The sequence below is a fragment of the Bombus impatiens genome, unplaced genomic scaffold (genome assembly GCF_000188095.3).
Source record: "Bombus impatiens unplaced genomic scaffold, BIMP_2.2 scf_0418, whole genome shotgun sequence".
NCBI lineage: Eukaryota > Metazoa > Arthropoda > Insecta > Hymenoptera > Apidae > Bombus > Bombus impatiens.
Window position 1 is genome coordinate 421405 of NT_176837.1, and position 51492 is coordinate 472896.

At 33.7% G+C, this 51492-nt stretch overlaps 4 protein-coding genes across 5 annotated transcripts; 1 reads left to right on the forward strand and 3 right to left on the reverse strand.

Annotated features, from left to right (window-relative positions):
* Positions 1–6879: 6879 nt before the first annotated feature.
* On the forward strand, positions 6880–24031 carry LOC100750154 (putative protein FAM10A4). Its single transcript, XM_024368362.2, has 5 exons — positions 6880–7137; positions 7432–7722; positions 7865–8277; positions 23097–23312; positions 23644–24031. The coding sequence occupies exons 2-5, from the start codon at positions 7440–7442 to the stop codon at positions 23869–23871; spliced, it is 1140 nt and encodes a 379-aa protein (XP_024224130.1). The 5' UTR covers positions 6880–7137; positions 7432–7439; the 3' UTR covers positions 23872–24031.
* Positions 8581–19006, reverse strand: LOC100749245 (sarcalumenin). Of its 2 annotated transcripts, none has more exons than XM_012386796.3 (10): positions 18814–19006; positions 13413–13499; positions 13261–13346; positions 13014–13170; positions 11485–12651; positions 11224–11340; positions 10809–11038; positions 10543–10734; positions 10216–10479; positions 8581–10113 (listed from the first exon to the last, which is right to left on the reverse strand). In XM_012386796.3, exons 1-10 carry the CDS (start codon positions 18884–18886, stop codon positions 9733–9735), a joined length of 2754 nt encoding a protein of 917 aa, XP_012242219.1. In that variant the 5' UTR covers positions 18887–19006; the 3' UTR covers positions 8581–9732. The 2 variants fall into 2 exon arrangements, with proteins under 2 accessions (XP_012242219.1, XP_003490302.1); XM_003490254.4 differs by having other exon boundaries at positions 10809–10981; positions 18814–19004.
* Positions 24032–24733: 702 nt separating the features above from the next.
* Positions 24734–26550, reverse strand: LOC112213013 (lateral signaling target protein 2 homolog). Its single transcript, XM_024368363.2, has one exon. The coding sequence runs from the start codon at positions 26445–26447 to the stop codon at positions 26016–26018; it is 432 nt and encodes a 143-aa protein (XP_024224131.1). The 5' UTR covers positions 26448–26550; the 3' UTR covers positions 24734–26015.
* LOC100745298 (proton channel OtopLc-like) lies at positions 26449–49851 on the reverse strand. Its single transcript, XM_012386795.3, has 9 exons — positions 48733–49851; positions 34228–34453; positions 33820–33934; positions 30150–30375; positions 29372–29529; positions 28196–28412; positions 27899–28061; positions 26912–27778; positions 26449–26571 (listed from the first exon to the last, which is right to left on the reverse strand). Exons 1-8 carry the CDS (start codon positions 49814–49816, stop codon positions 26944–26946), a joined length of 3024 nt encoding a protein of 1007 aa, XP_012242218.1. The 5' UTR covers positions 49817–49851; the 3' UTR covers positions 26449–26571; positions 26912–26943.
* Positions 49852–51492: the final 1641 nt, after the last annotated feature.

The following is a 51492-nucleotide window of genomic DNA, read 5'->3' on the forward strand; positions in this document are numbered from 1 at the left end:
TTTTCCTTTTTTTTTTTTTTTTACTTTTTTTTTATATCGATCGGGCCTAGAAACGTCATTCATAGACCCAAACGATCAATTCATGTTATAGGTGAGAGTATACCCAATATCGCGAGTATTGATTATAGTTAGGTCCAACCAAACCATTTTACGATAAGTTGTAGCCTACTCTGTACTCAACTATACTACTGTATAATGTACTATGACTCTTACCAATGCATAATACGTGTATATATAATGTTCTTATGTAGTGAAATTCATCGTGAGGCGAAACGATGCCGGATGTTTATTTAATTTATTATCGTATGGAACGTCGACGGACAATGCGTTTCTTTACACATTCGAGATCGTCGGTATCTGCTTGACTCATAAACCTGTGTACCATAGAAATTCAACTTGGCGCATGTGTTTCTTAATTCATTATAGGCCATCATTTCTGAAAAATGTAATAATTCTAAGGATGAAAAATTACGAACGAAATTGTTGTTAGTTCGAAATGTCCTTTACGATTTGCTTATCGCGTCTTATGAAATTTAAAGAAAAATTTTTATCGCGTTGTTGACTGGTGACATTGAAAAATTAAAAATCGGATATATAGCAATCTCGGAAGGAGATTAGAAAAAAATGATATAAAAATATCGTTATCGCACATAGTTGTTTTCTTATTCGGCTTATTCTTTCATATTCCTCGAGTATGTAGATACATAGTTCTTAATCGATCGAAACACGCGCATTTTTCCTCGTATAAGAAAATAATACGCCTATTTAAATAATTGGTACGTTGAGTGCATGCAGATACGATTATAGGTTTATGGGGATGGCTAGCACTATGATTTAGCATTTTAATGTCTGATTTCGCGATCGACTTATCATCAATCAATGTGTCGCCGTTTTCGTTTTTGTTCAGATTTCCTTTCCGATTCCTTTTCTCGTCTTTTCTTTTCCTTTTTCGGTTTAAGTACTCTTAAGACATAGATTATCCGTATGAATGCTGTTTATAAAATTAACAAATTATTTAGCGAGTAAGTTTGAAAAATTGCGAATAAACACATCACACGTACACGTACACGCTCATGAATATGGACTATAGAGAAGTAAAACACGATGCCGATAGTACACGATCTTTTCAACTTTAATCAACGAGATCGATCACAGAACACGAATAATAATTGTACTGGTAAAATTGTCGCAAAGGCGAAACCGATTTCCATTTATTTCGACATCGCGAGGTAAAACGACACGTGTATAGAACACAGGAAACCAAAAAAAAGGAAAGAAAGAAAGAAAGGAAGAAGTTGCTCTGTAATAAGCTTGTTGTATAGTTCCTTTGACGTTACAATATTACTTTAAAGTCTCGCTAAAGAAGAAACGAAGCGTGTTTGTTCGAAACGCAAGATGAAAAAAAGATAACAAAGAAACAAACAGAATGGAACTCTGTCGTCGAAGTTAATAAGAATAGGACAACTTTCCTTCTGCTAGGTGAATCGTTCGAAATTTTACCTCGTCTATCGTAAGAGCTATTTTGAGCGTTGTGACACGATATGAGAATCGAGCGCGCGATATATTCTTTGTATAAAAAAAAAGAAAAAATAGAAAGGTGTTCCGACTAGAAAGAACATTCGACGACGAACGAAAACCCAGCTTTTACCATCTCCCCCCCCTAAAAAAAAAAGAACAGAAACGTGTTTACAAGATAGTTAATCACCATCGTCGCGAAAACCACCAAAAATCACTCCGTCTCTTTCTCTCTGTGTCTAAATATCGATGTCCGTTGTTCTTGTTTTACGTTCGTCGTACTTTACGAAGATGATCTCACACCGAACGCAAGGCGAATGAAAGAGAGAAGAAAAGAGAAAGAGAGAGAGAGAGAGAGAGAGAGAGAGAGAGAAGGAAACACACGTATCGCACCCACCACGAGAGCCGTATCGAGTCGAGAAAAAAAAAAGGAAAATGGAAATGAAATTGTGAACGCCATGGAACTTCCGAGAGATCACGAGGAGGGGAATTAATTGAAAAAACAAAAACGAAAAAAAAACAAAGAAACTGTAATAGTGTATTATATATAAAACTATACGCCTGACTCTATTTGCTGTTTAAACGAGAAAGATGATAAATGAAAATAAAATGGTATTCTTAAATACAAAAAAAAAGTAATAATTATAATATTAATAATAATAATATTAATAATAATAATATTAATAATAATAATGAATAATTAATAATAATAATAAACAGTCTACGAGGAATATAACTTACACACACTTACATCATATCAAAATTTCTAGCGGTTAAGAATCAAATCATAGATTTATTTCTACACATAAACGCGTCTTTTCCGATCGAAATGCGACCGCATAATACCATTGTACAACCAGCGTACAAAAAAAGAAAAAAAAACGAAAGAAAACACATTTTTGATTCTTCATTAACGAGCATCACGTGTATCATAACCGAGCAAAACTATTAACCAGTTGACACCAACGCGAATATTCATTATTTACGACGCGTAAATCGTATGAAACTCGGGGATCGTTCGCGATCCTCGATCCGTCGTTTTCTCGCGTAAAATGAGCTGATTACAGGTTTTCATCGCGTATAACGTGAAAAAACGAGGCTAGAGACCGGGCTGGAAAATTGTTGTTATAGTCGTATAGAATGGGACAATGCGTGAACACAGCGAGACCGAACGTGATTTTACTCGAGATGTTCGATAATGTCTGATGTGTTGGTTTCTTTCGTTGCGTTCAAGCACGTTCAAGCGGAGAAGAAGAAGAAGAAGAAGAAGGAGAAGAAGCGGAAGAAGAAAGCTAGTTTGACGGAGAAGAAGGGAATTTGATAAAGCGTTGCGAGACCGCCAGGAAGATTTTTCATTTGCGAATCGAAAACCGTAGTCAATTCAGTTTACCACGAATTTCGATCAGACGTTGCATGCATTGGGATTTCTCGTCTCTCAGATAGAGCATTGTTATCGCTAGTCAGACAAATTTTATCGGCCGCGGGAGCATATTGGCGGATCAACGAAACGATGATAATATATTAAACGCCGTAATATTCCAGATATTGTAAAGAACGTTATAATTTTATCGCTGTTCCGGCAAACTTAAAATAGATGGTTGTAAAATGCATCGATTAAAACGACAAAATCAAAATAACATAACGATCGTCATATACGCGGCAAACAAACGGGAGTTTTACCCGAGACGAAGTAGAAAAAAAAGGGGCGGAACAATGATCGTAACGAATATTAAGCTTCGTTCGTAAGCAAACATTCCAAAAAATATTAAGAAAAAAGAAATCGAGTCCCACCTTCGTGTTTAAAAAACGTGAGCCCCCTGTCCCTCCCCCCTCTTGTAACCCCCTGTTTTAATGAATCGTCCCACTTAAGCCGTGTTAAAGAAGAGAAATCGTATTAGAGATTCCGTGTTATTCGATGTTGAAAAGTAATCGTAGCACTTTACGATGTGATCGTAATCGATGGAACGGTTGTAATTAATGGCTGAAAATAATAATTTGAACGCAGGTGAAACACACGTGCGTGAATTCTTCCTCGCACGCCGTGTACACACGATCTTTATCGACGTCGAGATTCACGATTTAACGACAAAGATAAAAAAGCGAAAAAAAAAGAAAAAGAAGAAGAAGAAGAAGAGAATAACGAAATGTACAAAGCAAACTATCTAATTTTATACGGAAATCGGGCTGTAATGATTTTACTTGAGATCCGTGAAACATTAAAAAAAGAATAATAAATTTCGTGCGCGACACTGAAATTCTACTTTAGAACCAAACGACGTATTGTTGTATAAAATTATTCTCTGACGACCTCTAAACTCTCTTCAAGTGACAAATAATCCTAATACTTCGTTGCTTTGACGTTTCACAGTTTGAAAACAGTATTTTTCTAGGCAAATCGTTTGTATTCACGCGACACACACACACACACACACGCACACAACACACACAACACACACATGATCACATACGAATGCGCGAGTTCGTGAAAATCGATTTCGAAGGAAAAAGAAAGGAATGCATCCACGCGATTTCATTAAATATATATTTTTTTGTTTCGTTCCATATATTCGCTGAAGAAATTGATCATCGATTCTTTCGTTTCGTTTGTTTTTCTGAAAAAAACATCTGGTTTCTTTCTTTTCTTTTCTTTTCTTTTTTTTCCTTTTTTCTCCCTGTGTATCTAGAAACTGCGTGAAATTTCAAAAACGATTGAAAGTTAAGAAGAAATCTACTTCACACGTGAGAATGTTTAATTTGCTCTCGGAGGGAAAACAGTTTCGAGCTAAAAATGTCTTTTAATCCTTTGACAAGAAAGGAGATGTATAAAAGGTTTTCAACTGGCCGTCCTACATAGAATATGGCGAATGTTAAATATATTATTTGAAAGCTATCCTACGAATTGCCATAACTTATTGATGCGTGTAAATTGTAAACAAAGGATCCAACATTAACTAACGTTAAAGGTGTAAACAAAATGTAACACGCAATAATTTTTGTAGACCTTACGTTAATAAAACCGATGTTAATGAATTCTTCCATAAATTCCTATTGATTCGAATATGTAAAATAATTTCGAAGAATGAAGTGGTAAATCTAATTAAAATAAAGAGGAAAGGGAAAGAAACACTAAACTTGTACTGACGATTAATTTACAATATCTGCGTGTTAATTTTACGATAATGTAATGGAAAAGGGGGAAAAAGAACGTTAAGAACGAACAATAGTAAAATGACACACTCATTTAATGTCTCATACATCCCTATTCTGTTTATGTACTTGCTGTACGAAGTTTCATTTTTTGCCAAGTGTCTCTATGTAATTGTATCATTTTAAACGCAGTCAAGTATCTTATCATACATGTAACATAGAATAAGGAGTATATCATGCCATAAAAGTGACAATGGTAAACGTTTCTAAACGAAGAAATCATATAGTGATAACAACCATATTCATTCACCACAAGGATATCTCATATAACTGTGTACATGACATTCATTTCGTATTCTAACGCGTTGCTATTAAATTAACTAGCATTTCAAGTTCCATTCTGCTTTCTGATTTATAATGTTAATTTGAAGAAAAAGAAAATTTTTGAAACTATTCATATAATTAATTCTACTATAGAATAGATGTTACCTATTTTACCGCTACTTTTAGGTAACTAATTACATGTAAATAGTGTGACGAACAATTAAATTGAATGACAATGGATCTTAGACTTTTTTCAACGGATTTCGTAAACAGATACATATAATTTTGTTATCTGTTGCGCAAAGGAGAACAACCAATTTCTTACAATAGGGCACAGCATAATATATTGCAGCGTGGCTGGATATTTCTATACAGTAAAGTAATTTCTACGATATAGACTTGGTGTGCACTGTGAAGAACCGTCTTGTAATTGTTGATAATTTTTAATGAGAGTGGATGATAAGGTATATCCACATACTGTGCCGTCTTGTAATGAACTTGTCGATATAATATCAAATTTTTGAAAACTTATTGTTAAGCTTGCGTTACACACCTCATTTGTAAATATTAGATCATATTTTTGTCTGTAGCATAATGAGGATTTTAACTGCAATTTATTTAGTTCATAGTATAAGATAATAAAGCTGGAAAATATAATGGGACAAAAAGAGCGTTATCATTTCTCTAGTTTCTAATTACAAGTGATGTAGTTCTATATAGAATGGGATAACATTTTTTTATTATATATTCAGATCATTTTATTATCCTCCGAAGTTTTATTACTTCCCTACTATCAAATGATAAAGTTGATACTTCAAAACGATGGAAAGTTAAGGTTAAAGGTTATGTATAATAAAATACAGTTATACATAAAATTAATCATGTTTTTTTATTATTTGCATATACTACTAACATGTATATTCTTTCCTAGTAAATAATAAGGAAAGTTATTATTAATTATATTCCATCCAACGAGACAAGTCGATAATATACAAAACGTAATTACTGCGGCTGTAGCTACTGGCTGTCGGTTAATAATACTTGAACGTTGCTTGTGTTACTAGTCCATGGCCAATAGGAGACAGAAAATGTTCTAATTTCACAGTACAGGTGATGCACCATGCGGTCAAGTGCTGAAGCTGATCGACGTTAGCATATACAAGAACCAAAAAATTAGGGATCTGCCCTGTGTTTGGTTCCACGTTAGTATAGACAAAAACCTGTTTAATTATAAATTACTATTATATTATAATTATAAATTAATTTTACGGAAAAGTTCTTTTTACGGAAACTCTTTTATGAAAAATTTACTTTTCTATCCGAAATAAGCAAGTATGAGAATAACAAAATTGCGCAATAATTAAAGTAATTGCAACTTGTTTAAGAAAGAGAAATTATTTACTTACTATATTTTTTTTAGAGAAAAAAGAAAATATGCGGCGAATTTTGAAAAATGTACTCATATTTGGTAAAGTATGATATTTTTGACATAATAGTGACATTGAGATCATATTGTCACATACTTAGATATATTACGAAAAATGTACATGAAATGCTGATGAAGAACAAAATAAAATAATTGGCTGTACCAGATGTTGTACTTTACTTTAGGGGACACAAAATTATTGACTTTCTTTTTATATATTATTACAGTTTTCAACACGCAGAATATAGAAATAAAAATCTTAAGCTTAGAAATCTGGCGGTTGAAAAGTTATGCGTATTAAATTTGATCCAAAACATATCTTTATTTTCTCTTGTTATTTCTATGTCAATATTTATTATCGTATTTGCGTAAACACACTTTTCTATTATTATTTAAAGTAAGAAATTCAAACTAATCAGATGTTAGTTGCATAAATGATGCCAGTTGTAAACTTGCCAACATATCAATATGTGTATTCTGCCCTGCCTAGTACAGTATTGCGTATCAGATCTAACGATCAGATGAATTTGGTCTCTCCGTCTCTGTTAGGATATAATAGTACGTATCTACTTCGATCGTATGCCTAGTGCATTTTCTTGTGCTCCAAATATTAATTTCATATTTTGTGAACTCGAATAATACAAATTATTTTCAATAATATCAGAACCTTAAATATTTATTTCATACCTTTCGTCGAAATCTACGTAAATTCTATATTATTATCGGTAAGTATGCGAATTCTGATATATATTAGAACTATCCATTACCGGTATTTCGAACATTGTAATTCTTTTTCTATTGTACATATCAAAAAATCAAAATGTATTAAAAGATCGAACTTTATTTAAGTCACATAAATTTTTTGCATATTGACTAATCATTCGACATACATAATTGATACATATATGGTTATATGTTGGTCGTGTTTACGTGTTTGCTAGAATTTTCTTTCATATCTATGCAGCATAAATGCGCATAATACGTTTTGTATAATTTATTATTTTCATTTGTTGTTTTAGGTAGCAAAATGTCTGTTCCTTTAAAACCAGAGCTTCTTGCACAATTGGAAGCATTTTTCAATATATGCATGATAAATCCTTCTTTGTTAAATCAGCCAGAATATTCCTTTATAAAAACGTTCATTGAATTTTTTGGAGGACGGATACCAAAAACAAATCAACAATCAAGTAATGAACCACCAAGCAAAAAATCAGAAGATGCAAATGCATCTAAAGAACCTGAACCAAATCCAGAACCGGAACCAGAAAGCGAAGAAAGTGATATTGATCTTGATATGAATGGAGTAATTGGTAAAAGTTTATCTAAAATTTTATCTTAATTTTCATTAATTTTTTTATTTAATCTTAATTTTTTGTATGCATCTTTAATAATATTGAGATTTAAATAGAATTTATACTAATATTTAGTAATATTTCTAAATTACAATTGTAGAACCAGATGAAGATACTCCTCAAAAAATGGGAAATCCTACTTTGCAACCAACAGAAGAAGAAATTGCAGAATCTCAGGCTAAACGTTCCGAAGCTGTATCAGCTTTTATAGAAAAAGATTATGAAAAGGCTATAGAACTTTATACAGAAGCTATAGTATTAAATCCACAGGCATCGTTACTTTATGCCAAACGTGGACAAATTTTCATGTTAATGAATAAGCCTAATGCCTGTATTCGTGATTGTAATCGTGCTTTGGAACTAAATCCGGATAGTGCAGCAGCTCACAAGTTTAGAGGAAGGGCCTATCACTTGCTTGGAAAATTCGAAGAAGCGGCTACTGATTTGAGACTTGCTTGTAAATTTGACTTTGATGAGCAAGCTGATGAGTGGTTACGAGAAGTTACACCAAACGTAAGTATCTTCCTTTTAAATTGTTACTATCTTTCTCATAATCTAATTTATTATTTCAATCATTTTGCATATTTTTCAAATTTTTTATTATTGAAAAGATTGCATGCTCATTTAATAAGAATACCTATCAATTAATCATATTGTAATTTTTCTTATAGTATTATTTTATGTAACTAAGATCAGTTAAATCCTGTTTGTTATATTAGATTAATATATCATACTTTTAGTTATCTATTAAATCTTATTTATTATATATATAAATAATCTGTATTTGGGATTGAGAATATCACATTTACACAAATGACAAGTATAATTTATATATTCCTATTTGAAAAATACATAAATTAAGTCTATTAAACCTCAATACTTAACTTACGTAGAATAACATAACAATTTGCTTACTTTCAAAAAAATCAATCACACATGTGAACAACAATAACAATGCAAAACAATTCATGATTTATATGAGGCATTTAATTTACACAAGGTACATTAAAAATCAAATTTTTTACTAAAACAAACAATATATTCATTCACATTGAAATATAGTTTATATATCAACATGGGAAGTTATTATTGAGTAATTAATTAATTTTTTTTAAATAAATATTTATAACTTTTAATAAGAACACGATTTGTAGCTTCAAAAAGAGATCATTCTTATCTCTTTCTTAATGGAAATATTTTTATTTATTTTATTTTACATACTTATAATATGTAACTGCTCTCATCGTATGTTGTTCTGATGGCTGAAAGTGTCACAGCGTTATGCTATAATTAGCACAACCATTACACTAAGTTCCAAAAAAGTCTATCGCGCGAGTTCACTATATTTCCAACTTCTATATTTGTGTGTTAGACAATAGGACCCACCATTATTGTGATATGTTTTCCATAACTGTGTAATCAAAGCTGTATTGGAACACATTCAAAGGAAACACACTATTCTTTTCTTAGATTGGAATGGTAACACTCGTCCTATTTTCCAAACACAGGTTTCTTGAAACCTTCAATTCATTCCAATCCACTAATACACTTAAATATATGTTAAGCATATCATTAACCAACCATATCATCTTCCTTATTGTGTCATTAGTATCCATATTATTTACCTACAAAACCAACAGTACGTTTTCATACTCCACAGTATGTCTTCTCATCCTTAAATGAACTATTTAATATTATCGCGCAAAATAATGTTCCAGGAGAATTCTGTTTAGATCTTGCATTCTCTTCTCTTCATGTATGATCCAGTTGGACTTTTATCTGAAGGCGATCCAAACCTAAGTTTTTGCTATTTCAGGAAAGAAACTTCTTCTCTGTACTGCTTCAAGTAATGAACTTACACCAATGTTCGTTTCCTCTCACTCTTTCTCTTGTTTGTTTTGTACGATTTGCTCTCACCTCATATCTCATGTGGCATCAAGAGCTTTGTTTGAGAATGTAGGATTACACTCAACTAGAAGGACTTGTTTCATACTCGTGTATGACTTGCTCTACTGATTTCTTGTATTTGCCTACGAGCTCTGGCAAATCGTAAGCAATGGCAACATCGAGTCTATTGATCGGACATCCACGGAAGTACGTGCACGTAGAGCTTAGTAGAGGGAAATCATAAAGAGGATTTAATCGGAAGAAGTCTCGATAAACGTCTGGATCAGGCAAGTCATAGCGTGATATATTCTTCAAAGTACTTAAGCCCTCGTAGATATGGTAATCTTGTGGATTATCGGTAATCTTGTCACTGATCTCTTTTTTGTTTCCAAAGAATGTCTTGTGATTGTAGTACGTGGTTAGATAGCAATCTACCATTTTAGCATGATTGCGCACTCGTACCTATAAGCATGAAGAAATATTTCATATTTAATCACCGATCAAAGACAACAGATTAAGAAGATGAAAAATCATATTAATGAAAAATCGATCGTAATAACTTACAGCGAATCTTCTGGCGCTCGCTATCTTATGCTCGACACGTTTGTCGATGGCAGTACGTAAGTCACGTAGGAATGCACGTTCCTGAGCATACAATAATCTGGTAGGTGCACCAGCTTCGTATGGTAACGACCACAATGATGTGGAGTACATTATCGGTGGCTCAGCGCTGGACATCAGCGGGGATATATTCCAAATCAGAGCGCCTTGCACTCTCATCAGTTCTTCTGGTTTTACTTGATCAGCTTTGTTGAGAATGATGCGTGTCTGTTGTGGAAGTTCACATTATCCTGGTGTTAACAGTGTCCAGATTTTAATATCGAAGCTTACCTGGTGTTCCCTTCCTTTCAATTGATCAAGGATAGCCTCTGTTTCTGGCCCAACGTCTAACTTAGATGGATCGTATACTAGAAATATTATGTCTGCGCGGTCAATGAACCATTGACACGCATCGTTAAACGGGAACAAACGTTGGACTTGTTTTCGAATTTCTAAAATTCCTGGTATCTCGACGATATTGACCTATTAATGTAAAAAAATACATCATTTAAATAACAAATTTTTATAGAATGAAATTATTTAAAGAATATATTTACTTTTTCTAGCAATTTATTGTCAAGTCGTAAACCCTTAAGACGATCGAGCAATCCTTGGCCGAACTTTTGTAATCCGGAGAAAGTCCAGTCGGCGGCTAGCTGTGTGCCATCGAGGATCTCCTCTTCCTCTCCGTGCATAATAATATTGAAGTAGGCCGGAGATGGCTCGGCTCCTGTGTCATTTCCATTTGGCGTTTTGCATTGCTCCTCAAAGCACTCTCTCAAACCACCTAAACACTATCTGTATATTCATGCTCCTAGCATGCTTCTAGCGCTAAATCTTTACATCAGCATTGTTTTACTATTTGAAGGCGTGATCACGGCCGACTTAGTTAAGCGTCAATATAAAGTAAGTCGAAGCATCCTCGCACAACAAATTCTCACTACTTTCTTCGTTTTCTCGCTACTTACGCACCTGTTCTTAACGATGTCTGGCTGTACTCGATATCGAGCAAATAGTTTATGATGGAAGATTTCCCACCGCTCCACGGACCCATGAAGAGGACTAGTGGCTTCGAAAATATTTCCGGATCTATAAAGTTAATGTTACATATTTAAATATCGAATATTAGTACTTTAGTATTAGTAGTATTTTTGAATATTACTATTTTAAGGAATAATCTTTTTATCAATTAATAGTGACCTATCTCATTTTGTTTATTTTAATTATGCTTACCACCAAAGTGTCTATTGCTCAAGTCTCTATATTTATACAAAGACTCCAATGGTTGGATGGCATTGTCATAAACCCTCTTCAGTTCCTTTAGTATAACATCCGCGTGTTTCTGTATTGCTCGTTCTTTCTCTTCATTTTCTTCATCCAGTTTTAACAGCTGATTAATATGATCACGCGGTCGTAAATTCTCCGGTACCACTATCTCTCGGATCAAGTCTTCCTCTGGGGTAGGTTCTTCTTCGCTTTCTCCTGGTTCCTTCGAGCCTTCGCTATCTCCTTCGCCTTCTTCGCCTTCTCCTACGCCTTCTTCTCCGCCTTCTTCTTCGCCTTCTTTTCCGCCAACTTCTCTCCTAGCACGAGACTTCGGCTTATCAGTTTCTTCCTCTGCTGATTTAGCTTCTTCTTCAGTTCCCTTCTCCGTCGACTTCTCCGCTTCTTCTTCTTCTTCCACTGATTTTGCAGTTTCTTCTTCCACTGATTTTACAGTTTCTTCTTCAGCTGATTTTGCGGCTTCTTCTTCAGACTTACCTTCTTCAGCTTCTTCACTCTGTTTTGCTTTCTCCTCTGTTTGGCCTTCTGTACTTTCACCTTCACCTTCACCTTCTTTACTCTCTTCCTTTGCTTCTTCTCCGCTTACTTGTTGCTCCACTGATTGACCTTCCTCTTCGGTTTTACTATCTTGGTCTTTTTCATCTTCTTCTTTAGAAACTGCTTCTTCTGCCTTTTCCGCCTTCGAATCGGTCGCGTCGTCTTCGGTTTTCTCTTCGTCAGACTTCACCTCCTCGGTCTTGGCTTCTTCGTCGGATTTCTCCTCGTCGATTTTCGCTTCTTCAGTCGATTCTCCTTCGGCTTGTGCTTCGTCGGATTTTCCATCGTCAGCCTGCGATTTTTCCTCGGATTTTCCTTCATCTACATCGATTTCAGCATCCCGTTGTACTTCTTCTTCTGATTTTCCAGCATCCGCTGGTTCTTCTTCCTCAGACTTTTCCACTTGTGCTGCCTCCTCCGATTTTTCCTCTTCACCAGATTTTACATCCTTATCCTCTTCAGTTCCTTCCTGAGCAGAATCTTCACCACCCTCTTCCGCTTGTTCCACAGATTCCTCCTTATCCTCCTCGGTTTCTTTGACTACTTCTCCGGACTTTTCATCTGGTTGCTCGCTTTCACCTAGAAGCAATAATATGTTTTTTAATACTTTGGCAGTAGATCAGAATCATGAAAGAAGAGACGTGATATTGTATTCTAGCTTCCTTTGTTTTATGATTCTACAAAAGCTTCAGGAATTTAATCTAATTTGTTAAGGTAAGAAATTTTATTGAGTTAAGATACTTTATTTAAGATAAGAAAAATTATATAAAAAGGCAAGAATAATTAGATAACAATCGAAAGAAGTATCTATGCTCATAAAGGAGCAGTATTGAGTATACAGTATTAGTTTGGTGCAATATTAATTACCTAACTTGAATGAATTTATAGATGTAAGAAGAAGATTAACAGGTTGATGCAAATACTGATCCTTTAACATTTACCTCCTTCTGCTTCACCTGCTTCGGCACTTTCTCCTGGTTCTTCTCCAGCTTCAGCACTTTGCACACCTTGTTCGGCACTTTCTGCGCCTCCAGTTTCTTCTACCGATTCTTGTTTATCTTCTTCTGTTGCCACATCTTCCTTTGAAGGCTTACCTTCCTACAGCGAATGTCAAAAAACATTTTCATGATCTTCATACATTAAAATGATAATTGTCGATTTTAGAATGAAAAAGATACTTTGTCTTACTTCTTCGCTCGCAGGTTTTGCTTCATCTTCTTGACTCTCTTTATCGACGTCGGTCCCGGCCTCGGCACTGGTCTGCTCCAAAGATCCTTCAAACGAAAGATTCTAGAAATCGTTGTGCTCCAGTTGAATATCCCTCGACATTTTAACATTACCTGTACCGAGATCCTTCAACGCCTTCTCTATATATGGTCGACACAGATCCTCTGGCGGCACTTCTAGCTCTTCTTCGCTTTGCACTCCTGAAAACACGAGTTCAGTCTCAGAATTACTACAGGAATTTACGTATTTATTAGAAGAGAAGAAGTAGTACTCATGTTGAAAAATATAAAAAGATTATTACTACGAATATTAGTTAATTATGAATTTATTGCACGTTTGAGGAAGCACTTGGTTTCCATTTCAAAATTATTGGAATTTCAATTCCTTTTCTTCAATTTTTTTTTTTTTGTAAAAGAACGGATTGTGTATCTGAAATATAATATTTTATTGATACAATAACAGTAAAGAAACATTGGTATATCCTGATGGTCATTCATGAACGTATACGAGGTGTATATACAATAACAAGAAATGTTTATATGAAGTATTTTTCTTTTGTACGAATTTTACACAAGATTTCACGGTTGGCTTGGTTCTATGCCGATTCTTTGAGTGCCAGGAATTTTCGTCGAGAGTTCTCACTATGCTAAACACGCGGTGCCAAAAGAAGGTGCGGAGTATTAGATAACCCAGCACGGAGCTTAGCAGGAGAGTTTAACGCCACGCGACCACCAAAAATATCTGACCCAGGTGACGCAAGATCTTGTCAGAGTCATTACACATCGTTTGGGTTGAACGCGTGCTCGAACAGTGACAGGTGTGCCGAAACAACAACCATGCTTGATCGTGATCTAAGAAACTAGGAAAAGATAAGTATCGTTCCTAAAGGGCATTAAAAGTCCAATAGTAAAAGATCATAGATTTCCAAAGTTTGAGACGCAACCCACTAATGGATCAAATATTAAAGTATGAGAGTAGTTTACATGTTTATCAGGAAAGTCTTACTCATCAAGAATGAAGATATCGAAGGATAAATAATTTTAACCGAAAGAAGAATATCTTCGGTATATCCTATGGAATGTAATTTCTTGTCCAAGTAGATTTATTGCTTGATAAATTGAACTTAAACAAGTACAAATATTTTGATATTTAGAATGTTCAACGTCAAGTTCTTTAGAAGAAGATGGCTTTTGAAAACAACATATGAAAATAATAGTTCAACAGCCATTGTGAAGAGAAGAAGAAGATGACGATGAAAAGAAATGTACAATAATGGGAACACTGAAGATGATGATAAAGAATGGTTTTCGATTAAGAATGATGTTTTTAGAAATCTATTAGAGTAAGTAGATTTACAGAAGAGAAATTAAAGAAGAATGTAAATGCTGCCAAGTAAAGTTTTAAGAACACAGCAGAAAAGAGTTACTAAGTAATTAATCAGCGGTAGTACCTTGAAAATTTAAAGATGCATTAACACCTTGAATATATTCCAAACTGCGACGTTTTGGTACCAGAACAATTATTGAGAAATATGGGGATCAGTTACCAGTTAGTATCCTTGTGAGAGTACAACAATAAGAATTAATTGGATTAACTATCAACACCTTTATTACTGTAAATTATTTGACACATAGAAATGTGTCAAAACGTAATATATAAACTAAAGGAAGATTTTATATACACATACATTCACTTTTACTACTATTGACAATTATTGATCATGTACTAAACATCTAGATCTAAGGTAACTAGAGGAAAATGAAGAAACTTCTACAATCTAAACATTACAACAAATCCTCAGGATCCATTAGACTAAAATTGTACTTCACACGCTGTGAAATCATTTCCAAACTTATTGAAAGGGAAAAGGACACAAATAAGCACACTGTTTCAACGTTGAAGACTATGAATCATATGAATAATGAAGATGACTTTAAATGAAATGTGTCAATACCCTCACACGTTTGTCTATGAAAACATAGTACGCCAGGATCTAGTTTTGGTGTTATAATATGTACCACCGTATATAAAATCTCGGTCGATGAAAATGTCGATATCATCTTTCTAGGCAGTACCTGGGAGGCCGGTTTCTAAGTTTAGCGACGAGTAGGCGGCTTTGAGCCGAGCAACACTTGAAAATATTTATATATTGGATGAGCGAAACGTATTTTTATCGGTTATTCGCAGCGAAAAAGTACAAATACTTTAGCCGAGATTCTTCGACGATACAAAATTCATTGATACCGTTGATGATGATATCAACGCATTGGAACAACAAATTGAAGAGCAACATCGACAGAAGATATACTAGTATACTAGAGATACTGGATATACTAGTTAATGATTATATAGCAACCAACGATTTCTTACTATGAAATAACTATGAAGAATTTATATGGAGTCAGGTTTCCTGTTCCTTAGCCGATGATGCAATTTTCAAAGTGAAATTTAGTTACTCTGTAGGTATAGATGAAAAGAAAATACGTAGCATGTATTGCTCATAAATTTTCATCATTACATCACACGTGTTGGTACTCTTGGCACGAGATCTTATCATTTTGCACGCTTTAGCCTTTTGTCTCCCACAAAATCAGAGGGAATCTTAATAAAGTTCTAACGATACTTAATTATTTATTGAATTTTAACTTGACTTTACGAGATTCATCAAATTATTTATATAGCTTTTCTTCCTCTTTTATTTGTTTTTGTTCTATAGAGGATTTCAAGATTTTATTTTGATTTAGATTTACTGTTTCGTTACTGAATATTATGAGAACAAACAAAGAAGTAAATTATAAGTGAAGAGCTGCTACCGCTAATTTACAGGCGGAATATTAATTTTAGACTTTAGCGATCTGTAAGATAATATGTTGAAATTATGTATGTTGCAAAATAATCCTCGAAAATGTCAAGATACGGGTAATGGAAGTAGAGGTAAGCAGCTGTCGTTTGGCACAAGCATAGCCACCAAGGATAAAGATAGATTCTGAAGTCTTGTTCCGCGCACTGTGGCATGTATAGTCTTTAATCTTTTTGCTATAAAAGTTAGATTTACTTGAAAAGTGCATTGTTCATTTTTTCTTGACTTGCCATTGATCTATTATATTACTCTAATCATTTTTACAAGTACTCTTTCCTTATGAAAGAAAATTTTCATATAAAGATTTTTATAAAGAAATTAAATTATAAAGATTGTATTAATTATTATATTGCTTGATATAGATATAATTTATTTAAGAAATTGCACCTTGGTATAATACTATATTCTTTAATAATATTAAGAGTGTCATTGCATAAGTGCACGTTATTTTTTATAGTAATTTGTAAAAGTTTCAATATTATATGTTTACCATATATTTTACGAGCACGTCAATATATTTGACGAATATTAATTTATGATCTGTTCGTAAGTGGTAAACACGGATTCTGATTATCCTTCGTTGTCCATTGCCATCAGCAAACATGTTAAGGTTTAGGTATCGCTTTAAACGGAATTCACGATCAAATTTGTAGAATTTAGAGCGAATCTGGCACGGATTTATGCCTGTTCTTATGTAATTATTTGCAAGTTGTTGACAGTCGGTTTCCATCGATTCCTAAAATAACAAATCCTTGAATCCACGATCAAAATCGTTTACTCGATCGTCGTCCCATTTCGCTTCGTTAATTTGACCGCAATACCATTATCGTTGTTCTCCAACTGCATTTCACATCTACAATAACCATTCCATATTGCATAAAAAAGAAAAAAGAACGGAAAGAAAAAAAAATAAATAATAACCACTAAATGCCTAACATTTTAAATAAATATTCTTTTATATCTATCAAAACTATGGAAAACGAAAAATTTAGTTTATTTAAGAGATTAAAAGAGAACATAATAGCACGTAATTCCTTCAACTTCTTTCATTTCTTCAATTTACAAAGTGCAATCATTTTGTATTCTTTTTGATATAGATATATATTTATAATGTTTTTATAATATTTTCAAGAAAATGATTCTATTTTATTAAGAACCGTTACTGATATGACGTATATGTACATAATTATCGGTACTATTTTAAAATGATTCTATTGCGTTAAGAATCACTATTGAACTATCGATACTATTCGAAGGAGTTTGTAAGACGTCACGATGTATCAAGGAAATAAAGTTAAACGTTGAAAGGAAGAGCACGTGACGTTGAATGGAGAAGAGATGCTCGTTAACGGTATCGACATAACAAACCAACGATGATGCAATGGATCGTAGGTTCATCGGTTCGATCGCACGTTTGCTCGATGCTGAAGAGGCTTTGACAAGCCAGGCAACCGATGACGCAGACCAGTGACTTTACGTAACATTGACCTTCATCAATCGTCACACGTTCGTCAGCGCGTCATCCATATCATCGACCGCTAAAACTTCTAGAAACTTGACCACACTGACACCTACGCGCTTGAAAAATCGACGATCTAGATCAATCCTAACAATTGGAAACGATAAAATCAAAAGATTCTCAGGTTCACGATCATCTTCACGAATAATATCGTGAATCATACTCGTGCAAAAGCAAGGTGTTGCTCTTCGTTTATAAAATTAACGACGAATAAACGTCGAATAAACGACGTCGCGTAAATACATTCTAAAAAAGCGTCTCGTGACAACTCGTTAAAAATAACGCGAAAACAAATGATGATGTCAATGCATGGATTTGTTTGGCAGCTCTGTTTCCGGTTAGAATTGAAACGAGTCGATGGAGAAAATTCCGTAAAGGAGATTATGAATATATATACGATGAACGAGGTAGTCTCTTTAGAGAAAATCTTGGCACGAACACTTGGTTTTGAAATTCTACGAAACGATGCAACAATGAGGAGAAGAACCAATTCTCTTCTAAAAAGTTCTTGTTTAATTTCTTTCGTAAATTGGAAACCCGTTAAGAAAATCATGCACGAAGAAAAAAGAAGAATAGTACATACGCATGGTAAGACTTCGTAGTGACTTCCAGAATTCCATCAACTTTGAGTATCGTATTTAATTGTCGTAAAACATAGAACAAAATTAGAATCGGAGGCAGAGATACGTTGATCACTTCCTGATATAAATTTTTCTAAATAAAAACTTGGACGAGAAACTGCGTCAAAAACACTCAAAATAGATGAACTCCCTTGAATCAAACGATTGCGGAATAATTGAAAAACAGGGATGAAGATGGTGCAAAGTCTCTTTCTCAAGGGACGATAAAACTTTGGAAGATAAACTGTATCAGATATAAAGATCAACTTTCTCAAATCGAACGATTGCACAATAATCGGAAAACATGGATGATGATGATGATGATGATGATACAAGATCGCTTCCTGAAGGAACGATAAAATCTTGGAAAATAAACCGTAGCAGAAATACTCGAGAGATTAATTACTTCAAATGAAGCGTTTACGGAAGAATCGAAAGAGAAGAATGATAATACAAAGCGAACAGGGGAAGAGAAGCATCCTTGGAGGGAAGGGGCCTGATCGAGGGCTACTCACCCTGTAAGGCGACGGCTAGAAGGGCCAGCAAGAGGCCCACGAAGTACGCGGGTCTCAGCCGCGAGCCCGTCATCTCGTTTCACTAGGCACTACACGATGAGCCAGGGCTGGCAGCTCGTCTCACTCGATAGTCGCCTTCGACTCCAACTCGCCCGCGAGGAACTGGCATTGTCACTACCGCCAAACCCCGAAGTCGCCCCTCTACTTCTCACCCCACAGCCGGGACCACGCGAGCCATCATTTTCTCGTTTTTTCCCGCCTGATCGCGAGATTCCATTCGCGTAATTTTCGAATACCTATTGTTTTTGGTATTTGCTGGCGAGAAGAATTGCATGTTAAATTCCTTATCGTTTATTGGATGGATTAGCGTCAAATGAAATAAAACTAAATTTCAATCGAGAAGATCTTAGTACGTCCGAAGGAAGGAAGAGTGTTTCTTCACACTTTCTCTAAGTGTTCTAGAAATTGGAAACATTTTTAATATATATATTATCGATGGAGAAAGGATATGCGCGTGAAGATTTGGATTGTTACTTGGACTTTGTATAATTAATTACGACGTGATGATATAAATGGAAGTAAATGATTCTATGCTGCAGACAAGATCTAGAGTACATACAGGTATACTCTATAAATAATTACTCGATATTTGATGGAGTAAACATGTTTGTTTCGAAAGCGTTAGGAGAGAAAAAGAAATGAATCTGAGCGAAGAAGATCGAAATCTTTAATGTTGATGTTGCTGATTTCGTAACGTGTTGATAGCGAGGATGATAGGTTTAAATAGAAGATACTATACTAGGATTTTAATGAAAGATTAAACCTGAATTGAGTTCTTTTGACAATTTATCAGGTTCCTTCTCTGCTCGACTTCTTTACTCAAATCAATAGATTGATCAAAGCAACTCGTAGAAAGTTCTATAATTACGAGAATTAACCAGAAAGTACGGCTTTTAAACGAGTCCGATGAAGCGTTGCTTTTATTCGAAGCTAGCAATAGTCTACAAAACGACAATTTGGTTTTTCCTGAAGTATGCAGAAGATGCCTGAGCACGACCACCACTGATTCACCGAATCATTATCTCGTACAATCCGTAGATACTGGTCGTAGAGTGGCAGTTTTAAAAATACCTCTTGGCGGCCCGGTTTTCTCGGGTTTGCAGGGTCTACCTGGCCGACAGACCGCTAAGACATTGACTAGCGACCGTGCACGAAGATCCTGCACACGTTTCGACCTAACTATCACGTCATCCTCAACCTCGTTTCCATCGTCGTCGTCTTCGTCGATCTTTTCTTCCTCCTCTTCCTGCGTGTTTTTTTTCTTTTTTAATATATGACGAAAGTCTGTCATCGACCGTTTTTCTGTTGCTATATTTTCTCATCGATGGTCACAGTATGTTACCCCCAGAATTTGGTAGGCTAGATGAAGGAAAGTCGATGACGGAAATTCATGACGAGTATAAAGATAGAGGTTTATAAATAATCACGATGATCTCTCGCAGATATATTTTCTTTGTCTTCGCAATGAAAATTACGATGCTTTATCGAAGATCAAAGTTGTGTAGTTACTTAATACGAGCCAATTATATGCGCCGCAGTCGTAGAATTCCTAAAATACATGCGTGATATGGGGACAAGGTCGTCATGGAAATCGGCAGAAAGTTAGATGTTGATGAAAGTAGTACATCTTTGATCTCGAGGAATGTGTGTTGGTTTTGCTAGTCAAAATAAATCGAATATCTTAATCAAATAGTAGCGAAATTGTAATACTTCGAGTCTTTAGAAAATAAGCCTCCGTGATTCCTATTTAGTATATAGGAATTTGGAATAATTCGATTGTTTAATTTTCCATTTTCAGCTTCTTTATATTGTTAAAGGTAGGAAAATCGAAGTATAATTTCATTCTCATTGAAAAAATTATATCTAATACATTGTTATATTTGATAATATGCTACATAGCTTATTATAGGTTTTCATTGTCAATGAAAATAACGTTACATCAAATAAACTCTCCTCCTGAAATATTCAGGATGCAAGTGTAATAATTCTCAGTAGCATATACGCTACATCGTATACATTTGCAAGTTCTGTATAACATTAGCAGGTATCAGTGCTTGTATATTGTTATAGTTATATATATATATATAGTTACTTGTATATAGTTCCTTATAAAACTCGGAGTTTTATACAATATACAAACACTGAAGCTTGGAATTTCATAAAAAATTCCCAATATATATATGGTTAATATATATAATGTATAATAAATAATATACTATAAATAGAACATAAAAGATTATATCGAACGCATCGTAAACACATAAGAGATAGTCAATTCTCAAAATTACAATCAAAATCACATACCAAATAACAATTTACATCTTCCTGGCTTCGATAACCAGATTAATACAAAGTACAAAAATAGTTTTAATTGCCTGAACCTAAATTTCTAAAGCATATTCTAACAGATATAATACAGCATGATACGTAAAAGTCCATTAAATTTTCCAATTATAATAGCAAAAGTCAGATCAGGACAAGACTTTAAGAATTCGTTCTATTAACAAGAATTCAAAGGCGCTATCTCCACCAATTTTTCAATTACTAAAATACTCCGTACTACTTGGAAATCGCTAGAATAAAATTTCACATAACGTGGGCAGCAAACTTCCAACGAAACGCTTCGTTCTGAAATTAAAGAACCGTGAACACGAGAACACGGAAAGTGGAAAGGGGACAAACTTTTGTGCGACGTAATATTAGCGGAATTCCAGACGTCTGTTATCGACGGTCCCAACGAGAAAATGTGGCTGCGGCGCGTGTAGCAAAGAGAAGAGATTCGCAGCGAAATGCGTGCTCGTTCGGACAGAGAGAAGCATCGAAACGACGGGCGCCTTTATATTTAGAAGCCCGGGTCGCCGCCGTATAAGGTGGTGCTTCCCTCGTGCAAAAGTTCTCGCGTTTGCTCGCTATCTCCCGTGCTCTCTCCTTTATCCTTTCTTCCTCTTATCTCTTTATCTTCTCTTATCTATAACATTATTCTATCAGGTTATCGATCTTATAGTATTGTTCAAAGGTTCTGTCAGTTTAGGTAATAAAAATATAACAAGCGTTTTTAATATCTTCGTTTACTCCCTTATGTCTATGTGTCGTCTATTTAATTCTTTATATGAACTTCAATCATGGATATCTTTCCGCCTTAATTATTATTGTCATGACAAAGAGCCATTTTATTTATTTATTGTTGAAATAAGACATTCGTAGTTATTATATAGAACTAGTTTCTATTTAAGTCTATCACAATGTAGTTAAGAAACAATGCTATTGATAAGTAACGTAGAAACTGACAGCACTTCTGCATCCATCTAATTATAAATCGTTGTTGTCCTTTCTTCTTATATTTGTATTATAAATGGCTCGTTACGGTCAAACTTCAATATTAAAATATAAATGTTGCGCTTCTATGCGATGGATAATTTCCATTATAACATTGAATATTTCTACCTATTATTCATTGATATTTAAATAAACTACGATAAAACACTCTGGTTTGATATAGTACCTCTATTATAAATATTCCTTCGAAACAGAGATTTCAATGTTTCATTATTCGTTACGATTTTGCGTAGTACGTGAGACAATGTAAAATTCTTTTCATTGACGCCAAAACGGTGGAATGTTTAGGTACGAGCGTAGATTTCATCATTGTAGCAACGATGGAGCATAGTTTAGTGCACACAAAATTTTCATGGTCTATTCGAAACGCTAACTGATCCTTGCCAAACATAGGAACTGAAGTGTAAAACTGAATTACAAATGGAAAGCTGTCGAGTATGTATGAAGTGTAAAAGAGGGAAGTATAACGAGAACGGGAAAAGTATCGATTTGAGAAACGAAGTTTACTGGCCAAATTGGCCGGTACACGATCTATAATAAGCTCGTAATCGTATGAGGTCACAATACGGCTTGGACAGACGTGTTTCACGTCATTATGATTTAGTATTTGGACAGGTTCCTGAACCTGGACAGATCCCTCAGTTACTCCTTTCACGGAACATAATGATTAGAGTACTTTGTTTGTGTTAGATCGCAAGCATCGTACAAACATTCGTTCTTTTATATATTTTAATTAAAATAATATTCAAAATATATAAATTTAAATTAGACATTAAAAATAAAGATTCTTTCTATGTATTATTTTTACTTACTGTATTTATTATATTATTTTGTCTATTATATTCTGCGATAAACCAGTGTATTTTATATCAAATTTTCCTTTATAGGCTCGCAAGATCGAGGAACATAAGAGAAAGAAGGAACGCAAGATACAAGAAAAATTAGAACGTGAGAGACAAGAAAGATTAAGGAAAGCTCGAGAAAGTGCAAAGGCTTATGAGGACAACACCCGTACTTCCCAAACTGATCATCCCGGAGATAGCCCTGGAATGGGAGACTTTTATAAATTTTTAAATGATCCAGACGTTCTCCAAGCTTTCCAGGTAAATATCTACTAATCAGTTCATTCGACGATATCGTTTATGCGTTAATATAAACTTCTGTATCACATGGTTATATAGAAGTTAAATTATATAATTAAATTAAAATATATAAAACTCGTGATATCACTGCACTAATATAATTTTTTCTGGTAATTTTTGGAGTTCTTATAGCGTGGATTATCACTTTCGTGTCAGAACGAAATCTATTCTGATATTGGTATTATTAACTCTTCACTAAATTTTTCAATTAATTTTTCAATTAATTTTTCAATAAATTTTTCAATTAATTTCACGATTAATTTTCTAACTAATATTAATTTTTCTTTTGCAGGATCCTGAAATCGCTGAGGCCTTCAAAGAAATTTCTACAAACCCAGCAAATATTTTGAAGTACCAAAACAATCCGACGGTCATGGCGTTTATTAATAAGATGGCTTCGAAATTTGGCGGAGCTGGTAATATCCCAGGTGGTTTTCCTGGTATGATGGGTGGTATGCCCGGAGCCCCAGGAGCTGGAGCTCCAAAACCGAAACCACAGGACGACGTTGGCCTTGATTAAAGCTGGTGTGCTCGAAATTCCTTCTCAATTTACCTTCAGATGATTTACAAGGCTCTGAATAATTGAGTTAAAGCGACCATTATATGGTGTCTTATTAAACTAATACTAACAAATTAACCGTGAGTTGGATTGTAAAAAGATATATCTTTGTTGCCATAAAGAAGATTTATTCGTTTCTCGATAAACTTGAGAAAGAAGCATAATTATAAAAATCCTATATAATATAGCTTAAAGTTAGAACTGTAATCTAAATATGGAATATATCGACATTTGTTATTCTGTAAACGTCCAACTGAACTTCTAGATAATAATCGAATAGCATATATTCTATATTAATATAATATAGACTAATATAGTCTGCCGAACGATTTTACCATTTTGATTTCAAACTTGTTTGATTGATTTTACATTTGCAGAAGGAATATTTTTGCGGAAGGGATTTTAAATTGGAGAAGGAATTACTTTATGCCTTTTAATGCTTCTTTCTTAAATAATCCTTAATTTTTAGTTGTTCATTATATGGAAATGCATTCTAGAATAACGAGTGATACTAGAATTCATTTCTATTAAACGTATACGTATAGCTTTTTCATTTTTTCAAGTTTAATATTTTATATGTTTAAGCTAATTGTCTACTTATGTTATAATACGTTTGTTCACACATCAACGAAATATGTCAACGTGAACTATCACTTAACTCTCGATTTAATTTACATTATTATCTATGTTTAGTATTTTACGTATATAATAGGCATTTTGTTCACTTTGCTCGATAAACAGCTGATGCTTGACTCGATACGGAACGAATACGATTTCATATGATATAATCATAATCATGAAAATGAATGGATTCTTTTTTTTTAAGGCTAAATATTATATGCATCAAGTTAATGTGAAACGTAATGCTAGATCTCCGCTAGTCCTTGAAAAGTACAGCAGATCTAAATTGAATGTATGTATTGTATATACCTACGAAGAGAGAGACAAAGGAAGAAAGAAAGGATGATTTTTGGCAAAACAAATATCGCGAAGCAGTATGATATAAAACTAGGCACTCGCAATTACTTTATGTGATTTAGAAGAGTTTTCCTAAGAGCTGAAGCTTTAGACGAACTTGATTAATTTGTTATGCAAGTTCGTTTATATATCGTACATATTAAGAAGTCCATTAATTTTCAAAGGGTTTCTTTTAGTTATTAACCAAAAAGATTCTTTTTTTCAATTATGATCTGATGAATATTGAACCAACAGTGTGAGTTGAGCAGTCAACAAACAATATACCGCTTCGAATGTGCATTTTTGAAATATAAACTGCTATACGATGTAACGCGAGTTCAATAAATGCATCATACAGTTCTGTGTAAATATCAACAATTCTTATTTGCCACAGAAAAATTGACAAATAAATATGTACAAAAATATTGTTCGGATTAACGATAATCACATATACTTTGTTTTAAAAAGAAAGAGAGCTAAGAAAACAAGAAGAGAGCTACATCGTTGTGTCTTCGTATCTAACGATTTAAAAGAAAGGGTAACGCAATCTCAATGGCTAATAGTAACGCACTATTCGCATGACTTGCACAATAAATAATTTCCTACGCGTAAATTCTTATAAACGATAATATTGCACGTAAAATGAAAAGGTACTGCACTCTTAGGGATAATTGATTAGAGAGAATTAACTCGCTTTGATACACATACAATTATACTAGGAAGTAATTTTTTTCCAACATCTCCAAGGTCAAATAATTTTCCTCATCATTTTAGCTAGTAACATATATGTATATTAGATACATAAAAAAATATTCTATTTATTGAATAGAAGTTATATTTCTATATCCACAAATCTACCAAATGCAATAATTTTGTAAAGTTGAAGACTAAAAAGTATATAAGTAAGCTATCTAAACATTTACACTTGTAATGAGGGAAATAAGAATTGTAATCTTGAAGATGCTAAAAGTCCGACTCTCTACAATAAGATAAATAATGCCTCATCGTAACAATCCTTCGAAAAACAAGGATAAAAATAAAAAAAAAAAAGACAACGAGACGATCGATCAACTTATACGATATTTTCGATAAAACTCTTGCTCCTTTCGTATCATTCTAACGATCCAGGTTTGCGTCATTTTATCGTGCTAGGTTCTTCTAATTTTGAGCATGTGCAAGTTAGGATGCCATGGCACTTTCCTGAAAGTCGACGTTTTCGTCTCGTCAGGAGATGGAACTTCCTTGTCGGTATCGGCTGTCTCGCCCTCCTCGATTAATCTAAGTCCAGTAATACCCGTATCGTAGCTGAACATTCGACGATGTCGTTTTACATCTTGGTTATCGGCGTTCCAATCTCTTGTACCCGGATCGCTGACCACGCGTCGATGCTTTCTGTGATGATGATGGTGGTGTCGACGATGAGGATGATGATGATGGTGATGACGCATTTGCCTGGACGATCGTATAACGTGGGCCGAACATTGAATATCCACGGCTGGTGACGCGATGCAGAACAAAGAGTTCGGATCGAAGTAGAGCCGATTGTCGACGAAAGGAACGAAACTCACTGAATTCGTCATCCACGAATTAGGGCAGATTAATTTCTTTGGGCTTCTCTGGATCGTAGAGGACCATTCGTTGTCCTGCTGCAGGTTGATAGTTACCTTTCTGCGGCAATAAGAGCGACGCGATCTCCATTGCAATCTGTGAAAAAAATTATTTATCCCTTTTTATGAGGGAAAAGTTTGTAACGGATACCCTTTGGTGGAAGAAGGATATAAAAGAAAATTAGACTTCAATACATATGAAATCAAACAATTTCTGTTACATTTATATAAATACTTTAAGTTATTACGTAGTTTTATGATAAATATATAGGATATTTCAAAATTAAAATCAATATCCAAATACAAACATCGGGTTTGCATTATAAACAAATTTCTTGTATATAAAAATAAGTATATTGCAAGATCCAATATAACTAAAATTTGTAGTTTTGAACGTATTTATTTGTAATTAGTTAAAATAATAATTAACAACACACCTAGAGGAACATGGATGTAGCGATCTGTGTCGTCAGTTGAGCGGATGTTCTCCCCTTGGCATCCTATAGCATTTATTCCACGCTTCCAGTAGCAGTACACAACTATGAAACCGATAAAAGATCAACAGGGGCAATCCAATCCTAGATATAATGCCCCAGGCGAGAACCCCGAAGAATCTCAGCTGTAGTTCTTGCGAGATCCAATTTTGTGTGATCACAGTATCAAAGGCCCACAAAACGGAATTACTGAACAGCAGGAAAGTGATCACTTGCCTGGCTGGTTTCGCTATTATTTGGAAACGAGCTATGCAAGATCTCTTCGATGCTTCGGCGATCAGTGTACTTTGAGCGAAACATTGGATTAGTTGTAGAATCGATGCTGTGAGTAGCATGATGTGTCTTCCTTGTGTTTCGTCGCTTTCGTCCTCTAGAAGAGCCAAGGAACAGGCAGAAACAACGATCGTGAAAATGGAGTATAATTGAACTCCGAAAAGGGCCACGTTTGATAATAAATTATCTAAAATGGCTGGTGCCCTTGACACTATGGACATCTGACGAACTTGAACAAGTCCACTGGCTGTCATTAAGGTACTCAATATTAAAATGCTGGTCAGTGTGCCACAAGTTAACCAGGATAAAGTCGACGAAGGAAAATGTTCGTCTTCTCTTACGACCAGAAATATCAGTATAACTACTATGCCAGCTACCATACATAGTATTCCTAGGAATAAACCTTTGCTGGAGCCATCGCAGCCGACTTTGGTATGACTCGTCAGATCTTTGCTACCGTGGAACTTCTGCTTGTGTGACAACCGATTTCGACCCACGTTCTGACCCATTACAAAAGTTACTGCAGCAGCAATTAAACTGAAATCAAATTGGAAAGAATATAAAATTCAGATCACTTAAGATGTAGATTTTGTTTAGATATAGATTTTAAGGTATTATGATCTTGAATTATATATGGATCAGCGATATAAAATATACCTAAATTGCACAATAAATGGGTATAAAAATGGCATGCTCGATGTCCATAATTGTCCGAGAGTATTTGTATTCAAACATTCTTGTAATGCAATCACTTGGGAGATTTGTTCGTTCGAGATAGGTTGATATGGTTGGAAAACTTGCTTTTCTATTGGAGAATGATCTGAAAAAGATTAAATAAAAAATCAAAAAAACATATTTTTATATCGTACATTTTATAAATTGATATAATTTTTTACATGCACATTTATAATATTTATTTTCACATTAAAATAATGTTCATTGCGTAAAACATACTTATCAGATCTCGAGAATGCCTTGTCAAAGACTCCGGAAATCCTCGAAGATTTAACGGAGAAGCAGAATTGTGGATACCTCGTTGAGCTAAATGAACAAAATATGTCCATTCTTGAGCAGAATCCCAAATCACTAGACGAACCCAGACAGCAATATTCGTGGCAGTTAGATGTATAAATCCAAACCTCGCTGCTAAACCGAATCTCTCCACAAGAACCTATAAATAAAATATAGTCAATTCCATCAGCTTGTTAATCCTACTTTCACTAGTTTATTTTGCACCGTGATAGTAAAAGTTCAAAGAATTAAAAACATTTGAGTCAATTACGAACAGCTACGTATCTTGTTAGTAATCGCTGATAATCTTTAGAAATTATATCTTCAAATATCGTAAAAGAGAACGTTATTGGATTTTCAAGAAGAAAGTGAACCTATACAAAATTTAGTAAAATTGCGTTCCTTTTTTATGATCGAACTTTCCATAGCTTAGTTCTTAGATTAGAAAGTTATAATTTACTTGATTAGTTATTACTCGAATACGTGCATTTGACACATTTGTTACTCTGCTTTTAAAAAATTGCTAATTAAAATATCACATATTCATAAATATTATACAAACGAATATCTTATGTCACTAAAGAAATATGATACAAATCAAAGGAGCGATTGACTGCCACACGAATTTTATGTATTTTGTCGTAAAAGTTGCCATACATTGAAATATACAACATCATAACATTTAATTTATGCAAAATATTATATTGTATTTACACACTTTCTCTAACAATGTTATCTAAGTCATATATATAGGATGTGTATGCACATCGTTAAAAGTTGTTTAGTCTACAAAAATTCTAAAAAATTTAGTAACGTGAAATGAACGTAAAGAAATATGTAAATCACTGTGGAAAACTTATTTCTAGTGAAAATATTTATCTCAAGTTAATTCATCTAATTAAAAATGACTTATCAACAATAATTATCATATATGTAGATTGGTATATCATTTACGTTTTATACCTTCGAATCAAACAGCAAAATGAAAGTAATACATATCAGAAGGATGAACAACTAAAACGAAAAATTAGAAGTATCACCTCAATTAATCTTAAGATTTCGCTTTCGATAGCCTCGACCCAATTGATTCTACACAAACATCAATTAAGATCTGCTCACCTGCGAGTTTACGAAGAGAAAGTGCATCTGCAGAAACGTAAATAGCCCATGAAGCACCGGATGTACAAAGACAACGTCGCTCAAGCATTCCGCCCCTTGCATCATGGAATGCATCGCCATCTCTAAACCGTTGAAGACGAGAGTCGCCAAACCGAAAACTGTTTAAACGTGTTCATTTTTCAATGCTATCTTCCCTTAATCTTTTTTCGTATAAAATCAACATTGCCTTATAATATCGAATCACACTCCTGACATGAATTAACTCTTTTGCTATGGTTCCTCTAAAATCGAAAGCTTTCAGCGAATAAATACCTTTGTAGATATTAGATTATTAATAAATAGTTTTGTGGATATGTAATCTATCGATAGACCATTTTTATAAACATGGAAAAATAAAGTAAAATACGCATGAACGTTTTATTACTTTAAATAATTAATTGTGACGCAATACGTACAGCTGGAAATAAAAATTATTTTAAGTTATAAGATGTATTTATACGCCTTTAGCGTACGATTACTCGATATTTGAGAAACTCATCTGCGAAAAAGTTAAAAACTAAATACACAGAAGACTGACTTTTATACTTTCATCGAAGTTCAATGTTACAACTTTGACTTCTCTACTCCAAATGACAACCGAATGCCATCAGTTGCTGAATGCAAAATTCTATCTAATGTTTCAATATAATGTTTCATACTAAATGTTGCATTAAAGTAGTAAACAGTTGATCGATAAGGCAAAATGTTGATGGGCATTGAAGTGGCCAAAAACACTCACGGAGCGCTCCAACCCGAATGTAGAAACTCGTCGGTGCTGTTCTAGATCGCGAGATGTGAGCACGTTTCAATGATCCAAACCTAGTTAAAGACGCGCCACCAAGTTCCGCATCGTCCATACCGGTTGCACCGGTACCGAGACTCCCGCAGCTATCTATCAATACCCAAATATAGATACTGATGATCACTGCTATGCTTCCTACGTACAAGTACATCAGGAATACGCCCTGCAAGTTCAAGTGGTAAAATAACCAAAATTACATTGATATCTTGGAAAATATACATTTTTACACAATGTACATTCTACGCGAATAAATGGAAAAGTTTGGGGAGAGAATGATATAAATTTGGAAAAGAATTTTTCGATATTTGAAGAATTCCCTTTTCTTAAATAATACAGGAATTGATTAATATGAAAGAACTCTGAAAGTAGATTCTATTAATGAGTTGAGAGTTAACAATCTAGAGTAATTATAAATGAGATAACAACAACACGAGTTATCATTTAAAAGACCATAGATCATTAATTGTATCTTAATTAAAACACAATTATATTGGCCCTGAAATCTATTTATATCTTTCTTTTATTAATAAGCTTGAAAAATTATATGTTTAAAAATTCTATGATTTTATAGTATATTTTACACGTTAATTTCTAAAATATTTTAATTGTCACCGATATCAATGCTCCACTCATGAATACCATTGTGATTCATCCTCGTCGTCAATATTTCTTTGACTAAAAGACTTAATTATCGTTATGAACTATGGTATAAAGAAAAGAAGAAGAAGGCACGCCCAGGAATACGAAAGACAGGTAGAAAGATAGAATACGGTCCTCGATTCATCGTAATTCACAGACTGTAAAGCTAAAGAAATACATAACTTCATGAGTTCATCGTGCGCTGAAATACGGTTTGTGTCATAAGCAGCTTGGAAATCGTAACTACAATGCTTCAAATGACGGTTACCGTAATAACACAGTTTTTCAAGTCAAAATGATTCATAATTTAGTCAAGAGAGCATAATACAATTGGTGAAATTAATTACGAATGCCGTTTGAAATGGACAGAAATGACAAAAATGGTGACAGTAATTCATGTTTCTGTTCTCGATAGATTCATGATGCTTTCTTACAAATCACGATAGTGCATTTTATTTATGGATATAATTATATCCATGATTATATAATAGTTCTTGAGATACAATATATTCATGATTTTTGAATATGAATATACGTGTATAAGTATATGCAGGATGTTTCAGTCTTTTCCGGCCATACGTTATCGGTATATTCTACAAGTCAAGAAAAGAAAGAAATACGATACAAACATATGCTAATGGAGGTATTGTTAATGAGTTGTAACAAAAAAAAACAATATCCGAAATGAGTAACGAACGTACGTTACTACGGTACTAGATATGAATAGATCAAATTAGACATAACACTTGTACGACTTCGACCTCAAAGAGTAATAAACGAAAAGTTCTTGTGTTGTGAAAATCTTGTGTTGACGGGAATAGTGAACATTTTGAAATGGAGTTGTAATTGGAATTGTAGAAGTATTTTTTATACGTTTATATGACATTTTTTCTTGTCTTAACCCATAGAATATACTAACAATGTATGACCGGAAAAGACAGGGACATGCTGTAGTGATTAATTCTATGATTATTACTTTCCTATTTTTATTAGATCTTTACTTTAATTACTGCAAGAGTAATGAATTTAACATACAATAGCTATAATTCTCTTAAATTCTGTCTCATTTGAATTGTTTTACAGTATATCTATAACTATGTCGAATTAAAACTAAAAATTAAATCTATCTTTAAATATATTTCACACGACGTAATCCATAATTATACGAATCACAGAATTATGGAAGAAAAATTATTATTACGTATTTTATTATGAAGAATAAATCTCGTTACTTTGTACAGAAAAACAAATTGCAAGTATGGGATATAAGAAGGATATAAATTATAAGTATGGGATTTATCAGTAGAAGTATGTATATAGTAACATTCTTCATATGAAGATATTTACTTTCAAATAAATTTAAATGTAAAGGCAAGACAATTTTGTTACATATACATGTACCTATCTGATAGTACTAAATAATCAAGGGATCAAACGTTAGCCTAATATGAGAACGTGGGAAATTATTTGCAATCACGCTGAGGAAGTGGGACTAAGCCGCAAACCACTCAGAGGTCATAGAATCACATCGAATACAGGATATATTGCCATGAATCACCCTCATGTTGTGAGAACAAGCAAATCGAAAGGTCATATCATCTCGAGGTCGTAAGATCCGCCTCATATTTGTACACGATTATACAAGTCCATAGTATACAACTCTGCAGATTAATTTCAGCAGCGTTATGAAAACAAACTGAGTACATGGCACATTCATCATCATTCTGGGATTGTGAAACTATTTTCGGGTGAAAGCATATATAACACAGACCATTTTGATATTGTAGAACCATTGAAGAAATTGGTCTTGGCAAAATTTGAAATTGCAACCGTACTACTTTGATAAAAATTTAATACAAAATAAAATTTCGATATTTATCTTTCCATCTTCGATGGAATCAAAGGACCATGTCACAAATCATCCTGATATCCTAGGACCATGGAACTTAACAAAATTTGAAATCGAAACCCTGTTACTTTAATAGAGATTTAACGCGATATGAAATATCACTATGTATTCTTCCATTTCCTCTATAAATATTAATTCACACATGTGCAACTGCAAAACCATTCTATTATTTAAACCTCTAACGATTCAAATGAAAAATCACATGGGTATGTGTTTCATAGCTGTAAAGACGCAGTAATTGACTTAACTATCGTAAAACCTATAAACGTTCGCGTTTATAGCGTATTAAGAAAGAAACGTGATCTACGATGAACAGTTCACCAGAATTATCCCATATTTAGCGTTATCGTACCGTTATCTAACCTGGAAATTTCAAAAAATCTTACACGGAACGATCATAAAATCCACAAAGCACAGAAGAAAATTCACTAAGTTTTATGTCTAACGACCTTATGGGAACGAACGTATACGCGGAAGAGCTCAGGTAAAAACTAGAGACTCTACATTCTGGATGCGACAGCAACACTAAAATGATAACCCAATGACGCACATGTTTCTCGGTAGCTAAATGAAAACTACCGAACGTGGTATGTTTATTTCACATATTCACTTCGCAATTTGTCCCTTGCTATAATATTCGTATTTTATGGCTCGAACGCCTTCAACATCTGTTACTCTTTGACGTTTAGGATAAGTGCTAAATTCTCCAATTTTTATGATCGTAAGTTATCTGCATTAATGGTGATGCGTTTAGATAAATGAATAGTCTAGATTAATAAACAGATCTTATTTAATATTGCCCAGTTGTCGAATTTTTATGTTTCAATTCTGCTCACATTTCAACAAAAGATTTCACGAAAAGATTGTAATATTCGAAGAAAGACTTCGCATAAAATTGGAACAATATATACGAACAGAGATTCTCTCATACTTTCTTTAAACTTGAAATTCTGTAACACTAAGAAACACAATTAGATCGAGAGTGATCCAAAAAATGGAACAAACGATTTGGTTCAAATCTAACGAATCCGTTTGAAATTAAAAAATCTCTCTCCATACCTGCAAACTGAGCAAAGGAACAGGAGTGTCCATGACCTCGGCCAAGCACAGAGCGATCATCAGCACCACGACAAGCTGGCCGTAAACGTTCGAGAGAATGATCCATAGTTGAGAACTGTAACAATCACCATAAAAACCGAACCGTCGACCGCGAGATCTTCACCTTATCATTTTTCACCATAAACATGAACTCCATTCATCGTGAGTTCATCATAGCCAATACTTATCTCTGCCTTCTGATAAATTACTGTTACCTATCTCGTATAATGCGCGGAACGTATCGCAATTTATAAAATTACAGTGTTTACCCGGTGAAATCGAAGACAACCATTACTTATTCCCTTTTTACATCGTTCGAAAATTAAATGTGTATAGATCCAATAAGTTGTTTGAGAAAAGAGGTCTTACAAGGGTTCAGAATGATCCAGTAGATCGCTCGTAGATCGTGTCCTAGAAAGGATCCTGGAGACCAGAGACCTGGATGGAGCGGCCCTTGTTACTTCTGCATTGTTTGTCTCGGCCTCGGTGTTCCTTTCACCCCTATTGGGGGCTCCTCCAGGTGCACCCTCCACGGTGCCACCCGTCGTGCTTCCTGTCTCGTTCAGGCTGTCCTTGTCGTGTTGTTCATTGCTGGCTGAAATTGTTAAAGAAGATCAATGAATGATCAAGGATCTTTAACGTATCGAGTGCGGGTAACTCCACAGTGATGTCATGTCATGGCTTGGGTACTCTCGGAGACAGGTAACGTTACGTTGTCGCATTAAGAAAAAATTTCACGCTGAGCGGCCACGTAACTTTGGCTCCGCGACGCGTTAAACGACGTGTTAAACAATATAATTTAGTTTAATTTTTATATTATTATAAATAATAGTTTAAATAGTAGTATATAATTTTTCAAGCATTCTTTTTAAATCGTTTAACAAGTAACTGTCAATAGTAATTGAGAATTCTGATGTTAAGAAACTGTCTGTTATATTTTAATATGCTGTTATATATTTATATTCGTTCGATGTATTTCAATTATCTGCATACAACAAAATTATTTTTCTTTTTGCTTTTTCCGTAGATACACTAAAATAAGATTTTTTAAATAATTTCATAGTTTTTTCTGAAATATTCGATTTATTTTCAGAACTTTCTTTACAATCGTATTGTTCATTTTCGTTCAGAGACGCAGGAACTAAGGATCGAAGAACACTAAAAAATGTACTTATTTGCATACAAAGCACTAGATACAGCAGAAGTTTGTACAATAATATACATATATAAGACGTATATATGTATAAGACATATAAATAATGTATATATAAGACAGTAACATATATCCAGGTGGGAAAGTGTAAATAAGAGAAACTGAAAGAAGAATGACCACGAAACTTGGGGAGCATGAAAAATGCATCAGATTAGGCTACATACCATCAAATTACTACAGATTCGAAGAGTTGTTGATCTCAAATCTTTTTCAAGTCACATAAACAGACTGGAACATGGCCTTTTCACTTTCTTCATTATACAACTTTACTAATTAAGAAGACTGATGAAATTGTAGATCAATGAACCATAATATGCATACAGATGCTTGCATAAATTAAAGTTTTATATAATACGTATAAAGATTCCGATAATAAGCTGAATGGCTGCCAAATTTTACCTGGTGATTTTCTGTCGAGTAATCTTTTTCTGAAGTTTTTTATATCTGTTTTTTTCGTCTTTATTACAGAATTTAGATTGTCATAACCACTTAGCTTCGACAGTCAAGATTAGCATTATATTGTTATTAACATTAAGCTTATTAGAGTTTTTTATTAAAGTTCATTATCGTTAAATCTTTAAATTCTTAAACTTACAGATTATTCAAAAAATGAAGATAACAGTATCAATTAATTAATATTAATATCAGTTAATGAATGAATAAAATCATTAAAATGTTATTTGTTACATCTAAACTCAGGTATTTAACCAAATATTCAACTATTTAATTTGCTTGAAAATTCGTGATTTCATTCTGCTCTTCTTTAACTTATCGCTTACTACTTTGCCCTATTTACTCATCATTTCAAAATTTATCCTGAAACCGAAATAAATTTACTTTTACAATGCTTAAAAAGGACTCTTAAGCTTAATTTACATAAAGAGCTACCTCTTTTTAAAATTTCATTAGCTTTAACAGTTGTATGTATAACACAGTAGCAAGAAATTATCATCATGATACACATTTAAGATAGAGTGGATTTTCGAAACTGTTGCCCAAATTCCATTTGGAGGCTCGTTAACTGAGTCTACTCTCCGTGGCCTTTTGGGTCAGTAGAGTAATACGAGCAACTTTCGCTAGAGGAATTCGTACATCCAACTGTTCCTTCGGTAATTTCGACTCGACTGATTTAAAAACGTTCTAAACGCGACGAAACGGATCTGAGAGTTAGAAAACTCGATCGCTTTAACGAACAAGGTAAATAAAAAATTACTAATATATTGAAAGTTAGAAACAATTATAACAGGCCAAAAGTATAATGATATTCGTCATAACAGATAATATTGGAAATTAAATGATATTGATGATAAATCGAAATCCAAAGATATATCGAGAATTAGGAATGTAATTATGACAAATCAATAGTATGTTATAACATTATACCTCATGATATTAGGTTGAAAAATTTGTAGCATCTCTGACAATTAATATCAAGTTTCATTATATGTATATTTAGCTCAGATGAAAGAAGATTGTTTTTATCTTAGAAGCTTACAAACACGGCCAAGTTTTTTCTAAAAAGTGATCATAAATCTACATAGACGAATATAAGTAAGCACTACATAGTAAAAATTTACCGTTAAATATTCCTAAAATCGCAGAATTCATTAAATTGTCCAACAGACGATATAAGAAGCTAAATCCATAAAAATATATTAGCCGTGAATTTTTCTCAAACATCATCGCCACTAAAATAATCTAGTAGAATGTGTCATAATAGTTGGAATTAAAAATCAAAGCACTATTTCACGATTGAAACGCAAGTGACCATGAAGCGTTGATAAATTAAAGGAATTCATTTCTTTGAAAGCCGCATCGTAAATTCGTTAATTGATGCAACCACAATGCAAATAATTGTTTTCCTTTACATTTCTTATTCTTACTCTGATGTCGATGTACATATATAGACGTTCTCGAGATTTGTTAAGTCACTGGCAATTAACTGGGCCCGCGCTACCGTATAATTGAGTTGTTTAAGGTAAAAGTGATGTAAGCCAGTTTTTCGCGTACTTCGTTTAACACCACATCTCGAAAGCGTAAACTTAATTCTAGTTTATGCAGAAGTGATGTAAGTATATCTTCATTGGTTTCCCGATGAATAGCAGATTAAGTGAGAGTCGTCCACTCGATCCCTTACAGAATTTTTAATTTGTCTTCACTATCAAGTAATCGACTTTTTTGACTTACAATTAATTCCAAGGAAAACTGATCGTCTTTCTCTATACACATAAACCTGCTCGAGTACAAGAGAACGTCACTTCATTACGATCATAGAAATACGTAGTTGAAATACTAATCTCACCTCCATTCATATTAACCTAACGTCAAACGATATTCAAACGATATTCCAGATAGATCATCTGGACTCTTATTGTTCCCCGACAGAGATTGAAATCGGTAAAGTGAAGAACGATCGTCGGTGGTTGTAAGGATTGTTCATAATGATCTGTAATAAATGGACAGTCATGAATACCGCTCGTTTCAAAATGTTCGATAAGCATATTCGCCGAAGAATATTCCGTTACTTCGTGATATAAATTATTATTACTTCAGTTTCAAGCTGTAGGCGGTCTTCGTACAAAATCAATAGTACTATTGGTAGACTTCTACAGAGATGAATACCTGATTATGCAACGTCAGAACCTGAAGGTGAAGAGTCAACATTCGACAATTATTTTACAGAGATCATCAACAGTAACTCTGTATTCACATATCCATAGTACCGTTAATATTATTTTGCGGTACCATATACACTGGTTATGGGAATAAATAAAAATAGAGTATATGTTTAAATGATTGAGAAATATAACTTTGCCAATATAGCCTGTAATATAATCACTTGAAACAGATTCAGATCTGCGACTGGATAGTCTTGATCCCATTAATCCATTGGTATACTGATGTTTTCGCACTAAACTTTCCTATGTATACCTACTATTTTCTCTAAATCAAGATTACTATTTATTCTTATTAGTAATAGATAAAAAATATTGAATGTTTGAGTTACTAAAAATTGCATTAAGAATGTACACAAAACTACAATGTCTTAGCTATATTTGTTAATGCGTTAAAGAATTACCAAATAGAATAAATAACAAAAGGTTGCAATCTCTTAAAGATAACTGAAATAAAAACTGGTAGAAAATGCAGTACCCTACTATAATATTCTATTCAGGATTAAAGAAAATGAGGCGCAGTGAGAACTTGATAGCAGTGACACGATGATGAATGGGCCAAGAAGAATAATACGAATTGGAAAGAAACACGCAAGATCATTTGAAGTTTAAAATTAAAGATAAAAATTGTACTATATTATGAAAGTAACTTTTACTCAAACGAAAAAAATGTGACATTTTTTATCGTAAATTGTTGATGCTATTGAATTATGAAAAAACTTGTTCTCCTTAATTTATAGATAAATAATAATTCATTATAGGTAATTGATACCTTTGAATTATGGAAAAATAATACTTGGTGTGCTTGATTTATTGCTACATAATATGTACAGTAATGTATAAATGAAGAAACTTACAAAATATGTTAAGATATTCGAAAAAGCGTATCATTGGATTAGCGCGATTCTAAGTCGTAAAATATATATATAGAATCAATCATCAAAATACGCGGATATAACTTCAACGGTGAATTAGATTCGATGGAAATACTAAGAAAAGTTGGTATGAAATCATTGGCCTATTTAATCAAATGGGTAACAGAGCTCGGTGAAAATTATTTATCATAAAATACGCCCGTGTGTTTTCACACAACCTGTTATATATAACTTGCAATTAAAAAAATTCTAAGATATAGATATAGATAGTCATAGATCTTAAACGTTATGGCACAATAAATTTGCGGGAAGTGAATCCCACAGAATGTTGAATGAAATTAAATTTCTTTAAAAAGAATATTTACATCAAAATGGTGAGGTATAAAAAATATGAACAGAAACTGTTTCTTTAGAGAAAAAAAAGAAAGAAAAGTTAGCATTATAGAAAAAATAATATTTATGTTGAAATATATCAGACTTTAATATTCTATAGAGATTAAGTTAATTGTTGTGCGAGAATAAGCAGATATGAGTATCTTTTTCAAACTGAGTATAAAATAATTAATCAATACCTAAAAATATATGTTAAAATACTAAGAATTATTAATAGAATAATTATAGTAAATAAAGTAAGAATTTATAGTTAAATATAGAATATATTATATAATGCGTTTTATCGCTTTTGATCCGTTTATATGGCTTGGAAGGAATCGTCGGTATTATGAAGTGAAATGTGAAATTTTGTGACCCAGCTGAGTAGAAAAATTAGGTCGATACCGCGTAAATTTGAGACCTTACGGTTTATCTTGAAACACGGTCTGTCATTACGCTGTCGGAGAGTTGCAAAAAAGGTAGAAACTCGTCTGTCAGCTGGCAGAAGGATTCGAGAAATTCATTTTCTTTCTAACACCATGCTTGCAAAAAAATAGATTCTCCGAAGTTTTATTTCTATGTCATAAATCATGAAATGAATTGGCGCCTGTTATTAGCATTTTTGACAGCTTTTACAGAAAATGACTAACGATTCATTCAAATCATTTTCATTTCAATACGATTGATATTATAAAAAAGTTTCAAATAAAACAATAAATAATTCAATAAGTATACTGTTAAAAACACATAAACTACATGTACTAAAATACATATACGCTTAAACAGAGCAAAGATATTAAATCATCCAATTACTATGAATAATACATTTAACAAATAAATCTCAATCAACAATTCATTTGCTATTGTTAATATGAATGTTTCAGAAAAACAAAAACGACAAAAATGAAGAAAGACCATTAAGCATAAACTCACAATCACATCATCAACATATGGCATACTACGTCATCAACTAATAACAATAAACTATCAATTCGACATTTATTATTATAATTCACCATATGCACGAGTCCAAGAGAAATCTATATAAAAAACAAAGAACCCGTTACTTACACCAACTGTTCGCGACGTTAATTAACATACAAAAATTTACCTCGCGGGGCTTTCTTAAAAGAAAACAATCGTCATCACAGGCACGCTTGAATCATCGTCCATGATAAACGTTGACGTGCGTTCCTATAGCAGAAGACAGGCAGCGTGCACCACGATATGCAACTGAACAAGAGAGATGTGCTCCAGAGACTACCGCCAAACGGAATGGCTTGTAACCCAGAAACATGCAAGGAACATATCGACTGGTCTGGGACACAACACGGTGGTGGTAACCAAGATGATGATGAGAACTATGATGATAATGAAGATGACCGCCAGGATGATGATGCCGTTTCTCGTAGCCTCGTTTTCAACACTTCGACAAGACTATACGATCAACGTATGCCGCTTAGCTTCTGTTACTTTGATATTTTCGCAATGATGGTGGCGGATACCGTAGGATATTTGAAATTTCCCGTGGAATTGGATAACGACCTGACCTAGATGCATCTTCACAAAATTGAATTCACAATCGGATCATATTATTTCTTTGTTTCGGCGAATAACACGATATTATTATTCGTTATTCCCTTATTTCTCTATTTATTTATTTATTATTCCTTTTCGTAGGGTTTCTTGTATAATTAATAATTCTGATATTATTATACGAGATGTCAAGAAGGATTGGAAACTTCAAGAGTAAAAATCTTCAGTCAGATGGATTTTTCTGCGATTAATTTAGCATTCATAAAGAAAGATTCAGTTCTTATGCTATTAACTTATCTATCCTTGTTTTGATAAAAAGAAGGATGATCTTTCTGATTGAGTATTTTGGAACAATACTACGGCACATATGCGATAAAGAAATGTTTTATGATGTTTATTAATGAGATAATAACAAAGATTATAAAGATCTGTTTGATTCAAAGATTGTAAGGTCTGAAAAGATGCTCGATATAATTAACTTGCAATATCATTGTGTAAGGGCTACGGGTGTTTATGCATTTATTTAAAAATGCACAAAATGCATATAACGTGCAAAAATATATAAAACTAGAGAAATAACATATTCATTAGACTACCTAGATTTCATTTCTTAATTAATTATACATTTATAAAAGTATGAATTTGCGTAATCATCCGGAATCAATTTTTCATTTTAATCCACAACTTTCTAAAGATATCACTTCTAATACACAAAATTTTCCTCTTCTGACATCCTTTTCTAACGATTGATTTATCCACCGCTACAATAATTTGCATTCACTTCCGTGTTTATGAAGGAATTCCCTCTTAATATCCCACGCATCGAACACTCAATTAAAAGATCGCGTTTCGCGAGTCCTCTGTAATTTACAGAAATACCGTCCAGCACGTATGATGGCCAACCAAGCGGATCGAAACTTGTTTAATGTCATGACGATCAAGATGCGCCTTAAAGGAAGGAGCGATTAAAAGATCGTGTTGCAGGACATTCGGCGGTTTTGACACGCCAACGCGCACGAGTGAACCGAAGGCGACTTCTAGAGATTAATACGATCACGAGCATGCGATCCTGTTATGATCCGATTAATCGTTCGCCTCTTACGGCGTGGCTCACGTGAAATCTTGACTTATTACACCATAATGCACAGTTCATGACACAAGAACGCTAAGAGTCGAAAGTATTCGCCGCAGCCACCTGTTGTATGAATTATCGGTTCCATTCGTGACTCGAGGTCATCCGCCTCTATGTACATACATATCTCGATTTCTTAACTTGGCTAATGCATGCTTAACAGATCTCATCAGAGGTATGAGTATGATAGATGTAGGAAATTGATAGGATGGAATTTTATATATATAAAATTACTATATTATATACTACTACTATACTACTATACTACAACTATAATACTAATATATTACTTATATATATATATATATATATATATATATATATATATATGTAAGTAAATATATATATATATATATATATATATATATATATATATATATATATATATATATATATATATATATATATATATATATATATATATATATATATATATATATATATATATATATATATATATATATATATATATATATATATATATATATATATATATATATATATATATATATATATATATATATATATATATATATATATATATATATATATATATATATATATATATATATATATATATATATATATATATATATATATATATATATATATATATATATATATATATATATATATATATATATATATATATATATATATATATATATATATATATATATATATATATATATATATATATATATATATATATATATATATATATATATATATATATATATATATATATATATATGTAAGTAACTTTAATAATAGAGCAATTTGTAAAAATCGAACGATCGATCGCAAATAAAAGATTCATTTATTCAGTTTCAAGCATCATTGCGTTAAGGCGTGGAAGAGCGGATCTTTAATAGTCTTTAATAGTCTTTAGAAAGTGTAAAATGATGTTTGGATTTCGTAAAGATTAAATGATAATATTTACAGCGGTAGTAAGGTGTAGCTGATCTTCAATGTATTCTTTGACCTTGATCAGGCTCTTGTTGAATCAATCATTCTGTTTAGAGAAAGCTGAATGAACAAATTCGTAGAACCGAAAAGTGAGCGTTTTGGCAAACGTTTAAATTGAAGTTGAAAAGTCTATAATTTAATTCATTAAAAGAGTATTTAACTGAAAAGTATGACAAAACACGTGTTCATTCAATGAAAGTTTTAGTCTGTTCACTGTTATATTATATATTGTAGACTAAGAATGTAAAGTCGTCATTAAAGTAAAAAAGGTTATTTACGTCGATGAAGATGAACTTAACAAAACGTCTAGGTTGACTTTCCATCAATTTAAAACGCACTTTTACTTCATGACAATGAGTCACTCATCGCAAATACCTTCGTGAAAAATAAAGAACCTGTTTTCTGTACCTTTCACTTGGTCACTTGAAAGTTCAAACCGAACTACTGATAGTATCTAAAATTTCTCTTTTCTCGATTCATCTCGCATAAAAAGTGACTTTGTGAATCGACTTCGAATAGAAATAAACTTATATGTTTATGGAAGTAAACAAGAATACTACCTCTAAGAATTTGCATTTTATAAATCCAAAATTTTTATGCCAGATAAATTACTGTTATACCTGCCAACTATAAGTGCCATATTGCCAAATATTAAACGATAATTTTCAATATAAATCCCTAACATCGATTTATCATGAAGAATCAGAATAAAATCTGAAGTATCTGAATTTCTCCTTTGGTATATGACATATATCTTCGAAGGTGTCAGGAAACTATGAAAGAGAATTTTCCACAGTATACACCAGCCTCATAAAATATCGTTCCAATCTCCTCAGCTGATTGTATCTTCGCGGATTACGTGTTCCCTGAAAGGATGCCGATGATAACGCTCCTACTTTTCCTCTTTTTATACTTCAGCCATGCGAGACTAATCGTCTCGTTTTACGGCGCATAGAACTGAACGGCTCCGTGATCATCAAAAAAACGACGACTACTACCCAATTTGATATTCCTCTAATTAAGATGCATTGCTTGTCAAGAGAGAAACAAAAATGGAAAAGAAACGAAAAAAATGTGGGAAGATGCAAAAGTACGTGAATAGTTGTTAACACTACAAGTAACACTAGGAAGATCATTCCACTTCTTGCGACTCGTCATCGAATCGATAAAAGTTGTTACATTTCACAAAAATTTTGACACTTGAAAGAAATACGTTTTTTTATGTTTTATATAAAATAATAACGTACTGTCTTTAACAAACTTTCGAAATATAAGACGGTTCTCTTCTACTCTTAAGATAAACATGATAAAAATTCTGGTAAATAAACGTCAAAATTTCACTTTGAATAAAAATATGAATGTTCCTTTCTGTTTTATACAGCAATTGATTTTTAGACAGGAGAGAAGCAATACTTAAAAAGGATATAAAAAAAAAGAAATTCTGATATTTCTAGCGTTAAAATTCGATACCAAAGCGTGATAAATAATCGTGAAGATATAATAGCCTCGATAAAGAGGGAAAGAACCAGTTCCGACGTGTGACACGTGAAATTATGTTCGAAATTCATTTTCAGCGCTCAACTGGTTTCTTTGGAAAACGATCGTTCGCCACGTCGTCGTGCATCCGTTCGCAGGATAAAAATTCATGAAAGTTTGAATGAACGAGGCAACGACACACACGTTAAATCGATTTGACCGCTCTTCACGATGCAACGAATCTGCTTTCACGCAACTTGCATCGATCGTGTGCATAAAGGACAATTTGTCGTTGATCAGGAAACGAGCGTTTCAATGCGATTTCGAAGCGAAAAATTGCGCTACTCCATGGAAAAAGACATTTTCCACGGATACCTTTCACCTCGTTTTACTCTTTGCTTTCACGATGTACGCATCCTTTGTGCGTGCTTCTGCAACGCATTCTCTTGATCGTAAACTTTGCTTGAACGAACGTATTCCTACTAAATATTATGGTAATTTTATATTTCAAAATCGTTGGATTTCGAAAATTGTTGGATCGAATATTAAATTTGGAAAGTTGCTGAATGTGAATTAAAAAGCGAAAAACGTGACTTTTCTCGAATTATTGATATAATGTATTAAGAGTTTCTTATACTCGAATGAATGACTCCAACTAATCTTATTGGAATTATTGGAGTTATTCAAATATCAAAATACTGCAGTTAGAAGTATTGTAATTTATTGAATTAAAGTTTGAAGTACCTATAACATTATATCGGACTGAAGACATCCAATTACATGTACTAACGAATAAGATCTGTGGCAACTGAAAGGATTAGAAATGGGCACATGACAAAAATTATGCGACATATAGAATATATGTACTTATGAGGACATTAGAGAAAGTTCAGAGGGAATTTGGACGGCATTCACAGCGCGTGGAGTGTCAAATGTCAACCGCTTAATTACGTCCTAAACGACAATTAACGGTTAGAAAACACATATGTTACTTGTATAACACTTAATGCACACAATTAATTTTTCTACTTCCTTAATAACTTGTTCACAAAACTTTATCTGTATTCATCGCGAAGGCTATGTGACATTTAACGCAAACGAAAACGGTATGTGGTATTAGATTAAAAGGCACGTTAACGACGTTAACAGAAAAATCTTGAACATCGTTAAACGATAAATAATGATGCCTACCATATTTATTAGCTTAAACTCGACAAATTTAATAGACGTAATACCTAAAATAAAATTTTCTTCTCCTTCTGTTGAAAAGTTTAGAGTACGAGAAAATTTAAAGAAGCTTAAAGATGTTTAACGAAGTTTGAAATAAAAATGAATTCATTAAAACGGGATATAATCTCGTACTTCTAAACAATATCTTCTATTGAAATGGAGCTATCAACAGTTTTATTCCCAGAAAAAATAAAAGAATTTAATTGAATAATGAGCAAATTGCAACAATGCATGAACATGAGCTGATTTATATTCGGAATTTTCTTTTATTATCTCGTAACCAACATGCAACGAAAAATTATGCACTGAATAATTCATTAATATCCATACTCGCTTATGATCTAAACGAGATTTCCACGATTCTAATTTCATAGATTTCGACATTAAATTTGACTTCAGCAATGCTAAAAATCACAACATCTAAGAAATATTTTTATCAAACGAATTAATCGTATAATAATGATATTCTCATGAGAAACTAAGTATGAAGTAGAAAAAATTTCAGAGAACAACAACATAAATAATACCGAACTCACTCAACTAAAAAATTTATTTTCAGCAAAAGAATTACAACCGTTCAACAATGCCCACATGAAACATCAAGAAAAACGGTAAAAGAATTAAAATTCTCATACTTCGACTAACAGGAAAACGAAATATCACTAACAGCACAATACAGACGGCTGGAGTGAAGGATTTATCACCATTCTTTCCCATAAACTTCTCTAAAAAATGTTTTTCATCCGTAAGAAAATATTTCTGCAAAGTCTACAGACTCTCGTGTGCAAATGCAATTACACTGTTCTGGCACTCGAAAGCAATAGGGGACTATGATGCGCGAGCAAAAGTGGATAACTGTACTGAGGAAGCCGGTTACAGTAGATGGCAAAATAAAGATACAAATCCCTCGAGATGCGTCGTCTAACAACGGTAACGTGGTAATGTGTAACAGCGACAAAGCTGTCAGAAGGCCAATAATCACGGCGCCACATGTTGGATAAATCGATGTAAGTTTCGTGATTAATGATCTCGCTGATACATACCACTGTGGAAACGAAGTGGAACGAGAAAGTAAAGGGTCATCGAAGACAAAATGCTTCTTTGGATCACGCGTTTCGTACAAAGGACACGTTGCTCTCCACTTTCTTTTCCATGAAACGAAACGCGCGAAGATCGTTCAACTTTGCGCCATTAACGACCGACGACATTCGTTCGTCATGCGAGATTATTCACCAGCCACAATTCACAAATCCTTGAATTTAGACTTTGTAAATTACAAATTTCTATTAATTCTTCCTTTTCAGAATTTTAGAAAGATTATTATATTTAATTATTTCTTTATTATTCATTAAATATTTTTCTGATCTTTTTCTCACCGAGGAGACCTTATTATTTCAACTTTGAGTGAATTATAGTTTATGTTACATGTTCTATTACTGTAATCAGTATTAATTAGAAAAAAAGATTAATCTCTCATTGAGCGTTAACTTTGAATGAATCGAGAAACGCTCGAGATTTTCTAAAATCATTCGTTCTACGCGTATCACTGTTATTCTCCCTCGAATATAAATAAAAGAAAGTCAATACGACATCGCATGGCTGGAGAAGTTGGGAGAAAATATTACCTGATAATTTAATATATTTATGTTAAAAGGTACTAAATCAACTTATTTTCTCGTTAAAACGATGTCTGTTGTCTTATCTCGAAAAACTATCATCTATGGATCACAATAAAGAAAGTTGGTACTGGAAGAAAACAACCGAAATTTATTTCGATAGTTCTCTTTCATTATAACATTTTCTTTTATTAATCCTTTCATCCTTTGAATGTAGCTGTCATTTATATTTACGCTACCCATTACATAACTCAATTTCATCATTAATTTCTACGTATAAAAATTCACTAAACGCCATGATCAAAGATCCATGATACTTATCATACACGTCTACGCCATAAAGGGGAGGAAAATAAGACAGATAAGGTGCAAAAACAGCGAAAGTTGAAATCGTCTATTCATTACCGCAGACAGCGATAAAAAGTACTGGAACTATGAGATCCATGAGAGCCATTCGATGTATTCTCAAATAGAATCCTCGTCATGGTGAAAACTCGATTACTGTGTTCCACGGGGGAAGATTGAAACACGACATACGTGCGACTTTAATCCTTAACCAGCGGTATGAAAATACCGCATAACAGGCAGGATGGGGTTAATAGGCTCTGTGGCAGGCTAATTTGAAGAGTTTTTGCAGCCACTGAAAAGTTGAAGACCGGCATGTACCGTGAGTCATCGCCGACATGCCATAATGCAGGTGTATTGTACACGTTAATTATCCATCAGTTAACAACGTTATAATATGTTTCATGGTACAAACGGTACTCTTTAGCAGCGAAGATAGTTGATTGACTAAAATGGAAACTCTTCTGTAGATCATAGTTCATCCACGCTACAGCAATTTTATTATATTTGGTAAATTCAAAGTCACAGAATTGTAAAACTAAGATTTTGCGAATTTCAATTTAATCGTCTATTTCGATTTTTAGAAGTGCCATCTTTATAGCTTCATAATCGATTTAATTATAATTTTATTTTCTGAAGGAAAATAGCAGTAAAGAAAGATATCGATCGAAATAAACACAAATTATATCAATTCATATACGATAAATTCTTTATACTGATCCACGTACAAAATAATATTTTATTAGATTTATTTTGATTAGTTTCAACATCCAGATTCATAACACTTTTACTGCAGAATAAATAAAAAATTTCCACAAATGAAATTCATCTATCGCGGAAAACAACTGCAGCTCTTTAAAAAGGAAAGTAGGTTATTCCATTCGATCTATAGAAAATTAATCAATTGGAGAATTAAATGCTATTCACACTTCCAGCCTAGATTTCATCGAACACCTTGCCAGCTAGCTCCAATAACCGTTAACCATCGATCGAATTAGATATTAGTATCGAAAACAGTCCGACAAACAGAATATTGGTTAATGAATGCATTGCTAATAAAGAAAACTTCGCACGTATCAAGTGGACGAGACGCGTATACGCACGATTCACGTCGGATCTACCGCTAGCTATTTCTTTTGGTCGCCGACCCGATACCGTACAGTGTACAACGACTAACGAACAGCTTGCATACAAATTCATCGCGTCTTGACAAACGAAACTATGTCGCGCGCAAAGTGTTATACCGTTGTACTTGAACAACCATCGTGTCGGATGATCTCACCGCAGTTGCATCTTTCACTCAACCGGATCGCCGGAGATCGAAGAGATCACCGACTGAGAAGAGATTATCACCGATTTCCCTCTACTAGACCGAGAGTATCATCGAATAAACGGCTGTATTAGCAGAACAGAACATGAAGAATCGGTCTCTCACCCTTTTTATCCATTGCCGAAGACGTGGAAACTGTTGAAGCTTCTTCAGGCACATCCACTGCTCGTTCCTCTTTGCCAGAAACGATTCCACCGATATTTCCCTTAAAATCCTCCTCCTTCGATATCAACGCCTCGTCGTTCTTACTATAATCAATAGTAGTTTGATCGTCAACTTTCTTCCATTCCGATAAATCCTTGTTGTCCGCCTCTGTAGCAAATCCCTCGAGACCAGCTATGTTCCGAATATCAGGCACCAGGGTCTCCTCGTCGTCTTCTCTTATCCGCCATTTAGCTCTTTGATGGTGTTCAGTGGTCCCGTTGTTCTCGCGAGCCGCGATTTCACTCACAGAATCCACCACCTCCTCGACCAGCTCCTCCTCCTGAAGCATGTACTCTCTTCTCTCATTCGGATTCTGGTAAACACGGTAAGGTCCTACCAAACCGACGATTCCTCTGGGCACCGCCACGGTCCTCTTCCAATCCGCATGCAGCTGATCAAACTCTCCCAAGTGGTTCGTGTACATTTCACCGAGACTGAAGAGACGTCGCGGTTCCGGTAGCTGTCGAGACGCGACCTGTAACCAGCGGCGAAGTTCCTCTTGCCGTGAACAAACCTCCAGCTGTGCTTGCCTTTCCTCCGACGATTGTTCTTTGATCGGCTGCAGTTTCCTTTCGAAACAGCACGTTTCGTTTAACTGAACTTTTTTTGGTTTTTTCACCACGCTATACAGAGGATCCTCATCTTCTTCGAGTATCGTCGAGTCTTGAAACGTTAATTTACTCTCTGTCGGTAGCCAAACGTATGGAAGCCCCCTTTGCTCCACTCGAGATACTTCGTAACCGCTTTTTCTTGGTTTTTCACTTTTCACGGCGCTTATCACGACCACTTTGTTTTTTACGTTAGATGGTAAGTTGTTGGCAGAATCGTTGCTGTCGAGAACACTGTATATAGGCTCGCGAGTAGCAGTCTGAATCCACTTCGGTCTGTTCTTTGGTTTAGTCGAGCACCTAAACTGCTGCGGATCAGCTGTTGGTGTCTTTCGTTCTGCGTTTGCAACGGGAATGTCAGTTAGTTCGGCCACCATGGTCAGGTGTTTCGATTACGATCTAGGTGATCAGGTTCGCCGGATGTCACGCTTAAATCGTGACAAACATATTCGAAGGCTATTCACCGGTCTTCTAGACCAAATGTCTTTGGGTGCGACCTGAACGTGTCAGCATTTACAGGACACCCACGATTAACGTGAATTTGGCATGAACTTATTGACATACAAAGTACTTCTGATTTAAAGCTTGAATGATTGATCTACGAGTAATTGCAATTTTTGGATCAATACACAGTAGCTCACAATAATATTCGAACACTTACAGAAATCTTTTATATATAAATTGTATATATTATTGTAATGAGATACTTTATCGATATTGGTAAAATTGAGTACCAATAACTCATTGTTTAAATCCTTTCCTGATCTCTAAGAAATACATATATGCTTACACTAAATGTCTTGTAATTCCTACGTACAATTTCAGATCTGTTTCCAATATAGTTATAATAATCGAATCTCATTACAGTGTTAGTGAAATTTCAAAATGTTTCGTATAATACATATAATATATTCATAAAAGGTTTTTATAAGTGTTCGAATACCTTCGTGGACTACTGAAAATACAATCTTTCAAAATTTTGATAACTCTGATCGTTGCACTAAAATTTAAATCACCAATTAAAGAGACCCGTAATTGTAAAACATATGTTTCTTCGATGAAGCGAATTCCAGGTTCTTCTTTAGCAATTTCTTGCCAATTCCTTAAACGATTCTATCGATGAAATCCAGGCGCTAGAGACACTAACAGACACTTTTATATTTTTCTCGTATTTCTAAGCATTTTTTAAAGCTCCGTCTTCGACGAGTGCACCCGATCAAACACAAAAGGTAAATGTCGTTTCTTGGCTTTAGTTTTACCAGAAACAATGTCCCGTGGTCGTGGAGGTGGCTGGAGGTCGATCGTATGGATCTGGCTCTTGTTCGTGACCAGAATGACGAAAAAGGTTTCACATCCTTCATGGGAGCGATAGCTTTTACCTTTTCCATCATCTGGGTTAGGTGATTTTCCAGAAAACGTGTTTCGTTGACGTAACATCTCATTAATCAAGCTCGTCGTGGTTACGGGCCATTATCTGGATAAAATCGCTGCTTATATCCGCGAGAATAATCGTTACTTTAATAAAATGTTCAGCAACGATGACGTTCAAGATATCTATTTTATTCGTTCGTTAGATGTAATAAAAGAGAAGAATAATGGAAATTTGAGATGATATGATAATACGAAGAGTGATTCTCAATATTAATGTAGATCAGAGATTCGCAAATTTGTTATAAATACATATCACCAGATCATCAGAACTTATTTGAGATAAAATCTATATCTTTACTGAGTAGATAGCAAGTAAAAAGTTATAAAAGTTAATTTGCTGCAAATTTCTATCTATAACACGTATGTTGTATTTTACTTCGTGGCAGACAATAAAATTATAACTTAATTGATCATAAAACTAAAGAAATGATACTTTTAAGAGTTGAAATACGTGATCAAATTCTCAAAGTTACGAATTACAACATTACAATTTTCAACTGCCATATCTTTCCAAATTATTCAATCTTCTTTCCAGAGCACCCTGTATATTCTTACAAATCTATCACCTCATCATTTGTTTTTTCTTTCTATGTATTCTACTTTTACACACCAACAGCCACAT

What these genes read in the sequence shown, in the direction of transcription:
- LOC112213013 (XM_024368363.2), bottom strand. Translation starts at nt 26,447, where the DNA reads ATGACGAATTCAGTGAGTTTCGTTCCTTTCGTCGACAATCGGCTCTAC.
- LOC100749245 (XM_012386796.3), bottom strand. Translation starts at nt 18,886, where the DNA reads ATGACGGGCTCGCGGCTGAGACCCGCGTACTTCGTGGGCCTCTTGCTG. An exon ending in TCTAGCCGTCGCCTTACAGG is followed by an intron (nt 13,500 to 18,813) that starts GTGAGTAGCCCT and finishes TCGTGTTTTCAG; the next exon opens with GAGTGCAAAGCGAAGAAGAG. An exon ending in TGAAAGGAAGGGAACACCAG is followed by an intron (nt 10,480 to 10,542) that starts GTAAGCTTCGAT and finishes CTTCCACAACAG; the next exon opens with ACACGCATCATTCTCAACAA.
- LOC100745298 (XM_012386795.3), bottom strand. Translation starts at nt 49,816, where the DNA reads ATGGTGGCCGAACTAACTGACATTCCCGTTGCAAACGCAGAACGAAAG. An exon ending in TTCCTTTGCTCAGTTTGCAG is followed by an intron (nt 30,376 to 33,819) that starts GTATGGAGAGAG and finishes TTGAACTTGCAG; the next exon opens with GGCGTATTCCTGATGTACTT. An exon ending in CCATTTATTGTGCAATTTAG is followed by an intron (nt 27,779 to 27,898) that starts GTATATTTTATA and finishes ATTTGATTTCAG; the next exon opens with TTTAATTGCTGCTGCAGTAA.
- LOC100750154 (XM_024368362.2), top strand. Translation starts at nt 7,440, where the DNA reads ATGTCTGTTCCTTTAAAACCAGAGCTTCTTGCACAATTGGAAGCATTT. An exon ending in TGATATGAATGGAGTAATTG is followed by an intron (nt 7,723 to 7,864) that starts GTAAAAGTTTAT and finishes TTACAATTGTAG; the next exon opens with AACCAGATGAAGATACTCCT. An exon ending in TACGAGAAGTTACACCAAAC is followed by an intron (nt 8,278 to 23,096) that starts GTAAGTATCTTC and finishes TTTCCTTTATAG; the next exon opens with GCTCGCAAGATCGAGGAACA.